We start from the raw sequence: 72,089 nt of genomic DNA on the forward strand, positions 1-72,089 counted from the left end.
ATAAGAGTTAAATAAATAATATTTTTTAATAAATTTAAATATTTAAAATGCACTAAATGGCATTAATTATCTTACAAGGGGCAGATAAGTAATTCAGCCTTACCTTGAAAGAGTAAGATAAATTTATCCGATGGGGGAGGTCAGATAAATTTATTTTGAAAGAGGGAGATAAGAGGTCAGGTCAGGCCTTTTTCGAAAATGGTCAGATAAGATTAACAAACACGTTGAAAATACCAAACATCCAGAATGCTTCCCATATCTAACTTTTTCTCCCTGTTATCTTGGTTAACAAACACTCATTTAAAAGAAAAAAACATAAGACTCTTGATTTAAATTTAGAGATAAATGATAAAAAATTGCTGATCATTTTGTTGGGTTATAATTTTAGATAGAACGTTTAAATTTTTAATAGCTATACTAAGCTTGTCTTTTAATTTCAATTTCAAACACCATTACAACTAACAATAGGAAAAATTTCATATGATGCCTCTAAGGCTTAGAATAATTACAAAAAATATTTTTGATTGTGAGCAACTCTAAAGTTTAATATAATATTGCAATTTTTTTCTATCGTTAATTAATCACCATTAAACAATGAAAATGACTAAAATATATTTATATTTAAATATTTGTTTTTTATTTTTTTTAAATATCTCATTTGTTTATCTTTCTCTCTTTAAATAGATGATGACGATTGTTGCAGCAGTGATATAGACAACAACGATAAATCTCCCTCTCGTTCTTTTGGGTTTCGTTAGAATTTGGAATCTTTTTCTTTCTTCTTGAGTTATTATTCTTTTACTTTTACTCTTTAGGTTTCAATAAAACCTTAGTTCTTATTTTTTTTCTATACTCTCTTCACTCCGTATTTGACGAACTTACATAGTTACATAAATATGAGTTCAATGAAATCTAGTGTTTAAATGTAAGAGTATTTTGGTTTTTTTTAACTATTAATAAGAATTAATTAACAATAAGATAAAAATTATAATATTATATTGAATGTCAATATTATTTTTTGTATTTTTTTAAATATCAAGAGTATTTTTTACCACTATCTTAAATCTCAAGGATGTCACATAATTTTTTTATATTTAATTCAACCTAATTTATCCAATTAAAAAATAAATGGGAACATGCCTTAATTAAGATTCCTAAATGAGAACCGATATTTAATCTAAATCTCAAAACCCTAAATAAAAAAAAAATTACTAACAAATGAGATTAAATTCCCGTTAAACCCTCGTGGCATTCCGAGGTTGGCCGAGTTATCACTAGATGGCGGGAAAATACTAACTGGTGCAATACAATCCTAGGGTTTGCCTAGGACGGAGCTTCAACAGTTTATCCCTCTGCTAACAAATCCGGCGAAGAACTTCAGGAGAGAGATGCCTACATACAAGATAAGGGGAATCAATGTGGATTTCCCATACGAGGCTTACGATTGCCAGCTCGTTTACATGGAAAAAGTGATCCAATCTCTACAAGAAGTAATGTTACAAAGCTATTTGTTGTTGTTCTCATCTAATTCTCAAATTTTTGTACCGAGATTATTTCGTTTTTCACTGGAACGTATGTGTATCTGCAATGTCCGCATCATTCGCAGCTATGTATAAACTGGCGTAATTTGTGCTTGCTCATTAGATTGGTCCGGTGGGCTTCTAATAGAGAACCTATCGGGTCGTGTCTTCGATCATTATACCTATTGCCCAAAACGCCTATTGTCTATTGGTAATGCTGAAGCCACATTTATCAGTAGGGGACTTTATTTTTAGATGATGACATGATCGCGGAGCTTTTGGGTACTTTCTTTGGCTATGTTGTCATAATTTATCTTTGGTACATCCTGTCTGATAAGTTCTATACTATTTGAAACTGGGAAAAGAGAAAAGTAAAGCTAGGAAGATGAAATTACACCTGCGCACATATATATCTCACCGATAATGAAACAAAAAATGACTGCTTTGAGAAATATTGATTCTTTTGCTTCTGCTTTGAAGTCCAACCAAAAAAGTATAATAAATTTTATTTTCAACTCCTTCATTTTCTACTCCTATTTGATTTCCTTTCCTTTTATTTGCCTCAACAGATCCTAGTTCTGGGAAGTGTTGATTTGTTTGATCGGGTTGGCCTAGTACATATTCTCACATGATAGGTCTTATGTGCATATACATATAAACAATTTTGTTTTCTTGATGACATATAAGTATTCTCCTGGTTTCACTGTAAACTGTGAGGAATATTGAATTCTATAGATGATTTTTATCTCATTGTTATTCCAAGCACATCACAAAGACATAAATGCAACATTAAAGCCCTTTAAGCATGTCTAATGGTTTGCCTGTCAAAATCAAATGAATGTTAGTAAATTTTCTGTTCCTTACATGGATTGGGAATGGACTTTGTTATGAATTGGCAAAAGCTCACTTTATTTCCAGCCTGTAACTCAATATATATACAGTTTAGGAGAAGCACTCCCCACTTTCTTAAATTAAGGATCCACTACCCAACTACCAATCTGAACACAAAACACAACTTCAGGGCCATAACTTCAGCCCACTAACAGATAATGCAACAGAAAAACAACCAAATAACTGTATAAAAAACAGCAAATCATAAATCTTATAAAATTGTAAACATGCTCCTTATTTCCCGAGAGGCTTAAATAGTGAAAATGCTGTAAAAGTGTTTTTAATATAATGGAATGCTATCTGTAAAATCTGAAGGAGAAGGTGCCATACTTTCAATTTTTTAATTACAGTTGTCTCCAAATGCAAATCAACGGTAGAATTTATGTAAGCCACCTTATTCAAAATTTTAACTACAATAGTTTCTTATTTCAAATGTAGTTCATCGAATCCTAGGTGCCAAATTATGGGTAAAGGCAGTGAGGTATCTATTTCGTGCAATAAAACTAGGTGTATCAGGGTGAGGGGTGATGTCCAGAAGGAACCAGCTTTAGTGAAGTGCAACTAATGGCATACATTTGATCAATCTAGTCTATCTTAGTGTCTCCCTATAGTGGGCTACTCCCATAGGCATGCAGTGTTAGATTTGATGCTAAAAACTTTCAGCTTGCAGTTTTCTCTTGACATAAGGCATCTAGACATTGGGAGTTGACAGTATGGCATACATGTTGGTTAATATATATTTATACATCTGTACCTCCACAGAAGCGTCCATTCTGTTTGGAGGGTGCTTTTGGAATTGGGTGTCCACTCTATTTTGTTATATACCTTTTTGTAGCTTGTTCATGTTATGAAAATTCATGCGCAGAAAATGGTTTATCAATGTGAACCTAATTGTTATAACTCCCATCTCTATCTTTGAAAGTTAAAGACATCAGCCATTATATTTGGTGTTATCTTTGATCATTATTTTCTTGCATCATGATACTTATCATCAATCTTATTTTCTGATTGCTTTATGAATGCATGTGCTACAACATGGCAGGGATGCAATGCATTGTTGGAGAGCCCTACTGGAACTGGAAAAACCTTGTGTCTTCTTTGTGCTACTTTGGCTTGGAGGAAGAGTTTGGGAGACTTCTCAACCTGTAGGACCAAGAGAAGAGGTCGTAATGTGGGAAATGAACTTTCTGATGAATCATTGTCGCAGTCTGAATCATGTAATCTACCCACAATAATATATGCGTCGCGCACGCACAGCCAGCTTCGTCAAGTTATTCAAGAATTGAAACAAACCAATTACAGGTCAAATTCATCATGATCTATGGTCAATCAAATACTAGATATATTTGACTTGGTTTTCTGGTGCTCCAGTGTTAGATGGAAGATGCAAATATGTTTTATTAGTGGCTTGCTTGTTTCTTAACTTATTAGTTGTCTTGTTGATCAATCATAACTATTATTTTGTTTACATTATATGTTTCAAGAACCTGGATAATTGGAGGGGGAATTGTTTAAGTTATACTTTTTTCATTCTTAGTCAAGTCCCTGTGCTAATGATGTATCAAGTAGGTTGTCTTATTTCCCTTGTTTGGTTTGCTTCCCCTCGATTTGAAAAGATTTCTGGTGTTGCTGCTTGCTAACCCAATGTTTTAATTGAACTTGAAATGTGCCTATCCTCCTACATTTACAATTGATCAGGCGCATATCTGCAAATGGATATGGAGAAAAAATGTCTTTTTAACATTGGAAGGATATACCTCCACTTATTCTCTTGGATTTTTGACAATGTGATACGTACTTATACGAGTCTGTTGCTGCTCTTATGGTGATATAGAATCTGGTTGATCTTTTACAACAGTTACCAACCTCATGGTAGCTTGAACTTTGAACACATATCTTTCCTCAGTTAGTTGTTTTGGAAACTTTTTGCATAAATCTTAGTGCAGCTGAGAGAAATTGAGAAGTATATGTTCAAGAATTAACTGCATTTGCAGATATTCTCTTTAGGATGTCTTAACGTGTCACATTTATGGCATGGATATCCTCCTATGGTTGTGATGTCAACGTTGCTTTATATGAATGCATTGTATACTTGATGGCATGCTTCTTAATGGAATTGGAATGTAAATTCAGAAACATTAGATCATAGTTGTTAAAGGCGCTCCTAGGTGCAAGGCGCCAGTTCTGCGCCTCGCTTGGGCCAAGGTGAGGCGATTTCAATGAGGCTCTCGCCTTGCACAGTGAGGCGCAGAGGCAAGAGGCGTGCCTCATGAAACTGCTTTTAATTTAAAACTTGGGCTGCCCAATTCCTCCCCTCTTCTTGGTTCCAGCATGTATACATTACAACATACAACTTATTTACTTTAATACATAAATGTAAATAAGAAAGTACCCCTCATTTGGATTCAATAAAAATATCTAAAAAATCAAAATTCATAACAATAAGAAAATAGAATTTTGGTTTTAGTAAAAACTCGGGATTTAACGATTTTACCACCCCCAAAATACATACCTACTATTTCTTGAAAAATTCATTAAAAATCATTTTAACAACAATGAATATTAGCTATCAAAATACCGGGAGATAGTTTTTCAAAATGAAAACATTTTCTTATATGTCTCTTTATAATGCGCTAATCTTCCAGACTTAGAAAAATAGCATTTTTCAAAATGAAAATATTTTCTTGATTGTGGACTTGTAGTGTTTATATGTTTATTTAGAACTTTGCATGATGATTGGTACTTGTTTGAGTTTGAGACTTTAAGTTTGAACTTTGATGATGTTTCTAGTTTAGAATTTGCATGATGATGAATGAATTAACTTTGATTATGTTAGTTTAGAATTTGAAGATAATGAATCATTAATGATATGCATGTGTTATTATTGATAATTTGATAGTTTTTTATGATTTTACAATATTTTGAGTTTTTTTCTAAAAGGTGCGCCTCGCTTTGCAAAGACGCGTCTCGCCTCGTGCGCCTCACGCCTCAGGCTCCAGGACCTTTTGCGCCTCGCGCCTTTCAGAACTATGCATTAGATGCAATATGTTTTCTGACAAATTTACGATGTTATGATGCCTAGAGATTCTTTGCTTCTTTTGGCTTAATACACAGAATTTTCTACACAACTGATATCTTTTGGAGATTGAGCAATTATTTTTCACTTTTATATTGTTGGAAATTTCCATCCAATTGTGCTTTGGAAGATTACAAAATTTGCATAAATTTTGAAATTGCTTAATGTTAGAGAACATGCAGGCCCAAAATGGTAGTATTGGGGTCCCGTGAGCAATTATGCATTCATGAAGGAGTGAGTTTGCTCCATGGAAAAGCCCAGACAAATGCCTGCCATTCCCTCCGTAAAAAGCTTAAAAAGCAATTTTGCCGCCATTTTTCTCATGTTACAGGTACATTTATACTAGTTGCAGATAATGTATAGCAACAAATGCTCTGTTTGACTTGCCTCTTTATCTTCAATTCACAAGTTATGAGCTTTTTTTTTTCCCCATAAATCTACTTCAGTTGATAGAGGTGAGTAGAAAATGTGATTATTGTTTGCTGAGTCAAGCAACATGATCTTCTTATCAAGCAGCATGCTCTTTAAGAAATGTGCTAATCCATTTGCTTTCTTTTGATGATTTAGTGGATCATTTCTCAGAATATTATTTTCATCTTCTTTTGTAGAATTCATGAAGGAAAATCCTGATCTTGGAGATGAACCTATTGACATAGAAGATTTGGTCAATATTGGAAAAAGTTGTGGGCCGTAGGTTTCTCTCTCTTTCTTAGGACAAGTTGATAAGAGGTTTACATACTCATGATTTTCAATGTCCATTTCTTCTATAGGTGCCCTTACTATGTGTCAAAAGAACTCCAGAAAGTTGCTGATATATTATTTGCGCCTTATAACTATCTTATTGATCGGGGATATAGAAAATATCTTTCTATTAGGTGGGACAACAGCATACTGATATTTGATGAAGCTCACAATTTGGTAAGTAGAGATGCTACCTTTTGAGGTCTGCTGCCCTTGGCTAGTTAAATTTTTGTTGTTGCTCTGCCTGGTCAATCTCGTAATTTCTGTATGCTACTATGTCACAAGAAGTAAAGAAGTTGCTGTAAATCATGCAAGTTTTGTAATTGAGGCTACATGATCCTAGCAACTGACAGAAGAAATCTCCTGGGATGTGCAGGAAAGCTTATGTGCGGATGCTGCATCTTTTGACCTGCCTTCAGGAATTCTGACATCTTGCATTGCTGAAGCGAAAAAATGTGTAGACCTTTCTATTGCCAGGAGGGACATATCAAACGATAAAACACTTGATCCAAATAAATTTGCTCTTCTTCGAGGTGATGAAATTGCTAATGAATGTATATAAAAGTTTCTGTTGCCTAGAAGTATTTCTAGATACTTATGATTGCTGTCCTCAACATATTTCTAATAGTAAATTTGCTGACATAGTAAAAAGTATATCAAATATGACTCTAGCTAGGGAGTTTTTGTTCCTAGGAAAAAATGTGGAGAAAAATAAAATCTGTCTTATTTTTGAATGTGCTGTACATAGACCATATTTATACACAAAGGTCTTACCTAATTAAGGAGATTCCACCTCTCTGTCAATTCCTAAAAATCTGGTATTCCTAAGAATCAAAAGTCAACTGATATAAATAGTAAACATACAATTTCCTAGCTGTACATAGCTATTCTGTAAATAAAAAATAAATTTATAGATCTACAACACTCTCTCTCAATCTGGTGAAAAGATGTTTTTCATTCCCAGCTTGCTTGTAAATCTCTTGAAATCTTGAAGTAGGTAGTCCCTTAGTTAGAACATCTGCTAGCTACTCACTTGATGGCAAGTAGGGAGTGCTGATCATGCCACTGTCCAGTTTTTCTTTTATGAAGTGCCCATCCACTTTGATTTGTTTATTGCGGTCATGCTGCATTGGATTATGTGCAATATTGATGGCAGATTTATTATTACAGTAGAGTTTCATAGGTCCTTCCCTTTTGACTTTGAGATCATCAAGGATTATCTTCAGCCATAGAAGTTCACAAATTCCATGTGCCATAGCTCTAAATTCAGCCTCAACATTGGATCTTGTAACCACAGTTTGTTTCTTACTCCTCCATGTCACTAGATTGCGCCCAAGGAAGGTGTTATGTGAATAAAAATAATGTATATATTCAACTAAAAGTGTACAATACAAGAGTATATATATACATACAAGTATTTAAAATTAATTACACTAATACCCTTATTTATCTTATTTAACACCCCCCCCCAAGTTGGAGCATATATATTGAGCATGCCCAGCTTGGTACAAATATAATTCACACGAGAATCTCTAAGCGACTTGGTGAGTAAGTTAACCAATTGATCGTTGGAACCCACATATGTTGTAACTATATCCCCAAAGAGCACATTTTCTCTAACAAAGTGGCAATTAATTTCAATATGATTGGTTTTCACATGAAATACAGGATTAGAAGCAATATGCATTGTAGCCTGGTTGTCACAAATTAATTGCGCAGACTTAACCTGCGTAACTCCTAACTCCTCAATTAATTGTTTTAATCACAGTAGCTCACATGTTGTTACGACCATCGCCTTATATTTAGCTTTTGCACTAGATCTGACCACAACAGTTTGCTTCTTATTTTTCCAAGAGACTAAGTTTACACCCACAAATACATAGTATCCAGATGTGGATCGTCTGTCACTAGGTGATTCTGCCCAATCAGTATCTGTATATCCCACAATCTGACTGTGCTAATGATTTTGATATAATACACCCCGATCGGGGGCAGCCTTAATATACCGAAGAATACGAATCACTGCATCCCAATGACTGTCACAAGGTGAATCCAAGAACTAACTTACCACACTCACAACAAATGAAATATTAGGACGTGTGATTGTGAGATAATTAAGTTTCCCAACTAGTCGACGGTAACGCCCAGGATCAGAAAGAGGCTTTCCCTGTCTCGATAACAGCTTGATATTTGGATCCATAGGGGTATTTGTGGGCTTACATCCAAGCAATCTTGTCTCCTCTAGCATATCCAAGGCATACTTCCTTTGAAAAATATAGATGCCTTGTCTTAACCGAGCTACCTCAATATCCAAAAAATATTTCAAAGGACCCAGATTCTTAGTCTAAAACTGTTGGTGAAGATGTGCCTTCAATTTAGTGATACCGACATCATCATCTCCTGTAAGTATTATATTATTAAAATATACCACTAAAAGAATGTGGCGGCCAGACTGAGAGCGATAAAAAATAGAATGATTAGCTTCACTCCGAGTTAACCAAAACTCAAGAACAATTGAATTGAATCGACCAAACCAAACTCGAGGAGATTGTTTTAAACTGTATAAAGACTTTCGAAGGCGACACACTAGTCCAAACTCTCCTTGAGCAATAAAGCCAGGAGGTTGTTCCATATACACCTCTTCTTATAAATCGCCATGAAGGAAGGCATTTTTGATGTCCAGTTTATGAAAAGGCCAGTGAAACATAACAGTAAGGGACAAGAAAAGGCGAACAAAAGAGATCTTAGCAACAAGAGAAAATGTATCGCCATAATCAAGACAAAAAACCTGAGTGTATCTTTTGGCAATAAGGCGAGCCTTATGATGATCAATTCGGTCGTCAGGGCCAATTTTGACAGTGTAAACCCAGCAACAACTAACAATAGACTTATCCTTGAGAAGAGGTACCAAGTCCCAAGTCTCGGTGGAATGTAAGGCAAACATTTATTCAACCATAGCAGCCCGCTACCCTGGATGGGAAAGAGCTTCGGGAATAAATTTAGGAAGAGAAACAGAAGATAAAGAAGAAACAAAAGCAGAATATCTAGGGGACAAAGAATCATAGCTGACAAAATGTGGAATTGGATGGAAAGTGGTGTAATGACGAGTACTTTACAAAGAGCAATAGGTAAGTCAAGATCAAAAGTCGCAGGTGATGGAGTAGAGGAGGAAGAACTAATCGGCACAGAGGATGAGTTAGGAGACGGCTCCCTCGGACTAGCGACGACAGGCGATGCTGGTTGGGCCACAGGTTGTGGATGTTGTTAATAGACTTGAAGATCGGGGCGATCAAGGCGAGAGGCAAAGGGCGGTGGAGATGGAGATGATGAAAGGTCAAGAAAAGGAATAGGCAAAGGTAAGCCAATAGAAATGGACTCGGAGACCTCAGACGAAGAGGGGAAATAAGGAGATGACTCAAAGAAGGTAACATATGTTGAAACAAAATATCAAGTTAATTGAGGAGAGTAGCAACGATATCCTTTCTGAAGGCGGGAATAACCTAGAAAAACAGATTTGACGGAACGAGCAAATAACTTATCATGACTTGGGGCAAGATGGTGAACAAAGCAAGTACTCCCAAAGATATGAGGGGAAAGAGAATATAAATCAACTCGAGGAAAAATAACAAAATGAGGAATCTGGTCATTAAGGACAGAAGATGGCATTCGATTAATTAAGTAACATGCAGTTAAGATAGCATCACCTTAGTATTGAAGCGGAACATGCATATTAAGAAGAAGCGTGCAAGCTATCTCAATTAAATGATGATTCTTGTGTTCAGCCAACCTATTTTGTTGTGGGGTTTCAGGACATGAAGTTTGGTGAAGAATCCCATTGGATGCCATATAAGATCGAAATGGGAGAGACAAATATTAAAGAGCATTATCACTGCGAACAACACAGATAGGCAAATTAAACTGAGTTCTAATTTTAGCACAAAATGTAGTGAAGACTAAAAATAATTCTGAACACGTTTTCTTTAAATATGGCCATGTAGTTCGAGAGAAATCATCAATAAATGTTGCAAAATAACGAAAATCGTTTTTTGAACTGACATGACTGGGACCCCATACATCTGAATGGACTACTATAAAAGGAGAACTAACACGTTTATTGACTCTACTTGGGAAAGAACTACGGCTATGTTTTCCAAGTTGACAAGACTCACACTCTAAGAAAGAAATACTAGAGAGATTGGGAACCATCTTCTTGAGATTGGGAAGAGATGGGTGCCCCAGCCAACAATGGACCTGTAGTGGGGAAGTAGTCGTTGTGCACTCCATTGAGGAAGTAGGGGAAGACAGATAGTAGAGGCCATGAGACTCAAGTCTCGTGCTAATCGTCTGTCCAGTCCTCCGATGCTGCACAAGAACAAAATCAGATAAAAAGGTTATAGAGTAATTAAGACTATGAGTGAGTTGACTGACAAAGAGCAAGTTAAAGGAACATTGTGGTAAATGGAAAACAGATGACAATGGTAAAGTAGGAAGAGGGGATGCTGTGCCAATACCCGTGATTGAGGCTTGAGAGCCATCAACCAATATAACATGAGGTAGAGACCGCAAATTTTGAATATGAGATAGGAGAGAGCGATTACCGGACATGTGATTAGTGGCATTGGAGTCGAAGATCCATGGGCCAAGAGAAGAGGAGGACTTAGTACAACAGGCAGTAGGGTTACTGGTGCCAGTAAGGGATGTGACAGGTGAAGTAGCCTGTTGTGTTGTCCGGAACTGAAGGAACTGAGCATACTCCCCCTCGGAGATAGTAACTAGTGAGGAATCACTGGGTGTGATAGATGCTTGACCCTTCGAAGCTCCAACAACCATGTTAGCAGTATTGGCTGCCTGAGGTGGATGACCATGTAGGCGATAGCAAGTCTCTCTAGTGTGACCAAGACGATTACAGTTGGAGCACTGGGGCCGAGGACAACCACTACCCCGACGACCATGATCAGTCGGGGTAGCAACAAGGGCGGAGAGATCTCCATGTACGGACATGCCACGATCAACAGTAATAGAAGAGGCTTGAAGTAGCCTGGCAAATACCTTTGTCAAAGGAGGGAGAGAAGCACTGTCCAGAATCTGTATCTTAATGGATTCAAGCTTCGGTCGAATTCCATGAAAATAGAGGATAGTAAACATTTGATCACGCTGTTGCTATTGTTTCCTGATATCTGGATCAAAGGGCATCAACTTGTTAAAATCGGTAATGGAAGCTTGGAGCTTACCCAAATACGTGGTCATATCCAAATCAGCCTGTCGTAGATTGAACAAAGCACCAATCACATCATAAATATGAGTGATGTCACTTGTATACAACTCACGAGCTCGACTCCATAGAGTACTACACTCATGAAGAGGTCGAAATATAGGCATCAAAGTCGGTGCAATAGTTTGCCACAACAAACTGAGTAACTATGCATCCACCTGTCGCCAAAGAGATTGATTTCCTGTATGAATAAATGAGATGGTCGTTGATAAATGAGCCTCAAGGCCATGTCCAAGAAACCAAATTTCAACTGCAGATGACCAAGCCGAATAATTTTGGCCATTCAATTTCTCTGTAATAATAACTGGTGTGCTCGAAAAATGGGGAATAGTCACAGTTGTGGATGTGGTGGAAAGGTTTGTGGATGTAGATGAAGACATGATACAGACAGAACAACCTACTGTTCTGGTTGACTAGGTCTGGATCTGGAGTGGTGGGTTAGATTTGAACTAAATAGATCTGAAGCAGATTGGATGGGTACAACAAATTGGAACTAGATCTGCTATCTGATTTGAACCAAAAAGAAAATCGGAGGGAGCGCACAAAGTTGAGAGTCATTGGAACTGGAACAATGGCGGATCTGGGAGCGCAAAGCTGGGAGTTGCCGGATTTGGAACAACGACAGATAGCATGGCCGAATCTGGGCGCGCAAAGTTGGGAGTTGTCGGATTTGGAACAACGACAGATAGCATGGCCGAATCTGGGCGCGAATGGTGGCTGGATCTAGGGTTGGCCAAGAAGAAGCAACAACGACGAATCTAGGCGGCCACACAATCTGAGAGACGATCGTGATCTGGGTGGCGGATTTGGACGGCCACGATCTGGGCAGATCTAAGAGACAGCCATGATTTGAGAGGGCGGATTTGGACGGTGACCGCGACGACAGTACCGGCGTCAATTGGCAGCGTCGGCCAGCGGCTGGGTCTAGGGTTGGGTTAGGTTTTGTGGCTCTGATACCATATTATGTGAATAAAAATAATGTGTATATTCAACTAAAAGTGTAGTAGCCTGGCGTGGATCTTCTATCTACCATAGATCTGACATGCTTACAGCATAAGCTATATCTAGCCTGGTGTGGGACATTTAGTTCAATCTCCCTACTAACATTTGATATCTTCCTTGATCTATTGCACTATCATCTTCTTGATTAGGTTCAATAGGTGTGCTAGCTACCCTGCAGCCAATTGTTCTAGTTTCCTTAAGGAGATACTACATATATTTTCGTTGAGAAACAAAGATGCCTTCTATGGGGTATGCCACTTCAATACCAAAGAAATTATTCAATTTTCCAAGTTGCTTAATCTCAAATTCTTTACCTAAGCATTTCTTGTTACAATAATGTCATCCACATATACAAGTAAGACTGTGAGTACCCTCATGATTGAATGTTTTATAAAGAGATTATGATCCCCTTGACTCTATTTATACCCCATTGCTAGCATAGCTTTTGTGAATCTCCCAAACCATGTTCTAGGGGATTGCTTCAAGCCACATAATGCTTTCTTCAACCTGTATACTTTATTGCCACTAAAATTCTCATAAAATCTAGGGGGAGGGTCCATGAATACCTCCTCTTCTAAGTCACAATGCAAAAAAGTATTCTTAACATCAAATTGCTGTAAACACCAAGCAAAATTAGCAGCTAAATACAGTAACACATGCACTGTATTCATCTTTACTACAGGGGCAAAGGTCTTTTGATAATCTACTCCATAAGTTTGAGTATACCTTTTTGCAACCAGCCTAGCTTTTTATCTCTCCCAGGACCCATCAGCCTTATATTTTAAGGTAAACACCCTAAACCCATTTACAATTCTTTGCTCTAGGGAAACTGACAATTTCCCATGTTTTTTTTTTTCTCTAATGCATTCATTTCCTCTCTCATGGCTTGTACCCAGTTCTTATCCTTATGTGCCTCTTGTAGTGTTTGGAGAATGTCAATAGAATTCAGTGAGGAAGCTCCTATGCTGTGGAGATAATCTGTGGAAGGATACAAAGTGAGAAATTGGGTGTTGGGTGCATTTTCTTGTTCCTTTTCTGACAGCAATAGGCAAATCCATATCAGGGAAATCATGACAAACAGGTTCATTATCAATCAAGGAAGGGGAAGAGATGGATTTAGTACCTGGTTTGGATTCATGGATCTGCACAGGTTTAGAAATGGCTACTCTCTTCATTGAATAGACCTGAAGTGGCATAGTGGAATTTAGACCAGGTTGTTGCCTTTTCCAACTCAATTTCAGAGGCAGATTTAGGTTCAATTTCTGAGGTTGTTTTAGGTTCAGTTGCAGGAGGGATAGATTTGTTTAACAGACTGGTTGCTGGAAGACTGCTAAAATCAAGAAGAAGCTCCATATCTTCCTTATCTTCCCTAGAAACCCTCTCCCCCAGAAGATAAGGACTTTGAACCTGAAAGAAAGGCTCGTTTTCAAGAAAGGCGACATCCATGGAAGTGAAAAATTTCCCAGTGGTCGGGTGGTAACATTTGTAGCCTTTTTTGGTTGTTGAGTACCCCACAAACACACATTTTAAAGTCCTTGGATCAAGTTTACCTCAGTTCTAAGCATGAATATGCACAAATGAGAGACAACCGAACACTTTATGTGGTAATTTGCAAGAACCATCAAAATCAGAATGAAAGTCATAAAGTACATTTATAGGGCTTCTGTATCCTGACACTCTAGATGACACTTTGTTTATTAAGTATGCCGCCGTTAAAACAACTGTCATGAGCCCAAGGGTATTAGTTGTAATTGTTTCTTGTTTGTACCTTCTTTTAGTTGTATGTTGTTAGTTTGGTAATAACTACATGGATGTAAACAACCTATAAATAGGCTATTGAATGGAGAATAGGTAGCTATTGATTGAATGAATCCATTCTGTTTCTCTCTCAACTCTCATCTCTCTTTCTTTCGTCAAAACCCTCCCCCTTTCTTCTCAATTTCTCCCTCTTTTCTTTATGTTTTCTCCCTCTATTCTATTCTTTCTTCTTTAAGTTCCTACAAAATCCCATTCTAGACCCTAGGAAAACCTAGGGTTGTGACAACAGCCTCTCCCCAAAATTTTTTTGGAACATTGTTCTGAAACAAAAGTGCTCGGGTAACATTGAGTAGATGCCTATTTGTCCATTCAACAACCCCACTTTGTTAGGGGGTATCAACTAGTGTTATTAAAGTCGCACCTAGGCTCAAGGTGCACCCTGGACGCCTGAAAGCATCCCAGGCGGACGCAGACCTACAAGGCGTGCCTCAGCCCAAGGCGCGCCTTGGGCTTTTTAATTGTTTTTTCAAGGTTTTTATTTGATTGTTTGTTACTTTATTTAATTTTTTACTATTTAGGGTTTAAATTTATTGTTTCAACTACAAATTTGGCAATAAGTAAAAAGACTACTACTTCAAATGCTCCAATTGAATTTGAACTATATGAAGATGGATAGGGAGAATTGAACAAATTCAAGGCATGCAATAACAAAATGTAACATTAAGTCACCAAAACAACACCCCCATACTTGCAACCATCTTTCTTAGGCTTCTATATATCATCTATGATCCCCAGATGCAAGAAGTGGACAAAAAGGGACAAAGAAAATTATATTTTCATAGGCCCAAGTTAATTAGTGGCTTTTCCTTAGTTTCCCATCTTCTTTGATTGTGTTTCATTTACTTCAACAATGTTTTGTTAAGGCTGTTCAAGTCTCCATTTTCTTTAAGATTATATTATTCCAGTAATAAAAGTCAAACTACACTCAATATGCAATGATCAACATTCTATTGGCATGATCAATATTTATAGACACCACAGAGGCTGAGTTTTTATTATACAAAGAAAAATGCAAATTCAAGTCTAGTATATTACCTACCAAAAAAATGTATGAAACTATCATCACACTTTTAAACCATAGAAATCATCCAACAAGAGGAGTAGATGATGTGGAAGAAGATATTAGAGATGGTGCTTTTAATGATGAAAATATAGAAATGTTTGATCTTGATGATGAAAATATAGAAATGTTTGATCTTGATGATGGGGATAATTTTTAGATTATTTAAAATGCATAATTAGTCAATCTTGATTAAGATTTAAGACCTATAATTTTTTTTAAGATTTAATTTAAGTTGACTTAAAGACTTTTAGATTACATCTTTTGACATTTTTTATTCTTCTTTTCATTAGTATGTGTTGAATTTTTTAATTTCCTTGATAACATACTTGTAAATATGTTATTAGGAGTTAAGACTTATTTTATACCTTATTTTTCAACTAGGATATATATTTTTCTTTTTTTTTTAGTAAGCATGCGTCTAGTTCTATCAGGCGCATGCCTCACCTTACACCTTGCATTTCAGGCTCCAACACCTTTTTGCGTCTTAGTGCGCCTTGAGCCTTTAATAACACTGGTATCAACACTAGAGGATTATGGAAGAAAGATGAGATAATTTGATTAAAATAATCTCTTGCATTGTTGGACTTAGCTCTTTTAATAGAAACCATAAACTGTGCTGTACATAGGTTGTTCTATAGCAATTATCAATAAAGGACACAGACAACTAGCCCCTCGTATGTTAGGAATTCTAGATGGACCCCAAATATTGATATGTATTAAAGAAAAAGGTTTAGAAGACCTTGTATTACTTAATGGAAATGACACATGGTGGTGTTTGGCAAGTTCACTAGTATCGCAGTAAAGGCTGCTAACATTGACGTTTCTAAAATGTGATGAAAACATGTTTTTAAGCCGATTAAGAGGTGGATGTCCAAAGTGGAAGCGGTGAAGCCAAATCTTGGTGAGGTTGGAGGAAAAATTTTTGATGAGCAAGAAAGAGATAGCTAGTTGTCCTTGTCCACATTCATTTCCTCAAGATATTAGAGCCCATTTCTTTCCTTAGAAAATCCAATCGTCCTCCCCATAACCTAATCCTAAAACATGCAATGTGTGGAAAAGAAAATTATTTTGCAATCCAAATCCTTGGTGATTTGGGGAATGGATACAAGGTGGGGAATGGATACAAGGTTAGTGGACAACTTTGGAACATGCAATACATTCTTTAAAGAAGGAGAGGGTGTTAGCCTATTGTTCCTTGGCCAGCAAATCACATGTGAGCCATCTCAACTGTAATTTTCTATTTCCTGGGCATGGGTTATAACTAGTAAATCTGGTTTGGGTATGTACTAGAGGGTTTACTAAGGGAATTCAGAAGATTTCCGAGTTTGTCAATTTCTTCTTTTTTGAGTTCTTCAATTTTGTCGCTATTGGAGTTGGATTTCTCCTGAAAAGGTTCTTCCCCATATGTGAAGAATTGTGCTTGGCTTTGTTGTTGTCCTCTAAAGCCCCCATTCCAATTGAGAACTTCAGCTTTCCCATGGAGTTTAAAGCAGTTCTCTCTTGTGTGGTGTGGCTTCTTACAATATGTGCGCCAGATTCCTTCTTGGTTTAGTGGCTTAGAGTATTCTGGTTTTTTATTCTCTGGTTTACCCTTTTGCCCTGGGTTATTAACTTTGACTCCGTTGTCTGCAAACTTTGTAGAGATCATGGTTGAGCCTTCTACTGGTTGCGAATCGAGCACAACTGTTCTTTGACTCTCCTCAGCACGGATTATTGCAAAAGTCTCATTAAGAGAGGGTAAAGTCTCTTTTCCCAACACCTGAACACAAATCTGATTGAACTCTGGATTTAGACCTACAAGAAATTCGAGGATTCTTTCCCTTTCTACAAAACTCTTGAGCATCACAGCATCATCATTGCACTTGATCTTAATATTTTGGTAATGATCCAGTTCAAGCCAAAAACCTTTCATCAGGGTATAGTACTCTGTGACTGAGTGTGTACCTTGCTTAGTAGATGATATTTTAGTCTAGATTTCATAGATTAGAGCATCAACTTGCAACTTGGAGTAAGTTTGGCGAACAGCTTCCCGGATCTCTCCAGCAGCTGTGAGAAACATATGATTCCCACTGATTTCAGGCTGCGTTGAATTCCAAAGCTAAGACATAATCATTGAATCTTCCTTGTCCCACACATTAAACTTAACATCATTGGGGTCTGGTCCAGCTTCAGTCAAATGACTTAATTTTCCTCTTCCCTTCAAAAACGTTCTCACTATTTGTAGACCACTGTAGAAAGTTTCTTCCATTCAGTCAATTAGAGGAATTAATGTTCTGAAGTTCCCTAGTTGACAGATTTGGCACGAACTCAATAGCAGATCCAGACGGATTTGATGGTTTTCCAGAGGTTTCTGATATTTTCAGACGAAGAGAAAAATTGGAAGGAGGGTTTGACTATGAGGACCGATAATCAGCAATGAAGGCTGCAGATGATCAGAAAAAAAACTCAGACCGTGAATTGCTCTGATACCATGTGGAGAAAAATAAAATCTTTCTTATTTTTGAATGTGCTGTACATAGACCATATTTATACACAAAGGTCTTCCTAACCAAGGAGATTCCACCTCTCTATCAATTCCTAAAAATCTGGGATTCCTAAAAATCAAAGTCAACCGATCTAAATAATAAATATACAATTTCCCAGTTTTACATAGTAATCTATAAATGAAAACTAAATTTACAGATCTACAACAAAAGTTTAGTTTGCCAATAATTTTAGCTTTTCTTTTGCTGCTTACTCTTTTTTTCCCTTTTCTTCTGTCATTATATTTGTGGGAGATCAATTTCATGAGATATTTATGCATTTTTTGCAGCGCTTTTCTTAAAGCTTCAAAAGCTGATAGCTGAAATCCCTATTGAATCCAAAGAATTGGGTTTTACAAGGCCTGGGCCTTACATTTATGAACTACTTACTGATCTGAATATCACATATAAAACTGCCACAAAGCTGATTGGTACAATTGAAGAAGCAGTCCTCCTTCTTGAGGAAGGTAGGCTGAAAATGGCTATTGCATTAACTTGAGATTTCACCATGACTGAATTAATTGACTGAATGTGGTTGAATGAATCGGATATATAATTTTGTTTAGGTTATCAAATAAGCAGCTTTTCTTTGTTATATCTATTTGGTCATTATGTGAAAATTCATATTGTATAACATGTGTGTGGTTAAACTTAAAAAAATAAAAATGATGGAAGAAAGAACATGGGTGGTCATTGCTGTTGCTGCTACAGAGTTACCTATCCTCATATCTTTTTGGGTTCTTAGAATTGGATTTGTCTTCCCCTGCTATATAGGCGAAAATCTCATTGATACTGGAGGACCTCTAAAGACAAAAGAAACTATATGCAGGCTGGAAAGCATGGGCGATATTCTTAAGATAGTCTTCAAAGATGGTGGTGGAACTCATGCTAAATATTACCGTGTAAGTTTGGGTATTATTTTGTCTTTATTTAATCATATAGTCGGGTAAGGATACTATATTATATGCAGTATTACTTCAGGGCTGATATTCTCTCCATTCTTCGGCATTATTATGTCTCAGTTATTCTAGTGTCTGACTTGAATTTCCCTCCTGTTTCTTAAGTTCCATGTTCAGGAAGTAGAAGGCAATGCTGCAGCTGCTTTTAAAGGTGACGGGGAGAAATTTTTTATCTTTCCTAGAGTTTGTCAGAACTCAGTTGCTATGCTTGATGTGCATTAACATTTATCTTTCGTATGATGTACCTATTTCTTTTCCCGTACTCTTGAATTATTACTTTATCATATAAGTTGTGCAATATATATATATGTGTTTTAATATCTGACATACAATAACTTTATTGAATCTAATACAAAATTAGAATTGTGTTGAGAAATTACTATAAGCAACTTTTTTCATACTAGAAGGTTGTGAAGTGCAGAGGAGAATAAAACCGGGGAAGAAGGGGAGAAAAAAGAAAGAAAAAAATGGAGCCAAGGAACACCTAAGAGAAGAGGGAATAAGAATAAACCAAGTATGCAATCTATGCCTGTATTCAATCAATTAAAATGTGTCTCCATGTTTGGCTATTATATGTGTAAACGCATAGTGTAAACCAAGTGTTAAAAAGAATTAAAAAGAACAGAAAGAATTTTAAAGTAATCAAACTCCTGATTAGGCAAAATACTAAAAATCTGAAATAAAATTCTACTGTGTAAGTTCTTGGACTCTTTTCTTTGTCTTTCTTAAATCTTGTTGAATTGTCCTTTATGTTATCCCCTCCCTTGTAGTTTCTTCTTCTCCTTTTTTAGTGGTACACTGCGAGCACGAGGTTCACTTTTGATCCTGCTGCAAAAGAGAGAATTCTAAGAGAGTCAAAATCCTAATTAGATAAATTGCTGAAAACCTGGAATTTCAAAAATTCTAATCTTTGAGTTCTTGAACTCTTCTTTCTCCTTCTATAGAACTTTCATTATTTCCCTTATTTTGTTTTGTCCCTTATATTTTTTCTTCTCCATTCTGGTGCCACACCACAATGTTTACATGGCATCAAGGTATCTGCTTCAAGCAACTATATAGTATGTAGTTTGGTTCTTCTACCACTGCTGCTACTGGTCCTCGGTCTACTTTGAAAGAGCTGAGGCACATTTGTCTTGAACTCTAAAGACATCACTGATTTTAATATTAATTTTCCACAGGTTGATCAAATGCATAAGCTTGTTCCTTGGATTGTTGGGGAAGATTTAGTTTTTATTCATCATGCACAAGCTAGTCTTTCTTCTCTATAGATAGTTTTTGATCTTTTATGTCCTTTTCATAATTTTAGATCGACATTAAATTGCCTTTTGGAGCTATTTATTGTTTCTCCAGATGTCATTTGGTTACATGTGTTGATATATTATAGTTTGGATATTTCCCACAAGCTCCTGAACTCTAAATCATTTTTTATCTCACAATGCTGGCCCTAAAAAGTTATTCCACTATGCAAAACATTGCCCCCCCCCCCCCCCCCCCCACCCTGCGCGCGTGCTGTATAATGGCAACAAATTCTGAAAATGATTACCTTGTAGGCTAGCTTAGCCATTCTAATACAAGAATACTATGTCATGCCATTTGTGTCATCCATTGAATTCGTGCTGCAGGCCAGGCTTCTAGAACACTCAGCTGGTGGTGTTTTAATCCAGGAATTGCCATGGAAGAGTTCTCAAAGTTAGGTGTCAGATCTATCATTTTGACATCTGGCACATTATCTCCAATGGAATCTTTTGCTGTGGAATTTAAATTGTAAGTTGCTTTCTGAACATTGTTCCTAGTGTTCACCAGGTCAGTTATGACTTCCAATATAAGTTCTTTTTCTTTTTTGCTCTGTAATATAAGTTCTTTTCCATTGTTTTCCATACAGAGATTTTCCAATTCGTTTGGAGAACCCTCATGTTATATCAGCAAATCAGATATGGACTGGAGTTGTTCCAGTTGGTCCATCTGGTTTCTCTCTCAACTCTTCATATAGGAGTCGTGATTTGTTAGAGTACAAGCTGGAGCTGGGGAATGCTATTGGTATGCTATTATATATTGGATAGTATTGGTAATAATAAGCCTAGACCAGAACTTCCATCGTTAGGTAACTTATTTGGATACTGTGCACAATGAAGTTACATGGATCATGAATTAGGAAAACTTACATTTTAAAAATCATTTCTTATGTATTACAAACCTTCTCCTGTTTTTCTGATGGCAGAAGTGCTTGGTCATAAATAAAGATGCTGCTAACATCTGTAAAAGGAATTCGTCTTCTATATGAAGTCAGTACTTCCATTGTTATCATAACTATTTCTTGATTCTTTTGGTCTTTGGTTTTGATGCTGCAGTTAATTTTGCTCGAATTGTACCAGATGGCCTACTTGTATTTTTTCCTTCTTACTACCTTCTGGACCAATGCATTGGGTGCTGGAAGAATGCAGTAAGACTTTCAACATAACTATCAAAGAATAGTGATCTGTTCATGTTTTATTTTAATGAATTATACTCTTTGTTCTCTAGATTCATACAAATTCCAGCACAATCTGGGAGAGAATCTGCAAACACAAGCAACCTGTTGTAGAACCTAGACAATCGTCACTTTTCCATTTGTCAATTGAGGTATGACTTATCAACATGTTTTGTCAAAAGTTGATTATATGTTATCTCCACCCCTGATATTTCAGCTGCATGCATCTTTGTCAGGACTATATGACTAAGTTGAAGGACTCCTCAACTTCTGGTGCAGTTTTTTTTGCAGTTTGTCGTGGCAAGGTATCATGCTGCAATTTAAGCTACACACTCTTTTTTGTGCTGTAGTAAACCTGTTTGTTCTTCTGCTGCATAACAAATTTTATTTAATTATTTTTGGAAGCATTTTAAGATATTATGAAAGGCTTCTGGAGGCATCAAAATATGCACAGAAGATGGGCAAATATTGAACTCAGACAGCACCAATGCATTTTTATGCTGTTTCTTTATCCTAACAGCTGGTTATATGGTGACTCCGTAACTTGAGTTCCATTAAATGATGAGGACCCTTTGTCTGGCTTCTGCAACTTGGAGAGATCAAACTATAGTATTATCCATATATTATTTGCCTGACTTCCTGGGTCTTTGCTGAATTAAAAGTTCAAGTTCTCACACAAAAAATATATGTGCAACTTCAAAATTTTAGGGAGCTGAAAAGTTGTAGGAGAGGTGCTCATGGTCATGTTCTAAATTTTGAAATTTAAGTAAAACAATATTAAATTTTATTAATTCCATTTTCTCATCATGAACTTTTTCCAAGAAAAGATGAGGATGTTACCCATATAACTAAGGCAGAATGGTTAAAATAGAAAAGTGCATTTAGCATTTTATGTAATGAAAAGATTTGGTTAAAGCCAACATGAAAATTTTAACACAATTATAAGACTGGCTTGTATGGCACATGCTGAGAATTCATATTAGCTTGAATTAGGTGTGCTGTATTAGACTAGTTTTACCTTGTACCTAACATAGGTAGCTTGTATATAGTAGTTATAGTGTTTTGGTACCTTGTACCTAAAAATAATTGTTCAAATCTATTATACTTGTAACCCTAGCTTAATAGATTTGAACAATTATTTTTCCCTTCAATTTCTCTTTTTCCTCTCTTCTTGTGCTCCCAATTTTGTGTACTACTTTTCATGGTATCAGAGCCATCAAGGGGCAAATCTGGAGAATTGGAGCAGATTTGATGTAATTCAGCCATCAAATCTTGTCTAGGATTGTATCCTCTTGCTTCGAGGATTTTATCTCATTTAGGTCAAGAGTTGCGATCTGAGCAATCTGATCTTCTCTGGATCTCTGGTCCGATCTGCTGGATCTGATCTATCTTCTCTGGACCTTGGGAAATCGGGTCTGATCTGCTGCTTGAATGCGATCTGCTGGTTGAAGCTTTTGTGATCTGTTCTGGAATTCCTGGAGTTGCGATCTAATGATATCTGGAATCCCTAAGGCTGTGATCTGATATTTTGGTGGTCTCTTGTTGTATTGGTTGTTGAAATTAGGGTTTATTACAACTTGTCTGGTTCAGGGGTAATCTCTAACCCTTCTGTTGTTCCAAACATATTACAACTGAAAAGCAGAACAGGAAAAATTATTTTTCCTAGTCTGCTTCAGTTGAAATGTGGTTTTAAAGTCAAGGGGTTTGTGATCATTGAACCAAGAAATTTATTGAGATACCAGATAATGAATAGGACATTGTGGGATAAAATTGATGTGCAGCTTGTTTCCATGTTGTGGCAGTCCATTGAACTAGATTTAGTGCCTCTTTTTCGTGTCTGCAAAAGTTTTTCCGAAATATGGTGACATGCACAGAGGCTTTATACAAATGACATTATTCGTTTGTACACAATTATTAGTACACTGTTTAATCTTCCAAAAGGAGATTTGGATATGACAACATATCCAGGAAAGGTTCAATCTGCTGTGACAGATTTCAATATCATGCTGCCAATCACTGAAAATGTTATTGAACAGTGTGTCCAACATGATAAACTGTTCATGGTGCTTACATTGGGTGGATTAGGACCTGACTTGGATGGTGTTAGGACACGAATCCTCAGTGGACTGTCATGACCCCAAGGATATAATAGTAATTATAGTTTAATTGCAGTTATTATTTACAGTTAGGTGTAGTTATTTGTAGTGCAGCAGTTATGAAGTAGTGAAAGGAGTGGTAACCACTTGGTAAAATCTGTTGGTTAGCTTTATATATAAAGCCATAACCCACAGTTGCTGAGATTATGAATGAATTGTCAAGAAGTTATTGAAGTATCTCATTTCCCCCCATTGTTCTCTCCATTTCTCCCTACTTTCTGTCAGTTTCTCCCTCATTTTTGTCTAATTCTCCCTATTATTCTATCTGATTCGCCCTGTTATTCTTCCTATTTCTCCCTCAATTCCATTTCTATCTTCAAAGGAAACATTAGTTAGGACTAGGTTCCTGACATGGACCTGTCATTCCTACTATGGAAGAAGTGTTTGCAAGCTTGCTGCGTAATACTCAAGACTTTTACTGTCTCTGATTCAGTAGCTGTGGGGTCTATTTTGGTTTCTCAGGTTACATCCTTTGGTAGTCAGTCTAAGAATAAACAGACACAACATGGTGGAAAGGGGGGGAAACAGTTGTTTTGCTCATATTGCTGCAAACCAGGTCATTATAAAGAGACTTGTTATGCATTACATGGTTGACCACCTAAATCAAATGTGGCATCTATGGATGATACCACTAACCAGCTGACTGCTGATTCTGTTCCTACCCCAGTTTCTGCTGGACAGAGTGGTATATCAGGGTCTGGTGCTGTTTCTCAGCTTATTTCCGGGGAGTACTTGGCTGAATTTTCCAGTTCCAGGCATCTACTTCTGTAGCCTCAGTTGCACAAACTGCAGTTCTTCTTCTTCTGCTTGTGTATCTCATTCATTGCTTAGTCCTTTGGATCCTTGATTCTGCAGCCTCTGAACATATTTCTGGTAATAAATGTTTGCTCTCCCATATTGAGTTCTCTAATACATTGCCTTCTATTGTGGTGGCTGATGGTTCTAAGGCCATTCCTACGGGTATAGGCCAATCCAATCCATTGCCTTCATTATATCTTAATTCGGCCCTGCACGCACCTCATTGTCCTTATAGTTTAATCTCTCTATTAGTCATTTGACTAAATCTCTTGATTGTTGGGTTATCTTTGATTCCAATTCTATTTTGGTGCTGGATTGGAATATTGGAGCAATGATTGGTACAGGACATGAATTTGAAGGCCTATATCATTTCTCTTTACCTTTTGTTTTTACTGTTACTACAACCACACCTTTGTCAATTCATTGTAGATTTTTGTCTTTACTAAAATAGATGGTCCCATCTTTGTCTTCTTTATAGTCTTTAGATTGTGAATCTTTCCAATTGGGCAAACATGTATGCTCTTCTTTTCCTGATCGGATTAGTAAAAGAGCTGATTCTCCTTTTTCTCTTGGGCATTTTGATATTTGGGGTCCAAGTTGAATTAAATATACACAAAATTTTTCTTACTTTCTTACTTTTTTTGATGATTATTCACGTTGTTCTTTGCTTTATTTAATGAAAGATCGAATCAAGTTGTCTTTATTCACTTCATTTTATATGAGGTTAAGACTTAATTTGATTCTTCTATTCATATCCTTTGAAGTGATAATGCTAAGGAATATTGTTCCAAGTCTTTTCAATCTCTTCTATCTTCTCATGGCATTCTTCATCAAATTTTGTGTCCATATACTCCACAACAAAATGGTATTGCAAAATGTAAAAATTGTCATCTCATTGAGACATCTCATACCTTATTGGCTCATATGCACGCTCCTCTTCTCTTTTAGGATGTTGCTCTATTGACTTCTTGCTATTTGATTAATTTGATTCCTTCTATTATTCTTAATTGTCATATTCCTTATACTCTACTTTTTCCTCATGAACCCTTATATCCTCGTCCTCTTCATATTTTTCGTTCCACCTATTTTGTTCATCTTTTATCACTAGGAAGAGACAAACTATCACCAGCATGACAAAACAAAACATGTTGAAGTGGATAGGCATTTCATTAAGGAGAAACTGGACAATGGTCTAATTTGTACCCCATATATATCCTCAAGTGACCAATTGGTAGATGTGTTAACTAAAGGATTACTTGCAGCTGTATGTCACACAGGTTATCAACAAGATTGGAATGTATGACATCCAATCACAATCTCGATGGGGAGTGTCAACAATGAGGGCTGATCTTGTCCTCATTCTCCTGCAAGATCAGATCATTTTGATTAGCTTTCCTTTCCAAACGTAGTGTGTACTTTCTAGAAGATAGGTTACTGTAACTTTCTATAATTTGTTGTATCCTAAATTGTATAGGTTTCCAAATCTGATTTTGGAAACTTTCCTATTCTGTTTTTTAGAAACATTCTAGTTTGACAGGAAGTCTTGTATATAACTTCATCTATTCCTTCAATGGGAAATAAGATTAAAGCATCTTTCATGTCTTTCTTGACACAAATGTCTAAAAAGGCGGAGGTTACACCCACAAACCGTCCTTAGAAACAGCTGATCTCAATCTATCTGTTACCCATTCAAAACAAGTCTCAATGTCATTTCCAAATTAGGCAGAAACCTTAACCAGAAATATCTGTATAGCCAAGAAAGTTGCCAACGTGAAGCAACTGGACCTTTAAATCTACAAACCCCACTTGATAACAGAAAAAGACAAGTTTAACCTGTAAAATGACTTCTATGACAACAAACTTATGCTATCCCTTCAGATAATGGGGTGAGATTAGAAATACAAATAGAAGACTCTTTTAATCTATCTTCTAAAACTTTTATGAACAGACAAACTAAACGTAAATTGTGTACTTCAACTTCTATGTGGAGACGTTCAAGATTGACCTTTGAACAACTTAGGCAGTTAGGCTACATTTGGTACAATAAGATGGAGGGAAAGAGAATGGAATGGCTATTCCATTCCATCACCATGTTTGGGTACAAGCAAGAATGGAATATGCCCATTCCTTTCCATTTCCATGTGTTGAATTGGGAGCACTGGAATGCACTTTTCTTAGACAATTACAGACACAGCCACGCACAATAGAACCCACAAACAGAAAACCAAATAAAGACAGAATTTAAATAAACAATAAATGTGTAAACCACACAAGAAGACAGCGTTTATCTTGGTTCAGATCGCCAATAAGCAATCCTACATCCAGCCTCTTAGATCCCGAGAGCAATCCATTAAAATGATGAAATCAGTGTAGAAACCCTAGGATTAGACCAAGGACATAACAAGAGAGAAAAATAATACCTTGAGCAGAACTTTTATTCAGAGAATCAGAAAATGAAAGTTGAACCATACAAAAGGACTGTAAGCTACTTATATAGGTAGCTTGATCATCGGAAATAAGAATACTGCCTATACTAGAAACATCAATAATCAAAACATAAATTGCAACTACAAACTACATCAATTTAAACACAAACATAGTGGCAACAACAAACTATTAGATGTTTCCACACTCCCCTTCAAACCAAACTTAGTAGAAGGCAAGAACTTAGTGGATAAAGCTGCAGCGGCTTTAGTTGTTTTTAACTCAGCTTTAGATGCTTCCACACTCCCCTTCAAACCAGACTCCGTGGATAAGGCTGTAGCAGCTTCACTTGTTTTTTACTCAACACACACAGGTGACACTTTTAAACCAAGTTTCTTACACAAAAACTCAAACCGGTATCTAGGCAATCCTGTAGTAAGAATATCTGTTACTTGATCAGATGTTGGAACATATCTAATCTCCACTTCACCACATTAAACTTTCTCCCACACAAAATGGACATCGATTTCAACATGTTTTGTCTTAGAATGAAACACTGGATTCTCTGCCATGCTCTTAGCAGCCAAGTTGTCACTCCATACAACTGGAGGGGTCACACAAGGATATCCCAACTCAACAAATAAGGATTTCAACCACATTAGTTCAGTCACACCAATAGCAATTCCCCGATGTTCTGCCTCTCCAACAGACCTAGCAACAACATATTGTTTCTTGGACCGATTGTCTTAATTAGGCTCACAATAGTTTCGTAATTATGATCTAGTTTGTTCAAGATTGCAAGCAGTAAATCTTTATCGGTTAATGGCTCGCCTATAGCAGCTAGAGAATGACTGATTGTCTTAATTTTCAGAATGTAATCATTTATCGAGAGGTCATCCTTCTTGATTGATCTTAATTTCTACTTCAATTGAAATGACTTAGCTATGGTTTGACGAGCATAAAGATTTTCTAAAGTAAGCCATACCTCGGCAGATGATTCTCAGTGAATCACCTGCGCTAAAACTTCTTCGCCAATTGTTGAGAAGAGCCATCTCAACAAGAACTGATCAGATCGGATCCAACTCAAGTATTCTGGATTGATAACTACATCTTCTCCATCTGGATCAGGCACACTTTTTGTAGGAGGAGTGATTTTGTTAAGGAACAAGACTAGATCAAATGCTCGAATTGTAGTAAGAATTTGAGCCTTCCAGAAAATATAGTTATTGGAATCGAGCTTTATTGGAATGAAGCTAAAGGCTTTAGCTATTGCTGAGAAATCAGATTGAGAAGTAGACGACAAAGAAGACGAGGATTGAGGAGGAGAGGAGGATTGGTTTGAGGCCATTAGGGAAGAGCAGAAGGCTTTGATACCATGTAGAAATCCTAGGATTAGACCAAGGACATAACAAGAGAGAGAAAAATATTACCTCGAGCAGAACTTTTATTTAGAGAATCAGAAAATGAAAGTTGAACCATAATAAAGGACTATAAGCTACTTATATAGGCAACTTGATCATCGGAAATAAGAATACCGCCTATACTAGAAACATCAATAATCAAAACATAAATTGCTGCTACAAACTACATCAATTTAAACACAAACATAGCAGCAACAACAAACTGTTATAACAAACTATTAGATGCTCCCACAATCAGTACACAAGAATCCCTTTCTCTCATGAGTACAACAGCAATGGAGATTACGAAGACTACCTTGATTCTAGGCTTTCCTCTCAACACAACACTCATAAACTTAGAATGATCAATTCCATTCAAGCGACTGCCCCATGTGTTCTATTTATAGACATTCTGGGCGGATATTACAAAGGAATATAAAATATTGCACATTTCCTATTATACCCCTCATACATAAGCTACTGTTATACATAATTTCACTTAACCAATTCCACCGCTTGAATAAAATTGACTTGACTAATTTCTTCTAGGCTACACTCGATACAAACATACAACACCATGTTTGGTATGCGTTGATTTCTATGGAATGGAAAAGAAAAATAAGCAATTGACAAGAATACCCTTTTACGTTATAAAATTGAAAATTCTTACTTATAATTCCATAAAAGAGCATTTAATTACTGAATTTATCATGAAAAGAAATTTATTTTCGTTTTTTAAACTAGGAGTCTTTAAAAAATGAATAAAAATAAAATTCAATTTTTGGCAAAAAAATAAAATTTTATTTAATTGAATGAGGCGGGGGATGATAGAGGAGGAGAAGGAGGAGGCGGACAATGGATGGCGGAGGTCAAGGAGGAGGTGGACGGCAGATGAGGAGGAGCTCGCCAAACTTTGAAGATGAGGACAAGTCTAAGGCTTGTTGGGTTGACGATCTTCCTCTCCCTAAATGTTGATTTTTTGGTACTTTCTCAATGGACATTCTTATTTTTCACTCTCACCTAGTACATTTAGTTTGGGACTTTCAAGGTGTTTTAACATTTTTGGCATCTTAGGACTCTCTCTCGCCCCCATGCTGTTTTTGAACAGCACTCTTTTCTGATATTTCTTTTATATTCCTGTGAATTATCTCATTATGCAGTATCTATTGTTAGAGGTTCCATTATTGACGTTGAATTTTTGTCTCTCATTTGTTAGGTAAGTGAAGGCTTAGATTTTGCTGATCATGCTGGGAGAGCTGTGGTCGTCACTGGTATGCCATTTGCCACAAGGACTGATCCAAAGGTTTGATTGTCTTGCTGCATGTTATTTATTGGTTATTTCATCTGTTTGAGTTTGAACATTTTATGCTTGTCTTAAGATATTTTGGCATTACTAAACTACAGCTACTGAAATCCATTCTTTCTATGCATCTATTTTCTGTAAATTTGGCATATGCCATAAGAGAAATCATGCCCAACTAGTAGAGTTCTGTTCTTGATGTTAAAAAGTGCAAGTTTCTGAATTTGTCAATGTGGGACAGACAACAGACATGCATGCACATACAACTGTCTATGTTGTTTTTTTTTCTTGGGATCTACACTCAGAAACGGTTCTTGATCTCTCATTCACTCTAATCATGGTATTACTGTTTTAGTTCACCTATTTAGTTTTTCCCCACCTTGTTGCTGCTAAGTAATATATGTGTATATGTATTTTGTGATATGTAACAGGTTCGTTTAAAACGAGAATATTTGGATCAACATTCGCTATCACAACAGATAGGACGTAAGGTAATTTTAGAACTGATGTATGTTAAGGCAGAAACTTAGGCTCTGGAAATCATTCTCCTTTAGTATCAAATTTAATAGTATAACTGTTTCTTCTTTTCTGTTAAAACTTTAATTGTGTGCTTAGAACATGCAACGAATTTGCAGGTTCTGACTGGAGAAGAGTGGTATGCTCAGCAAGCCTCCCGGGCTGTGAATCAGGCTGTTGGACGTGTTATCCGTCACCGCTATGATTATGGTGCAATTATTTTTTGTGATGAAAGGTTGTTAAGTTAAATATCAAAGAAAGCCAACTACATTGAATGTAGCCATTAATTACATCAAATGATATAGTGAAAAATGAGCTAGGGTTGTTGCCAGCGGCCAAGGATTGGAATCGTCGAATTTTAGAATATTGACAAAAAAAAAAAAAAAAAAAAAATTGAGAGTGGCGGATGTGATGATTAGGAGAAGAATTAATATTATGTGCCATAAAGATTGAGATGGTTTGGCTTAAAGGTTGAATTGCTGACTGAGTTTGGTTATAGGCATTTGTACTATGGGATGCAATGCAGAAGGAATGGATGTAAGGATTATTATGAATAAGACTTTAAAACACAAGGTAGTGGGTGTGAAGAGGTTGGGGATAGAATTGTTGCACTTAAAGCTTGTTTAGAAGAAGAGATTTGGAATATTGTTAGTACATATGCACACAAGTTGGTTTTAGGGAAGATATATAGGGAAAAATTTGGGAGGATTTAGAGGGCTTGTTGCAAGGAATAACTATAGGTGGCTCAACTGGTCATGTGTCCATGGAAGTGAATAGTCATAGAGATGTGTGTGGAGGTCATTTCCTTGGAAAAGAAATAAAAGAGGGTCCTAGTGCATAAGGTTCCCTGCTTTGTGAGAGTCAGAAAAGATCAAAAACAATGAGGGGAGAACTTTTTTGAATTTTTCTATGACACATGATCTCATTATAGCTAATATCATGATCAAGAAGTGAGATTAACACTTGGTCACATATAAAAATAGCTTACCAATTACCTAAATAGACTACTTTCTTACTAGACAAAAGGATCACTTATGTTGTAGGTTTGTAAATTTATACCAGGAGAATACCTAACTACTAAACAGTCTTATGGTTTTTTTTTTTGGCATTTAGATCAGAAACTAGAGGAAGAATGATAAAAGATACAAAGCCAAGAATCTAATGGTGGGATTTAAGAGGTGAAAAACAAGTTACTTTTAAGGAAAAAGTATGTGCTAAAAGAGACTGGGCTATAAAAAGGAAAAGCTAAACCAAAGTGGATTGAGATGGCTATTGCTATTCAAAACATGACAAAACTGTTTTGGAAGAGTTGAGGGGAAATGTCCCAGATAAAAAAGTCTTGGTGGTGGAATGAAGAGGTGCAAGAAAAAATCAAATTGAGTATGCTTGCTACAAGATATTATATACTTGTCACAGTGAAGAACACCTAAAGAAGGATACTTAAAAAAAAGGAAAAGACAAAGGGAATAAAAAGGCAATAAGTGAAGTAAGGTTAAAATTTTATGACAATATGTGCCACAAACTTGACATAAAAAAAGAAAAGATATATACAAACACATATATAAGTTGGCCAAATCAGAGAAAGAAAAACCAAAGATTTGAGATGAATGAAATGCGCAAAAAAAGGCATAAAAGTTTTTAAGTGTAAATTATGAAGAAACACTTTAGAATCTAAAGGTATCAAGTTTAGGTTGCAAACTGAATATATGAAATGTAATTAAAAATAGAAGTGTAAATGATGTCTTGAGATTTAAAGATCATGTTACTCTTAGAAAGGACTAGTTTAGATAGCTTAGGTCAATTGTTCGAAAAGACAGATTATTGAGAATATTACTCATTGAATCAAGGGAAGACAGTTAATGTGGAAAGGTAGTGCGTCTAGCATTTTATGAGATGGTAAAATTTCTTTAAAATTTTGGTGAGAAACCCTTAAACATAAGGTGAGGTATAATGACCTTATAGAACATATGGTCACGAATAGAGATGGTTGTAAAGCTAGAATTCATGTAGTTCACTGCACCTAGAGGGATTAAGGCTTGGGATTATTGTTGTTGGTTTTGTTGTATTGTTCACTTAATTCTCCTCACTCCATGGAAACATCAGTCTTTTAAAAAATAAAACAAAATGGCAGGAATATGATTTCAATTTTCTTTTTAATATCAATACAGAAGCTTTCTTACTATTCTGTATGGGAGCAAGAAGTGTCAACAAAAACTCCTGATATCTACCCCAAAAGGCCTATTTATAGAAAAATTGGTAAATTAAGATTTTAGCTCTCTGAAATTGAGGAAGGTAAAGGAGAAGTAAATCCAAATTATTTGACTTTTGACTGTTATCCCCTGAGTATCTTGTTGTCAAAATATTATATCTCTATGTGATGGACACTACTTTCACCAAATTTCTGAATGTGTATTTGGATATATCTTTAGATTCGTGAAATAGGTGTTGGACCTTGTTAGATGGTGTATATCGACGACATTTAATGGATATCAACTTCACCAAGGACACAGCACTGTTGTAGAAGCATTGATGAACATTGCTGCTGCATTTTATTGCATTCTTTTTGGTCTATTTGATACAATACTTCTGGTAGGTGTAGTTCTAAGCATGAACATAATATAGTTTTCCTGTCATGTACTGTTCTAAACAGGTTTGCAAATGCAAATCGTCGATCGCAGATATCACTTTGGATACAGCCTCATATTAAGGTGCATGTTATGGGGTTAGCTTGAGTTTCCAGTTCTGGAAAACCCGTAATGACTTACAGGCTATTGTATCTGCAGTGTTACTCCAAATTTGGGGATGTAGTTTTTACATTGACACGTTTTTTCCGAGATGGAGCAATTCATGGCCCTACGAAGATGGAATTAGCACCTACTGAGGACCATGGTATCTGCCAACTAAAAAAATTGTAGTTTCATATTTTATACAAATTTGTTTCTATTTGTTTTACTCTTGTTCATGACATTTACATGTTAAGGAGACCATAGGAATGTACTTGTGACCAGTCATTATAGATCACGATGTGTCAAAAAATTGTAGTGCCTAGAAATGGCAATGAACTAAGTTTGGACTAGGGGTCCAACCCCTTCTCCATCTCCATCTAGGTTGCTCGGAAACGGAAACAAGAAACGAAAATGGGGAAATGGCATTTTTCAAAAAAGTAGGAAACAAAAATGCAAGGGAAAACGCATAAATAAAAAGAATATAGGGGCCTTTTTGTAAATATAATTTTTAATATAAAAAATTATAAAAAATAGTTATTCAATTTAAAAATAAATATAAATTTCATAATGCATTCAAACAAACATAAGCACTCCCTGATGTAAATAGTCTTTAAGGGCCCGCCCCATATTGCCCTTTTCGTCTTCGTCCTTTCGTCCTCCAGTAGGCATCAGTTGCACCAAGCTGTTGTATTGCCAGATTCTCTCCGTTGGCTTGTACTTCAAAATCGAAGCTATTGCCATCACCACATCCATCCTGTAGCATGATGCCCTAATACCATTCTAATTACTTCAAATTGGGTTTAATTATCTAATGGATTCTATGTCTATAATCACAAACAAATTTGGGGAGTTATCTAAGCCGGATTCAATGTGCAGATTAAACAGATTGATTTTGCTCAACAATATTTCAATGATTGGTTAATTTAGCAATGAAACGATCAATTAGTATACCTTCAAGCGCTGTTCCAAAGATAATGTGCTAGCTATCAAGCTAAGGGCAAGGACCAGGCTCTGTGGTGATAAAGAATTTGACGTTTTTGTAATTGGGATTTAGCTTAATCTCGTCGTCCCCGTCGCTTTCTAATGAGCATAGTGAAAGAATGCTAGGTCTAGAGTGGTCGAGTAGGAAAGCCCGAGGACTGATTGTCTCGGTGTTGCGGGCCAAGAAGTCCAGTGGTGGCTTGACCTCTACCTTCTCACAGCGGCCTTGGCGGCTAGTGACAAAGAACTGACTAGGGAAGATCTTGTGGACGAGAGTGCCCTTGTAGGAGGGGGCAGAGGCGGTGCACATGGCAATGGGGTTGGAAACGGTGAGGGAGATGAGGTTGTTGTAGAGGCTGAGGACTAGGAGGCCGAGGGGGTCGGAGGAGTCGCAAAGAGAAAATAACTTGGTTAGAGACGGAATTTTTTCTGTCTCTAACCTCTTCATGGATGGAAACACATTTTTGATATTTTTCTAACATTATGAAACAGCCTGAAACATTTTCAAAATTACAAAAACAGCTTGGAAACGTTTTTTGGCGTTTTGGAAATAGAAACGTTTCAGAAACACCAAAATGATGTCCTCAAGATGTTTTTGTGCATCATAGATCCCCATTTCAAAGTCTTATTTTCCTTCCTCGTTCCATCCTTGTCCTTATAATATACTTGATTCTCCTTTCTTATCCCTGTCGGCTAATAGATACCAATTGTATGTCAACTACCTGATCAATTTATGTAAAATTTAAAAGTTGTCTAAAAATGATTTTTTGTTCTCAACCATGATCTTTTCTCACTAATAGGTGTTTTGCATTTCAGATTACAACTAAAATTTGAAAAAAAAAAAAAAATCCAAAAATCACATTGACAAAAATAATTTTGAAAGTCAAAAATAAAAATAAAAATTAAGAAAATAAAACATCATTAATAAAGTATCATCCTTGAGGTTTAGCAACAAGGTACCAATCATCCTTATGTTTTCAAAAATAGGATGAACCTCCCTTGTAGTTAATAGAACATTGGAATTAACCCTTTTCCCTAGTTTTTAAATCATCTCACCCCTTTTTCTTTCTCCTCTATATTCTCTCTCTCCTCTCCTTGTCATGTCAATGGTTCAGCTATGGGCTTCCAGAATCCAGACCATCGTGATGAGGAAGAAACCCTATTGCAATGAGGGTTTAGTTGGGGAGAAAGGAGGGGAGGTTTCGGCTATGTTGACGATGATAGGAAGTGGCGACAATTGGCTATCTTTCAATTGAGAAATAAGAACCACATTGTACGTTTACAAAAAAAATGAGTTCAAGATAAATTATAAGATAACAACAATTTAAGTTGTACTAGTTCTTTGCCCTAGGTGTCCTATTTCTATTTCACAAGTGGACGGATCGTGACAAGTAATATAGTGATAAATAGAGTGTCGTACTCACGAGGACTAACTTTTGACGTTTACTCTAACTGATTTAACCTTAACCTAACACACACATTGGTATAGCTATTAACAATGACTTCAATTGTAATGAAAACTAATTTCCTAATAAGAGATGCAACTAAAACAATTTCTTCGACTCTAAACTCACAAAACTAAGACACTAGGGTTTGTGAATCCACTGTCAGTCTTCTATGATTCAATTGTTCATTACTCAGATCTTGCTATTCCTTATCTTAGGTTGAAAATCGATGATCCAATCACAACCAAGTCTCTCTCGATGATCATTTAGTTCTATGTATATATATGAGATTGACTATCTCTAGTCAATCTTCGAACATATAAACATGCATTCAATCACGGTGATCATCACAAAATGATTTCACTGGGCATAACGGTATCCCTACCTATTCTATTACCCTACGTTGTTTGCTACCATGTCTAATCCGTACTGAATCTCTCGAAAGCAATATAAATGACAAAAACGTTTCAATGGTGATCATGCATCAAAACGACATTATGAACATAACAAACAATCAACCCGAATAAATAAGGAAATAACAAACTGAGTAATCAAACTATTAGAAGTCGAGGTTTCATCATTCACCCTAGCTATAAATACTTAGCAATGCATTCTTACAATCAAAAGAAAAAGTAAAGAGTCGGAATCCATAACAGAGATTGAGAAAGAAAAGAAAAAATACAACCCAAGAGTGTAGTCTTGAAGTTGCCTTCTTTCACCTCTTCAATCTTCCGTCGGCTCCTCTTCCATTAAAAACTCCCCCAAAACTCCAAGATGGAGCCTTTATATAGCCATCCCTAGGGTTTTCGAGTCGTGCTTTGTGAAAACTCTCATTCTCGATTGAATTGGATGAAGACAAGTTGAAATCGCGCTTTGAATTGAAGTTCAGAACTCTGTCTTGATATGCTTGTTGCGGCAGACCCGTGAGCTCTAGAAAACAATTCCTGAAGCGGTATGCATACCGTTGTAAGACCGTGAGCTCCAAAATTTAACTTTTACATTGGTCCTACAGGGAAATGCATACCGCTGTAGGCCACTAGAGTTCTTCCTTAGCCTCTCTCTTCTTCACCTTCCACTTTTCGCTCTTGTTCCACTTTTACTTTCTCCACCTCATTTCGAGTTGATAGCTAACTATGCCTTTAAGTTTTATTTCCACTCCTATCATGCACCGAAATCGTTTCTTTTTGTTCCATGTCCGCTTTGCATGTGATGTGTACCTATATTGACAATATTGAGCCCAAAATGAGTAGCAATCATGTTCATTGAATACTTAAATGCTAAGCTTGAACAACTAAATAAGAGTGCAAAATATATTGATCACTAAGTTTAGATTTGGAATTTTAATTTGTTTATGGATAAAACACTTTAAAGTCTATTAAGAGTTTTTATTTCTCTTAATGCCTAATATTCAAATGTGAATTTTCTTCATCAGATGCAAAATATTAGCATTTATAATTTGGAATGTTCCTATCATCTTGTCCTAATCTTTTAAAATGGCATTGTTGAATCTTCTGCGCCATGTCGTTTTTATGGCTTATGTCATATCAATATTTCATAGGTGCATATGCTGATACAATATTTGTTGCACTCTAATCGAGAGCTTAGTAATGACATATGAGTAGTGACTCAGAAAGCTGTTCAGAAGCTAACTGCTCCAAGTATCAGGTTATATGAACCAAATGAACATCTACAAGGTGAGCATGCCTTCAGCTTCTGGAGTCGAGTGGTCTACTAGTTGGTGTCCTATGGCATATCCTTGCACAGGCTTATACTTTCTGAATCTTAATTCAGACAATTTTCAGCAGATCATCTAGTTAATCGTTCCATTGAATCCAGTTCAACAAGATTCATTCTTAACCTAATAATGACCCGGCAAAAATAACTCCTATGTTTATATGTAGCCCTAACTTCCTAGGTTTAGTAGATGCTACCTGGTTAATAGGGAACAAAATTGTTGGTCATGTCTTCTGTTTGTTGATATCTTGGGAAAAACACGTTGGCACCATAGAGTTTGTGATATCTGGTGACAGAAAGCTAATTTTGGTACAATTAGCTAAAAAAAATTTAAGCATCCAAACCCAATGTCCTGCAATTTTTTTCTAGCTTGAGTTTTGTACATATCTGGCTTATGCAATTAGAAAAGGTACTTAATGGTGAATACAATGTTTATGTTGTGTTGCAGGAAATGTGACTAAAGCAGAAACTTCCCAGACCGCAGACAAACTTCACCTGGAAAAATTTCCTGCTCAACTAGTAGTTCTTTGATCTCTGTCTGAGTGCAAACTCAAACCTTGCTGTAACAACAATAAAAAGAAATTATTTGCAAGTTCTACTTATTCTCACTGTTCCTCTTTCTTGCTGATGTATTCTATGCAGACTACACCAGTGGATGTAAATTGCTTCACTAAGTTATCATCTTCTATATCAGAGGTTAAAGACATTCCTAGCCATTGGGGAGGAATTCTTCCTGCAAACCAGTCATCTCTGACTTCTTACAAGAGAAACCAGAGTTTTACCTTGAAGCCTTCTGGTAATGTGTTCTCCAATGAGAAAAAATTGTTAATACCTGGAAGGAAGAGTACGCATCACGTAAATTATGAACTAGATTTGATGAGTAAATCCTCAGTGGATGAAACAACAAATGAAGAAATGATTGTGCAATGTTCTTCGAAGAGGCCTAGAAGCGAGTCTGTTCTAAAACAGCATGTTGAGCATTCTTGTGAGTCTTTATGCGTTGTAACAGAAGCACAAATGAACAATGCTTTTACAGCAAATAATTCATTGAAAGATAAGAATTTGCTACTCAGTGATGACAGAAGCTTCCAAGATGCTCAACTTGGTTTGCCTGTGTTGCTTGGCGATGAAAATGTTGCAGAAAGAAGAGCAGAATCCCTTAGTCAGAAAAGCAATATTCTGTCAAGTCCTACCCATTGTAGTGATGCAGAAAGAAGGGGTTCTGCTTTTCTCATCCAGGTTCAATGTTCAAACATTCTTTTGGTCAACAATGATAATTTAACCTTGATCTTCTCTTATTGTCAATTGCTTTTTATCATGCTGGGACAGCCTTCTTTTCTTACATTCAAATGAGTGGTTTAGAAAGTATAATCACATTATGTCACTTGTGTGGGTCTTCAATTCCTGAGAGACATACATCCTAACATTGAGATGAAATGATATTTCACGCAGCTTTTATGCAAAAAACTGATATTACTGTGTTTTCTTTTGTCTGGAACATTGTCAAGACTAATATTTAACATGTTCTTGTGGTTTTTTCTTCCTGTGTAGTTTTATATTAATGTTCCTGACACGAATTGAAAAGTTATTGGGAATTTCCAAGACTGAAACAGAGGGCTGGCCAGGCATATTTGTGCAGACCACATCAGCCTAAAGAAAAAGCTCTCTAGCATATTGGATCATGATTACCAGATTAACGAAAGAAAGTAATTAACATCTTGAAAAATGGAAGGAGAGATGTGTATCAAGCATACAAAGAAATGTAACATCAAAGAAAGAATATTAGGGGAAGTTATTAGAATAATTCTTGAAGAAATAAGAATTGTTCTGAATCCATGAACATTGGAAGGAACCTTCTCAAGAACCCTCAATGCATGTGCACACTTTAAAAATAAATGCTTCAGAGGTTCTTCAACTGTTTAAGAAACCTGTGGACATCCAATAGGTTTTAAAGAAACTTCTTGTGCTTCTTTCAAGTCAGCAATTGAAACTTTGTTTTTATAAAATTGCATGCTATTATAAAGTCATCCGGTAGGAGCTGGTCATTTTCCAGTAGTGAACATTAATTTACAAACATTCAGATCAAAGAAAGCTCAAGTGTCTCAAAGCAACTGAAATCTAGAAATCGGTTAATTGATGTTGTAATCAAACCTGTGGGAGGTCATCTAGGGGACGGATTTTAAGTATGTTTCCATTCTCTGTGATATAACATTATCTTAAGAAGTTTCCTCCTTAAGAATAGAAGTATTCCAACTGCTCCTGATGTACCCATAAGGTGTTCTGAATATTTCCTTGCAAAATTTATGTCTGTCAAAAGGGACTAGGTTTTGCAGTAAATTTAAATTTAGCATTTCCTGACTCTTATTTCTAAATCTTCCATATTGTTTTCCTTTTAAATTAAGAGAAGCAAAAGCAACAATCGTTTGCTGTCAAACTCTATATCATTTTTTTCCTTATTGACCCTAAGAATAGTTTTTGATTTAGACATGTTTGAAATATGAATATTGCAGGTTAAAGAAAAGCTTACGGATGCAGAATATATCAAATTTGTTGGGTTTATGAAGGCACTTAAGTCTAAAGCCATGAAGATAGGTCAAGTGTTGCAAAGCATTATTACGTTGTTCTCTTCTCCCGACAGGCTTCCTCTTCTTCAAAGGTCAAGTACTATCTACCTTCAATTCTGTAAGGTTATAAATCTCTTTCTTATGCAGAGCCAATTCATTGCTTGCATGGGGTTCCTGAGAAATTATATGCTATAATTGAGCTTTTGTAGTCTCTGATAGCAATATCCATTACTCTGGCAGACTTCTGTATTCTATTGGCCCCAAAATTTGGAGTATTTCTAGTCAAAATGTCATATGCAGAAGTTTTATTTGTCACCATTTTTCTTTTTTCATCTTATGTTGAGCACTACTACAATGACAATCACAAGTCTTAATCCCAAGAGGTGGAGTTGGCTATATGAATTCTAGACCTCATATGTTGAATGCCCTTATATGAAAAGTTTATAGTGTGAAGTATCTTTATTATTTTGGACCCGGAAATCTACTTTTATTAATGAAAGTGTAACTTTTTATTGTTCTAGTCAATTTGACTAGGTTATACCTTTATTACTTTGGACATAAATCTACACCAATGAGCTCCATTGTATGAGTTTAGCTCTTGAGGACAATGACTATCATCAAAAGCTTTTATTAGCTTATCTTAGCACCCAGGACCCTCAAGTCTTTTTTTTTTTTTTTTATGCCATTGTTAACAGATTCAAGGATTATATCCCAGCAAAGTACCATTCCTTATATGAGCAGTACCTTGGAAGAAGAGATGATGCAGTTGGTGTATGAAGTAAGAAGCTCTTCCTTTCAAAAGTGTTTATAGGCTGGCCATAATTATGTTATGTGTCTTGAATTTTTAGTGCATGGAGACAGATAACTATAAGGCCTCTAACTGAAATAATGCAGAGGGCTTTGCAGAATGTGAGGTCTCTAAGTTGATATCAAAAGGAGACATTATGTTGGAATCTACTTTTTTTTTTTCCTGCTATACAGCTTAATATAACATGTAGTAGTTACTTTCATGTATATCAGTGCCTTGGTGAAATAAGAGAGAAGAAACATTCCATAAGATATGAAGAAAGGAATGATTCTTCTATATTGAAGTGAGTTTACAATATATACTAGACAAGATATACAAAAAGGGAAAGAAAGACAAAATACAAAAGGGAAGAATGAAAGAAAAACAAGAAATCTCCTATTTCCTAAAATGGGAAAGAAAATCTCCAACATATTTAGGAAAGGACATATTTAGCAATAAATCCTAAGAAATCTCCAACAATCTTCACCCTCCCTCTCAAGTTAATGAGTATATATCTTCCATTCCCAGCTTACTTGTTATTTCCTGAAATCGTGCAATAGGAAGTCCCTTAGTGAGAACATCTACTAATTGAATACACACAATGGCACACGTGGAGTACTCAAACAAGGCCTAGTCTAATCACAAGATGCATCCACAACTACTAGTTTTGCATGAGATCTAGTTACCTACCTTAAATTTTTCATCCTGGTAATACTCTTTTGTTTAATTCTTTCTAGGATTAAAGCTAATCAAATTTTACAAAAATTATGATATTTGACTGGCATGTGTTTGAAAATTAAACTGCAATAATGGATTTCTGTTAATGTAATTTAACTGGCAGTTGGTAATTGATAATCAGCCCACTGTCAAGCTTCTCCTTTATAAAGTGTTTGTCGATCTGTATGTGCTTAGTTTGATCATGTTGGATTGGATTGTGTGCAATGTTGATAGCCAACTTGTTATCACAATACAACTTCATAGGTCCACTTCTTTTAATCCTCAAGTCATCTAGGATTATTTTATCCACAACAACTCACAAATCCCATAAGCCATAGCCCTGAATTCAGCTTCAACACTCCACCTAGCAACCATCCTCCATGTCACAAGATTACTTCCTAGGAACATGTAATAACTTGTAGTAGACCTTCCATCAATAGGTGATCTTGGATAGTCTGCATCTATATAAAATTTTAGGGTTTAGGTCACTACTTTTTTGGAATAACAATCCACTCCCAAGTGTAGATTTGAGATGCTAAAGTACATTCTAAAGTACATTCTAACACACTTTCAGTCTTTGTGGTAAGATGATCTGCTTGGCCTTACCCTTTGAACCACATTTTGATAAAGGCTACCCATGAGAGATAATTTGCCGACCTTATCAACTTGATAATGATAATATTGGTTGTCTCAAGATTGGAGACAGTAAAGGATTGAGAGACAACAGGTGCTGGAGCGGGAATAGCACCGATAGAAACGATGTCACTGAAATCAGGTATGATGAGAGTTTTGACACTGGAAGTGGCTTGAGGGGTTGCTAGAGATTAGATTTGGAGAAGCCAGAGAAGATTGGCCAGCGGATGCGCTGTCACGCGCCGATGTGTGGAGACGGAGGCAGCAAGTGGCTGCGACTTGTGGGTGGTCCGGCAGCGGCGACCCTTCGGCAGTCGGCCGATCTAGTGGCAGCGAACCCTATGGTGGTGGCGATGTTATCCAATGGTGGCCGGACAATGGGGTTCTAGTATTGGGTAGTGATGGTGACGGCTAGGGTTTGACAGTCACTGGAAAAAGATACACAGTGATGGCTAGGATTTTTCTAACCAGTGGCTTTGATACCATGTGAGAAAATAATTATGAGAGAAAAACCTAAGAGATTAGTCTGTCTTAGTTTGTTATTTATAATAGGCATAACGGGCCTTAAACACTTATGGGCTTAAACTAATTATAAAATAAAACATAAATATATTATAATTATAATTATACTAATAATTCTAACAATATCTATGCTCCATTTTGAGGGGGAGTATTAGAATTATTAGTATAATTGTACATATTTTATGTGTGTTTTATTTGTAAATATTAGGCCTTGTAATTAGCCATAGGTTAAGCCTATAGATTAAGGTCCGTTATGTTTATTATAAATAGTAAGCTAAGGGAGTCTAATCTCTTAGGTTTTTTTCTCCTGATTATTTTCTCACTGTCTAAGTATGACGACGCCAAAGTAAACTTCTGATGATCTGGAATTTGATACAAAGTGAACAATTTCTCATACTGCCAGATCCACCAGCATGGATTCTGTCCCTCAAACATCGGCAAGTCCAGTTTCGGCATAAGAAAATGAGGGAAGGCTGTAGCCCCCTGCATTCCCTGCCTCCTGCTTGGTGCTCATTCCTCTATTGTTTCTCCTATAACAGCAGGTTCGGCCTCTAGATCCAAGGATTCTGCCGTCCTAGGACTTGGTCCAAGACTTGGCAAGACTGGATCAGACGTTTCCCTAGGGGGAAAGTTAGGAGACAGCCGCACCTGGTTCTATTCTGTGAACATCAACACAACTCTGTAATTGTTCTCTGATTTGACTCACCATGTCCTCTCGCATTTGGGAGACTACGTGATCCGATCCACTACTTCATCAATTTCTCCCACTCATGTCTGGATGTCTGTCACTGCTGTGGTTAGCTACTAGATTTAAGCCGCCATCTGGTTCATACGCGTTCCATCCGCCATCATTAGTCACGTTCAATTGAAATTGATGGCCAAGGTTCGGTGCTCTGATACCAAAAGCGTCAGGACCTCGCCTCCAGCACTGTAATTCTCTTAGTGCGAGAGAATTAGGGCCGAAAGAGGGAAAGAACAGGGGAAAGATAAGAACTGAGAGAGAGAGAGAGAGGGGTTTTCTATTATGAATTCAAGCATACTCATACAGTTGAGAGTTCTTTTATAGCTGCCCTTTGGCGCCACTTACAAGTGGTTAAAGTTGTTTTTAGTGTAATAGCTTCTACAACCGTTTAACATCCCCTACCAATTGCACACTCAGTTGTAGAGCAGGGGAACGAGCAAGTTGATGGGTTTGGATTACACAATTCAATACTGGAAAGAAAGAGACAATGTGGCAGCAGATGCTCTATCGCGGTGTGTGGAGGGAACAGTTGCAGCCATTACCACAGTGGTTTTGGATTCAATGTAGGAGGTGACAACAAGCTATTCCCTGGTGGTGTGGACTAAAGGATTGCTGGAACAGTTGTTGCTCGATCCCTCTAGCTGACTGGGTTACAGCTTGACTAATGGACTGATCTGATTTCGTGACAGAATTGTAATTGGGGATTGCAACCAGCTTGAGACTCAGATTTTGCAGGCCTTACATGGGTTGCCTATGGCGGCATTCGGGCATAAGGAACACTTACCACAAAGTTAAACAATTATTTTATTGGCCCGGCCTGAAGAGAAGTGTGCAAGAGTATTGCATGTCTTGTGATGTGTGTTAGCGCTGCAAAAACGAAACAGTGGCGACGCCAAGGCTGCTACAGTTACTAGAAAGGCCAAAATAGGCCTGGTTGTCTCTCAATGGATTTTATAGAAGGGTTGCCTAAGTCGAAGGGCAAGGATTATATATTAGTGGTGGTCGATCGGTTCACTAAATTTGCGCACTTCTTAGCTCTCTCTCATCCTTTTACGGCACAGGAAGTGGCACAGGTGTTTTTGGACCAAGTGATCAGCTTGCACAGGGTACCCCGTACTATAGTATCAAACTGTGACAAGGTTTTTACCAACCTTATGTGGCAGGAACTGTTCAAATCTTTGGGAGTCCACCTGCACATGTCTACAGCTTACCATTTGGAAACGAATGGGCAGACGGAGCATATAAATCAATGCCTAGAGACCTATTTATGATGCCTTTGTTTTATTCAACCGCGTGCCTAGTCCAAGTGGCTACCTCTTGCGCAATGGTGATACAACTCATGTTACCACAGTTCCATCTAAATGTCTCCTTTTCAGGCTCTTTATAGCTATAAGCCCCCTCTCCTTCCTGTCACTCTTCCATCTACATCTGTGGTTGCTGTTGATGACTATTTATGACAGCAACAAGAGGTGTTACAGGTGCTGCGAAGGGAATTGGCCACTGCCTAGCATCGAATGAAACAATTTGCTGACTGAAGGGCAGTGAGCAGGAGTTTTTGGTGGGAGATACGGTTTACTTAAAGTTGAGGCACTCCCACCAACGGGCTCTTACTCACGGCCTAAGTTCTTTGGGCCTTTTCCTATTGTGGCCAAATTCGAAACTACAGCCTACAAGCTGCAACTTCCTGCCATGGCCCATAGACATCCTATTTTCCACATCTCCTTGCTCAAGAAGTCCGTAGGAGCTCAGCCAATTTCCCCTGACCTGACTTCATTTTGGACATTCCTCTTGCAGTGGAATCCATCGTGATATTGGATCAGAGGGTGATTCACAGATAAGGAGCTCTATTACACAAGTGCTAGTGCAGTGGACTCGGTTGCATCCTGACAACAACACATGGGAGTATTTTCCTGATTTGTTGCAACAGTTTCCTCAAGCGGCCAGACTCCTTTCCCTTTCTTGAGGACAAGAAAGTTTTTTGGTGGGGGGTAATTGTCAGGCCTACGATTGTATCAGGGGTACTTATGTCTTTTGGGGAGGCAAGGGTAGTTGGTAGGGGATGTTAAAGAGGCTGTTAAACGGTTGTAGAAGCTGTTACACTAAAAACAGCTTTAACAACCTGTAAGTGGCACCAAAGGGCAGCTATAAAAGAACTCTCAACTGTGTGAGGAGTATGCTTGAATTCATAACAGAAAACCTTTCTCTTTCTTTCTGATTTCTCTCTATCTCTCATTCTCCATTCTCTGTCTCTCCCTCCCTCTTGGTTCTTCTCTTTCCCTTTCACGGCCCTAATTCTCTCTCTCTCACGAGGAGAATTTGTTGAATTTTGACTTAGTAGCTGCTGATGTGGTTTGAAGAAATCAAAATAAAATAGGATTATCCATAACCAATAAATTAGCAAATATCTGATATTGTTTGTTAGTTGTTTTGGATGGATATTATGCCATATTATAATCCTCTTTATGCTCATTTCAATTTACATTTTAGTTGTATAAATTGGAGTTTATGATTGAATAAAATATATGACTTTCGCTTTGATATTTTTTCATTCCCTTTTATTTTTTTTCATAAAATATCAACAAATGGTATCAGAGCCTTTTTTCTTGAGGGACCTGTGAGTTGAGAGAAACAAAAAAAAAACCCATATTCACAAACACTCAAACTCAAGCCAACAATCTGCAAAGATGGAAGCAAAATCAAGTCACGGAATGCCGGCAACACCGATATTTGGTGGCGACAACTATCAAGTATGGGTTATTAAAATGAAAGTCCATCTCAAGGCACTAGATCTTTGGGAAGCAGTTGAGGAAGATTACGTAGTCGCTGATTTGCCAGCCAATCCAACTGTGAACCAAATAAAGATTCACAAGGAGAGGAAGACAAGGAAGGCTAAAGCCATGGCCTACTTGTATGCTGCAGTTTCTCCCAATATTTTCACAAAAATCATGAACCTGTCTTCAGCAAAAGCCATTTGGGATCATCTCAAAGAAGAATACCAAGGCAATGAACGAGTGAAGAATATGCAAGTGTTAAACTTGATCAGAGAGTTTGAAATGCAAAGAATGAAGGAGTCAGAAACTGTGAATGAGTACACTGACATGTTGCTTAGCCTTGCTAACAAAGTGAGGTTGTTAGGTAAGGATTTTCTTGATCAAAGAATCATTGAAAAAATACTTGTTACACTTCTAGAGAGGTATGAAGTCACTATCTCTTCTTTAGAAAATGCAAAAGATCTGTTAAGCATTTCCTTGGTAGAGTTACTTAATGCTTTACAGGCTCAAGAACAAAGAAGGCTTGTGAGAATAGGAGGAGCCGTCGAAGGAGCTTTCCAGGCACAAACAAGGCCTACCGGTGAAAAAAAGGTTTGGAATCACAACAAGAAGCTTGCAAATGCTGGAAACAACAATAGTGGAAATTATCTACCTTGCCCTTACTGCAAAAAAACCAATCATCCACAACACAAGTGTTGGTGGAGGCCCAATGTAAAGTGCAACAAATGTGGTCAATTAGGTCACATCACAATTGTGTGCAGATCACAACAACAAGAAGGCAAAGCTAGAGCTGCTGCTGACCAACATGAGGAGGAGGAGTTATTTTAACTCTACTCAAAAAAATCATATCCATGCCTATGCCCAAAAAAAATGCCTATACCAAAAAAAAAAAAAAAATGCCTATGCCCCAAAACCCATAACCATACCTATGCCTCATAACTATAAAATCATAAAATCCCCATATGCTATATCCAAGTCATGCCAAAATTAAAATGCTTTGCATTTGTAGCCTCAAAGTCAAGAAAGAGTGTTGAATTTTGACTTAGTAGCTGCTAATCTGGTTTGAAGAAATCAAAATAAAATAGAATTATCCATAACCAATAAATTAGCAAATATCTGATATTGTTTGTTAATTGTTTTGGATGAATATTATGCGATATTATTCTCCTCTTTATGCTCATTTCAATTTACATTTTAGTTGTATAAATTGGAGTTTACGATTGAATAAAATATATGACTTTCGCTTTGATATTTTTTCATTCCCTTTTCTTTTTTTTCATAAAATACCAACAGAATTACAGTGCTGGACGTGAGGTTCTGATGCACACCTTACCTGGTCTAATTCTTCCATCAAAAACAGGTGGAATTTCCATAAATACTTCTTCCAAATTTCCGTGAAGAAAAGCATTCTTCACAGTGTTCAAGGTGTGTTGCTAAAGGCAATAGGACCCTCAACAATGTTCATCTTGTCTACTGGTGCAAAAGGTTTCAAGATAATCAATTCCATGTGTTTTGAGTATACCCCTTTGCAACCAACCTTGCCTTGTAATAGAACCATCAGCTTTATACTTCAAAGTGTACACCCATCTACATCCTATGGGTTTTTTGTCTCTATGTCGAGGCACAATTTTCCAAGTCTGATTTTTTTTCTACTACATTTATCTCTTCTTTCATGGCTTGTGCCCACTTCTTATTCTTTAAAGCTTCCTGAACTGTTTTTGGTATATTAATGGAATCTAGTGTTGTGAGAAAGCTTTTATGTTGAGGGGACAATCAGTTTAGGGACACAAAATCAAATATGGGATGTTGAGTACATTTTCTGGTTCCTTTTCTTACTGCAATATGAAGATCAAGGTCAGATTGCTTACTAACAGATGAGGGAGAAGTGTTATTTCAGTACTTGGCCTTGGTTCAGAGTCATGGATCTGTCTTTGGTCTAGATTGGGCTGTACGCGTCTTGAATAAACTTTCAATTCGTTGGATATTTGATTCGGTTGTGACTGCTGCTGTTCATGGGGGACATTTTGGGATTTCAGTTCTAGTTGAGGTGGTTTTGGTTCGAATGACTTGGATTTTGAGAGTTCTTTGGTATTAGGAAGTTCAAGTGTGTGTGTAGGCTGTTGTACCGGCGGTTGACTAGGTAGAAACTCATATGGAAAAATCAAATCCACACTCTCATTCTCTTGAAGTCTTCCCTTGAAAATGAGAGAATCGGTTTGAAGAGAAGGGGTTAGTTTCAGAAAAGGTGACATCCATAGTGACAAAGACTTTTCAACTATGAGGATGGTAGCATTTGTACCCTTTCTAATGACTAAAATATCCAATGAAGACACTTATAGGGCTCAAGGATCTAACTTAGTGTGGTGTTGTTATTGGGCATAAACATACAAAGTACAACCAAATATTTTTGGGGATAAACAACTTGGATTGATACTCAGGATAAAATTGGGACAACATACCCATAGGGCTTTGATTGCCAATGACACGAGAAGGAACCTAATTATCAAATAGGCAGCAGTTAAAACTGCTTCTTCCTAAAGAAGTTTAGGAAACATTAGATTGAAAAGTACTGCCTTAGTAACCTGTAAGAGATGTCTGTTTTACAACTTCATTTTGTTGGGGGAGTGTCAACACATGAGGATTCATGAACTATTCCTTGCTTTTGACAAAAAGGAGATAAAAAATTGGTTGAAATACTCTTCCCCATTATCATATTGAACCGTCTTAATATTTTCCCCAAATTGAGTATTGATTGAACTACGGAATACAGGAAAAAAAAATTGGTCACATCACATTTTTCTTTCATAAGATACAACGCAGTTGTATGAGTGCAATCATTACTAAACAAAACAAGCCACCTATCACTAGTGATATTAGGAATTTTGGATGGACCCCAAACATCAGAGTGAATTAAAGAGAAGATTTTAGATGATTTTATTGAACTTAAAGGGTGAGATACCCAATGATGTTTGACAAACTCTCATACATCACAATGTAAACTATCAATTGAAATATTCTGAAAAAGTAAAGGAAATATAGTTCTAAGAAGCTGAAAAGAAGGATGACCAAGTCATGATGATGCCAAATTTTGGACCTTTTGGAGAGATGAAGGTATTATCATGCAAGCATACTAACAAGTGGTTCTGTCCATCTAAGTCACCTTTAGTCTCTTCAAGATAGTACAGCCCATTCCTTTCCTTAGCAAATTCAATTGTCTTTCCTGTGGTCAGATCTTGAAAAACACAATGAGTATCAAAGAATTTGATTGTACAATTCAGGTCTTTGGTGATTTTGGAGATGGAGAGAAGATTTGTTGACAGTTTGGAAACATGTAGGACACTAAGGAAAGGAGAGGGGTAGCCATGGCCAATAATTGAATAGCTGATCCATGAGCTACAAAGATCTTTTGGTTCCAGGGACAAACATATAATTGTCAAATTTATTTGGATAATGAGTCATATGATTGGTAGAACTAGAGTTTATGATCCATGATTGGGAATGGAAGATGTTGGAAGCTTTAGAGAAATCAGAAATGAGACATTTACCATTCTGAGACAAGGAACATGTACTAGAAGTCTTGGTGAGGGAGTTCAACAAACCTTTCAGCCTTTCAATATCCTTTTTGCTGAATTCTTCTCTACTGACAACTGATTCCTCTTGAGAAATATCCTTCTTATTAGCAAGATTGGCTTGGCTTTGCTTCTCTCCTTTGAATCCACCATTCCTAGCCAATACTTGAGCCTTCCCATGAAGTTTGAAGTAGTTATCCCTTGTATGTCGAGGCTTTTTGCAGTAGGAACACCACAACTCGGTTGGATAGTTTAGAGGAATAAGCCTTGTTCTGCCCTTGTCCTGGATTGTATGGCTTATTTCCTCCACCATCTGTACCTTTCTTGGACATCATGGCAGAACCTTCAGTCAGTTGTGTCTCAAGCATAACAGTTCTCCTAGTTTCCTTTGCTCGAATGAAGGAGAAAACCTCACTAAAGAGTGGTAGCCAATCCTTTCTCAACACTGCACCTTTACTTGATCAGATTTCTTATTTAGTCCTGCTAGAAACCCAAAAATCCCATCCCTTTCAAGAAATTCAAGTAGGACTTTAGCATCTTCAGCACACTTCATCTTAAGATCTTGATAATAATCTATTTCAAGCCAAAGACCATTCAAATAGTTATAATTTTCATTAATAGAGAGAGAGCCTTGGATTGCAGATGAAACTTTGGTTTTCAGTTTGTAAATCATCGCAGCATCTTGCTTCATCGAGTAGGTTTTTTGAAGCGTCTCTCAAATACCTTGCACTGTAGGAAGGATCATGAGATTTTTACTAATCTCTGATTGCATTGAATTCCATATCTAGGACATGATCATCGAGTCCTCCTCATTCCATGGTTGGAACTTGGGGTCATCATTACTCAGACCAGTCCCATCTAAGTGGCTAATCTTCCCTTTTCCCTTCAGGAGTGTCCTCGCAATCTGCAACCATTGCAGATAATTCTTCCCATTCAAGCAATAAACAACATTGATATGCTTTGAAGCTCTCCACTTGAACCAGTATCAAGAACAACTCCAGGATTGGACATCACGTTCTTGGAAGTCTCAGACATCTCCCCACGGAATAACCAGAAAACAATGAAAAAGATTGAAGGGAACAAGAATGGCAATGAAGGCCAACAAGAAACGGTAGGAAGAATAAAGGTCAGCAATGAAGGTTGACAGGAAAACGGCGGACAATCGTAAAAGGCTCTTATACCATGAAGAAAGGAATGATTATTCTATCTTGAACTGAGTATATGCCTTACAATATATACCAAACAAGATATACAGAAAAAGAAACAAAGACAATATACAAAAGGGAAGAAAGAAAGAAAAAACAGGAAATCTCCAACATATTTAGGAAAGGAGATATTTAGAAATAAATCCTAAGAAATCTCCAACATATTTAGGAAAGGAGATATTTAGAAATAAATCCTAAGAAATCTCCAACAATCTTCAACAAGATTATATGTGCTGCAATAGATTGTAGAGATTTTAAATTGAGCATAAGTAATATTGCATGGATGAGATCAAATTTTAGTAGTTTCAGAAATTGAGGAAATTTTTTTTCAAATTTTCCCTTTAGAACTTTGACAGGATAATGCACATGAAAAAGTGATAAAAGGAGAAAAGAATGGATAAGAATAACACTTATTTGATTGATTGAAAAAGAAGGGGAAAGAGGGGGGGACCAAGTTAGGAGCGAAATTTCATTAGTAAGTTATTCAAAAATACAACCACTAGAGATGAAGTTGCCTCCTTATTGTGGGGGTAAAATTCTTATGTTTGACTTTTATATGTTTGATAATGGTAAATTTGCAAATCCAAGAATGTTAGAAATTTATGTTTTCATTTACAGGGTAATTAAGGTGAAGGAAGAAATATTCATCAATTGGGGTAGTTTGATAAATGTTTCATCTTTTATGTTGTGTGTTTGCCGCTGCCAGATTACAGAGCTACCACAGTAGTGCTCCATCTGTGCTCACTACTTCTAAAGCTTAACGAAGTGGCTTCGTTTGGGAATGAAGTTGCCTTGACTAGAAAGAGGAATTGAGCAAAGCCCTGCAAATTGTAGTTGGAAGACTAGATATGGCTTTCACATCGTTTTGTCAAAGAATCTCAGGGTCCAGAAAAAGAAATTCAAGTTAACAAGTTATAGAAGGTGGTCGAGTCTGAGTTCTGCTTTCCATGAATACTAAGCCAATGGGAGGTAAGATGGTACCGTATAGGCTGTGCGCAGTACCATGATAGTTAGATGGAAGCATAGATATTAGGAGCTCAAATTGTGGGGCTCTGTTTTGTTGTTGTAGTGCAGAATGTTTCTGCATATTTAGTTTGTCACCGGTCTTATATCCTTTTCTTGTAAATGAAATATTTATTTATGCTGATTATGGAACTAGGATTTGAGGAAGGAAAATGAAAATAAACGTTCATATATTTATGTGAACGATAGCCGATACCAAGTTTTGGTTCTAACATTATGGTAGTTTGTTTGTGAGTAGAAGATGACAGTTTTTGAGTTGTAGGCAATTTTACATTCTTTTCATCGTCGAATCGTAGCTCAAGTTTCTGTAGCTAGACTCTAAATAGAGTGCGATTTTGTTCACCCTCTTTAACGGTGTGAATGTAACCCTCGATATTTTGTAATTTTTTGCTTAAAAAAATAACAGAAATGCACACTTCACATTTGAATATCCACCCTTCTCTCTCTCTTCCTCCTTAACTTGCGACTACCGTCTGTTGCTTCTTGCCTCACGTGCAATCATTGTCGTCGTCCTCCGTTTCTTGCCTCGTTGCCTCATCTCTCACTAAGGAGAGGTGGTGACTAAGTGAGGCGAGGGCGAGGCACTAGGTGGCGAGAGGTGAAGGAGACGTGGTGGAGACGAGACGGTGGAGAGAGAGAGAATGAGGAACAAGCTCCAACAACTGGCAGGGGGCTCACAAAATTGACTGAGGTTATGTTCACCCCGTTAAAGGGGTAAACAAAATCACTCCTCTGAATGGCACTGACTTATTTAAAAATTATTAGGGAAGCTTTTGGGACATTAGTGAGAAGCAATCAATCAAGGCTAGGAGCCACATAAGATTTGCCCTACATTTATTTTAATGTGATAAAAATATAATATACTAATACTTGAATACTATAATTAAATATTCAAGTAATATTTTTGTTTAAAAATAACCTCACAAATATAGCCTAATAAGTTCAATGGGATTCAAGAAACATGTGGCAATGCATTAGTTTTGTTTTCAAATTATGGCAATTCATTTTCTCAAATATATAAATTGGTCATTTTGATGTATATTTGATAATGTTAAATGGCAGAGGGTAAAATTATCAATTTATCTTTATTTTTTTTCTCTTTTCTCCACTAATTGAAAAAAAAATAAAAAAAAATGACGTTGGCATGGAATTCACCATGTTTATTGTTGATGAATCTAGTGGGTTTGTTTGACGTGCAGTAAACTCAGATAGGTTTATCACTTGAGTTTATTGTGTGATGAATTTAGGTTTGACTCCAAAGAAAAGAAATGAGTAGAAAAAAAAGAAGGGTTTGTTGGAACTAAAATTTGTCAGACTCAAAATAGAGGTGGGAGGGAAAGAAGATGATGACGATAAAGCTTAGATTTGGGTTTGCCAAATCCAAAACATAGAAAGAGAAAGAAGAAAATAATGATGAAGAGTTTGATGGAATCCAATTGTGTTTCATGAGAACTAGAATAGAGAAAGGGAGATAGAAGAAGAAGAAGGAGAATGAAAAGGAAAAGAATAAAAAGAATTAAGAGTTTGACATAACCAAATTTGGATCCCATCAAATTATGAATAGAGAGAGAAGAAAAAGAAGGGTTATTACAGAATCTAGATCTAATTTTTGTCAAACCTAGAATAGAGAGAGAAGAAGAAGGGGGGTTGGATAGAACCTAGATTTGGGTTCGGTGTCAAGCCTAAGAAAGAAAAAGATAAGAGGAGAAGAAGAAGAAAAAGAAGAATGGTTTGATGAAACCTAAATCTAAGTTATGTTAAATCTAAATAAAGTGAGAAAGAAGGAAGAAAGAGAAGCGTTTGATGAAATTGAAATTTAGATTCTGTTAAATGCAAAATAGATAAAGAGAGAGAAGAAGAAAAAAAAGGAATGTAGATTCTATGTTAAACTCAAAATAGAGAAAGAAAAAGAGACAGCGGTGAAGGGAGGTTGTTGGCGACCAATGATGAAGATAGTAGTTGTGAAAAGGAAATGCGAAAAGAAAAACAAATGAGGGAGAATGTTTGATACGTGAGGGTTTTTTGATCATTTTTATAATATTTAATGAAATTAATTAAGCGCAACATAATATTAATTCTCATGGGTACTTATTACAATTTTAATAATTTTTGTAAGTAATTCAAATATTTGGCATGTAATTTTCCCATTTTTAAGCCTCTCATATTTTCAGTGTTTTATTTTTTAGTTAATGTACATTATTAACATCCATTACACAGAAATTTATATAAAATAAATAAAAAATCATTCATCAAGAAAAAAGTACTTAATAAAGTGATACTTTTTACACAAAAGTTCGATAAAGACGTCGCATACACACTTATGCAATGGCCTTATAGTCATTCTCTTGATTGATTGAGAGGGTAAATGTTATTTAGATATTTAATTATGATATTTTTAATGATATCTGTATATTGATATGTTGTACATTTATTTTAATGTGATAAGAATATAATATATTAATACTTGAATATTATAATTAAATATTCAAGTAATATTTTTGTTTAAAAATAACCTCACAAATATAGCCTAATAAGTTCAAATGGGATTCCAAGAAACATGTGGCAATGCATTAGTTTTGTTTTCAAATTATGACAATTCATTTTCTCAAATATATAAATTGGTCATTTTGATGTATATTTGATAATGCTAAATAAAATGATGAATTTACTCTTCATTTGATAATGTTAAATGGTAAAGGGTAAAATTACCAATTTATTATTTTTTTTTCTCTTTTCTCCACCATTTGAAAAAAAAAAAAAATTTGACGTTGGCATGGAATTCATCATGTTTATCATTGATGAATCTAGTGGGTTTGTTTGGGTGCAGTAAACTCAGATAGGTTTATCACTTGAGTTTATTGTGTGATGAATCTAGGTTCGACTTCAAAGAAAAGAAATGAGTAGAAAAAGAAGAAAGGTTTGTTGGAACTAAAATTTGTCTAAGTTTTGTCAAATCCAAAATAGAGCGCGAGGGGGGGGGGGGAGGAGAGGGAAAGAAGATGACGACAAAGCTTAGATTTGGGTTTGGTCAAATCCAAAACATAGAAAGAAAAAGAAGAAGAAAATGATGATGAAGGGTTTGAAGGAATCCAATTGTGCTTCATGAGAACTAGAATAGAGAAAGGGAGATAGAAGAAGAAGAAGAAGCAGAATGAAAAGGAAAAGAATAAAAAGAGTAGGGGTTTGATGGAACGAAATTTGGATCCCATCAAATCATGAATAGAGAGATAGAGAAGAAAAAGAAGAGTCTAACAGAATCTAAATCTAGTTTTTATCAAACCTAGAATAGAGAGATAGAAGAAGAAGAAGGGTTGGATAGAACCTAGATTTGGGTTCTGTGTCAAACCCAAGAAAGAAAAAAATTCTGAAGAAGAAGAAAAATAAAAAGAAGAATGGTTTGGTGAAACCTAAATCTAGGTTATGTTAAATCTAAATAAAGAGAGAGAATGAAGGAAGAAAGAGAAGCATTTGATGAAATTGAAATCTAGATTCTGTTCAATCCAAAATAGATAGAGAGAGAGAAGAAGAAGAAGAAAAAGGAATATAGATTCTATGTTGAATCCAAAATAGAGAGAGAAAAAGAGAGAGTGGTGAAGGGAGGTTGTTGGTGACCAACGATGAAGATATTAGTTGTGAAAAGGAAAAGGGAAGAGAAAAATAAATGAGGGAGAAGGTTTTATATGTAAGGGTTATTTGATCATTTTTATAATATTTAATAGAGTTAATTAAGCGCAACATAATATTAATTCTCATGGGTATTTATTATTGTTTTAATAATTTTTGCAAGTAGTCCAAACCTTTGGCATGCAATTTTCCCATTTTTAAGCCTCTCATATTTCTAGTGTTTTATTTTTTAGTTGTTGATGTACATCTAGGTTGCACGGAAACAGAAACGGAAACGGGAACGCGGAAACAGCATTTTTCTAAAAAGGTAGGAAACAGAAACGTGGGGTAAACTGTAAATTTAAAAAATATAAGGGTTTTTTTTATAAATATAATTTTTAATATAAAAAAATTCAAATATAAACAATAAACATAAGTTCCATAATATATTCAAACAAACATAAACATAAAGTCCACAATACATTCAAATAACCATTAACAATATTTAGAAAGTTCTATTATTCTTACATGACTTAGTAATTAAAAACAAACATTGAATTTAAATAACAAAATCAAACATAATACAATTTATAAAAGTTCATTCAATTCATCACGCTTTGTCTCTATAAACTGGCTAATATCTTCACTAAAGAGTACAGAATCCAACTCTAGTTCATCTAAGGAGAGATTAACAAATTTGAGAATACCCATATCTTCCATACTCCCAAATTCATCTCCACCTAAATCCCACATCTTTGTCTTATTGTCATAATATTGGGATGTGTTTCTCGATAAAAGACGAAGATTGTTATGAACAAAGACCAAATCCTCTGCACGCTTTAGAGTTAATTTATTCCTTCTAAATGAATGAACGAAAGAATAAGTACTCCAATTTCTTTCAGAACAAGATGAAGAAATAGGTTGTCCAAGCACCTTAAAAGCTAACCCTTGAAGCAAAGGAGCATGTGAACCATAACATGCCCACTATTTCCTGGGTTCCCTGTCATAGCTATTCAAGATAGCATCTGGGTCTCCAAATGACCCACTTTTGAGAGAAAAATCAGCAAACTCATCATTAACAATAGCACGCTCATCTGGATTAGGAAAAAGTCTCCTAAAACACTTCATTCTTTGTGTGGAGACATCTCCATCCATATGTGGAGGCATTTTACCTTCTTTTTCTTAAAGTCATTTATCATTATAATACCTTCAAAAGACAAAATCAACAATTTTTTTTTTAAAAAAATACATAGAGTATTGAATTAGTAAGAAATAAAGATTGAATTTGAAAATTACCTCGGCTTCAAAGAATGAGCTAGACAATGTAATGGAGTGCTATGTTTTGTCCAACGAATAAGAAGAATACGATGAATTGTAATAAAACCTGAGAACAGAAGCTGAGAACAAAAATTAATAGGTAGCCAAACCAAGGACAGAAGCGTAGAATAAATTCTATTACTCAAATGAATAGCAGAAAGAAGAACTGAAAATTACACACTGATTACCAACTCTATAAATACTAAAATTATCCTAAAATATCTCAACAAACACCAATGTGTTTATCTGCTTGAAGACCACTAACTCCTAAAAATACTCAAATAAACAAATAACAGTTGATGACTAAAAACATACTTCCTAAGATAACTCAAGACTCAATCCACTAGAAGACTTATTCAAGTAATGAAACAAATCGGCGAAGACTTATTCCAAAACAGATCAGCACTAAACTTTAACACTCCCCCTTAGTGCTGACTGGCGATCAGTAACACCAATAGCACTACGAAACTTTTCAAACTTGACCCGTGGAAAAGCTTTGGTGAATACATCAGCGACTTGATCATTGGTTCCTATCTTTTGCAAAACAATTTCTTGATTTAACACATTTTCACGAACAAAATGATGATGAATCTCTATGTGCTTTGTACGGACATGAAACACCGGGTTTCCAGCTAACTTGATTGTACTTTCATTATCACAGCAAATAGGAATTTGATAGTTCAAAGATACTCCAATATCTTGAAGCAGTCATTTAAGCCAAATACACTCTTGAGTAGCCATAGTGGTTGCCACATATTCAGCTTCCGTACTTGAAAGAGCTATTGTTTGCTGCTTCTTACTACACCAAGAAACTGCAGCAGAACTAGTATTGAAGCAATATACTGTCATTGAACATCGATCTATGACATCTCCCGCCCAATCCGCATCTGCAAAGCCATGTAAAGAAAAGGATACATGTTGTTTATAAAAAAAACCAAATTGCAGCGTGCCTTTCACATAACGGAGGATTTGCTTTGTTGCGAGCAAGTGACCAACACATGGATTATCCATAAACTGAGACATAATGCCTACAGAATATTCTATGTCAGGTCTTGTGATAGTTAGATAAAACAAACTACCCACAAGCTGACGATACTTTGTGGCATCATCTAGTGGTTCTCCCTCAATTTTCTGTAGCTTGAGTTGTTGTTCCATGGGGGTAGACATTGATGTTGAATCTCTCATACCAAAACGATTTAATAGGTTTGTGGCATAAGCTTCTTGAGAGACAAAATACCCATCTGTTTTGACAAATTCTAAGCCAAGAAAAGAGTGAACCTCTCCCAGATTCTTCATTTCAAATCTGATAAACAACTCATCTCGAAGATGTGAAATTTCAGCATTGTTATCACCGGTGAGTATCATATCGTCCACATAAAGAAGAAGTATTATGCACATGGAGGAAGCAAACTTAACAAACAAACTAGGATCTGAACTTGAAGAATTAAAGCCACAAAAAGAAAGATATTGAGCAATTTTTCCATATCAGGCACGTGGGGCTTACTTGAGGCCATACAAGGCCTTCTTGAGTCGGCATACATGATTAGGGAACTCATGTGAGATAAATCCCTGAGGTTGCTCCATAAAGATTTCACGATCTAACTCACCGTAAAGAAATGCATTCTTTACATCAAGCTGCCATATATTCCATTTGTTGCACGCAGCTAAGGAAACAATTGTTTTAATCGTTACCATCTTAGCAACTGGACTAAAAGTTTCCTCATAATCCAGTCCATACTGTTGAGAGAATCCACGTGCAACTAGTCGGGCTTTGTACTTGTCGATTGTCCCATCTGCCTTATTCTTTATCTTGTAAACCCATTTACATGTGACTAACTCAACATTTTTCGGTTTTGATACTAATTCCCATGTGTTATTTTTTCGCAAAGCCTCTATTTCTTCTTTCATATCATCTTCCCATTCATCTATACCTTGAGCTTCTTTATAGCACTTGGGTTCATCATTACATGTCAAACCCATGAGGAAACAAGAGGTTACAATAGAGTAATTTGACTGAACTTCATACTCACTTAAATACCCAAGCTGCCTTCTTTGCCTTATTGACCTTCGAATAATGGTTGCATCTTGCTGAGCATTTTCTTCAAATATTGAACTGGTGCTCCCCATTTCTTCATTAGAAATGCCAATAGGAAAAGGCTCAAGATTGGCTGTGTTGCTCCTCACACTTTCAGCAGGATAATATGATGATACTTCATTGAAAATCACATCACGAGATATAATAAACTTCTTTATTTCAGGGTCCATACATCGCTAACCTTTTCTATGAGGGTCATAACCAACAAACACACACTTTCGAGCCTTTGGATCAAGTTTGCTTCGACTACTTTTAGGAACATGAACATAACAAAGTGATCAAAAAACTCGAAAAAAACTAACATTTGGCTTAATCTTATACACAACTTCAAAAGGAGATTTTTCTTTACCTGACCATGGAGGCAGCCTGTTGATGGCATGACAAGCACATTGAGTAGCTTCTGCCCATAGTTCCCTCGGAAGATTTTTATCATGCAACCAAGATAAGCAAACTGCAGTAAGATGTGCTAACTTTTGTTTAGCCACACCGTTCTGTTGAGGTGTATTTGGACATGTCAATTGACATTGAATCCCATGTTGCTGACAATATGAGAAGAAATCTTCAGACATGAATTCTCCCCCATTATCCGTGCGCAAACACTTTATATTCTACCCAAATTCTTTTTCCACTTGCATTTTGAACTGAATGAATGTGGAAAGAGTTTCACTTTTGTGTTTTAGAAAAAACACCCAAGTGAAGCGAGAGAAATCATCTACAAAAATCATCACATATTGAAAACCACTATAACTGGCTATTTTTGCTGGTCCCATTAAATCTGAATAAACCAGTTGAAGCACAGTTGAGGCACAGTTTGTTGATCTTTGAAAAGGAAGTCGATGAGATTTCCCATATTGACAGCCAGGACAGACCACATCTGTATTTAAATCTTTAAAAATAGGAACACCATCAAGTAGATTCTTTGTGGAAATTTGTTGCAGCAACTGATAACCAACATGGCCTAACCGATAGTGCCAAATAGATAGACTAGTATTCTGACTTGTTTTTCGAAAGTACGCTTCGCTTGCAGATAGAACATATAAAGAATTTTTCTTCCTTCCAGTGAAAAGGATATCAACAACAACATGTTTCAAATTATCAAGAACTTGCACATCATTCGGACCAAATAGAACATACTTACTAGAATTAGTTATTTGAGAAACTGAAGCGAGATTCTTTTTTAATCCTAGAACAAAATACACATCTTTGAGAGCAACACCTTCATCATTTGAGCTATCCGTTGTGACATTAAAATGTCCTTTTATTACAGGATGTAATGTATTATCTACTGTCACAATAACTCGCTTTTGCTTATGTGAACGAACATCTGAAAGTAAAGTAGCATCTCCTGTAGCATGACGTGAACAACCTGAGTCAATGATCCACTCCTTATCATTTGTTTTTGCATTAGTCTGGTGCATAACAGAGGCCATGTTATGCGGTTTATCAATAACTTCAATAGAAAAACACTGCTCCCATTCTGGTTCATCATCAAGAGCTTCAGTTCCATGGACAACATTTGCATTATCGTCAGCAAGTTTTACTCGGCAATTTTTCTTGATATGGCCTGATTTGCCACACCTAGAGCATGTCACCTTCACACGACAGTCACGCCTTAAGTGCCCCAGCTTTCCACACCTGTAACAAGTTTTGAGATTACTTGTTGTTTCCCAATCAGTTTTAGAACTATTGCCTGAAGTGTTCTTGGAGGAAACACTATTTCTACTCTGATCTTTGCTGTAGAGAACAACATCCACTTGAGAAGAAGATTTGCTAAACATTTGTTTCACCATTGCTTCCTAATTTGAGAGCAAATTTTCTAGTTTAATGATTGACGGTTGATTTACCCACCCTTGCACCGAAGAAATGAACGGCATAAATTCTTTTTGCAGACCACAAATAAGATAGTGCCGCAAACCTGTTTCACTATTGGGCTCCTCCTTATCTAATTCTGAAATTTCAGAACATAGATTTTTAACTTTCAGAAAATATTTTGAAATTGAGAGATTACCTTGAGTCATCCCAACAAGTTCATTCTCCAAAAACTGCAATCACATCGTGTTCTTCTGAGTAAACAGCTTCTCAAGCGTCTCCCACACTTCCTTTGGGGATGTCACATCACGAACATGCTCAATGTAATCCTTGCTGATTGATGTTCGCAAAGCAAACAGAGCTTTGCCACATTTGATCTTCCACCTTCGTCGTAACTCAACATTTTGTGGAGTGTCTGCTGGAATTACCGTTTCAGCACCAGCAACGAGCTCCCACAGATCCTACCCTTGTAAGTAAGCTTCCATACAAAGCTTCCAATATCTGTAATTGTTAGCGACCAGCTTGTCAACAACAGCTTGAGAAGAACCATTAGCAGTATTCATCTTGAACCAGCTTCAATTACTAGCAACTTGGCTCTGATACCATGTAATAAAAACTGAGAACAGAAGCTGAGAACAAAAATTAACAGGTAGCCAAACCAAGGACAGAAGAGTAGAATAAATTCTATTACTTAGATGAATAGTAGAAAGAAGAACTAAAAATTACACACTAATTACCAACTCTATAAATACTAAAATTATCCTAAAATATCTCAACAAACACCAACGTGTTTATCTGCTTGAAGACCACTAACTCCTAAAAATACTCAAATAAACAAATAACAGCTGATGACTAAAAACGGACTTCCTAAGATAACTCAAGACTCAATCCACTAGAAGACTTATTCAAGTAATGAAACAAATCAGCGAAGACTTATTCCAAAATAAATCAGCACTAAACTTTATCATGAATGACATGAAAAAATGATGAAAAATCACTTGGCAGCTTGCCTTCATGATCATAAATAACCTTCTTCATGTTAAAAATCATAGAATCCCACATCTCATAGACCAAATGAAGGCATGGTTTGTTTGTATCACAAACTCTAAGCATATCATAAATAGGTGCTGTGAAAGCAAGAATATAATTAATTTTTTTCCAAAAATTCTCATTCACAACCAATTCACGAACAAATAGAGCTTTTCCTTGGTCATCATCTCGATATTGTGCGCATTCATCACTCATAACCATTGCTTCAAGTGCACGTCTAAGAAGTTTAAATCTTTTAAGCATAACAACAATAGAAGCAAATCGAGTGTCAACAACTGCAAGCAACTTCAAAGAACTAAACCGATTGAACATGGCCAATCTCATTGAATGATTCATTATAAAATTTTTTATGACCAAAGCATCTCCATGCACTTCAGTGATCCAATTACACTCATCATATGTCTCTTGATTACTTTTTAAATTCCTAACTGCACATATATTCTTCAAAGCAAGATTAAGTGTATGGACAATACAAGGAGTCCAATAAATATGTGGAAACATACCCTCAATGATTTCCCCAACTCCCTTGCAATTAGTAGCATTATCAGTAATGATTTGTATAACTTTTTGGTCACCAACTTCATCTATTACCTCTTTCATCAAATTAGCAATAAATTGTTTATCCTTTATTTCACCTGAACAATTCACAGATTTGATAAACATTGGACCATTTTCAAAAACAACCAAAAAATTAATCAAGGGTCTTCTTTGTAGGTCACTCCAACTATCAATAACAATGCTAGCACCTTTTCCCGACCAAGTGCTTTTAATAGGTTCTAGCAATTTTTCAACATTTGCCTTTTCTTGCTGAAGTAATATGGTCCTTAACTTATTATAACCCGGAGGCGCATAACCACTTAATGGATAATTAGCAGTAAATGAATAAGAACTTAGATAATATGGGTTTCTAGCAAGATTAAAAGGCAAACCCCCAGTATAGAACATTCTAGCAATCTCAGCATCTAATTGTGCTCTAGTTTGCTTGTCAAAAGTTTTCGCAATAAGTGAATCCATGGATTTTCTTTTCTTTAAATGTTCTAAAACTCTTGGTTCATGTAAAGACAAAGAAAGTCCCAAAGAAACACTACTAGTTGGTAATGGCACTTGCTTATGTTGTAAACTTGATAATCTTTCTTCAACTTCTTTTTCAACTTTTTTCATCTCAACTATAATTTCAGGACTTACCTTTTTACAACAAGCAATTCATTTCCCACCGATACTTAATAGATAAGCCTTAACTCTTGTGTATGTCCCAAATTTTTGCAAACCACAAAAGTTGCAAGTCCATTTTCAACTACCCCCTCCTTCTCCCATTTTTTCCATTCTAGTCACATATTTTCATAATGGACTATTTTCCTCATCCTTATTTTTTGATGAAATACTGCTGCTGCTAGATCCTGAACTTGAAGTTGAATGAGCCATATGACCTCTGAATTAAATTAATAAATCAATATATGATCAAATATAGGGTTCATAATATAAGATTAAATTTCAACAAATTTATACACTGCAGAAATTCCAAACACGAGCCTTTTTTTGATTTATTAACAAGTTATTATCATACACAAAGTCTGTTGATACTTGGTAACTAAGTAGAACTTATAAACCCACAACTACAACCTCACAAAGTAATATATTCAACTTATCACCATCTAAACTACCACCTCAAATATTACCAGAACAAAGATTAAACACGTTTCAATTCTAATAAAACAAAGTTGGCAAGACTCATTGAGAGCATTTCCAGTTAAAAAACTAGGATCGTCTATTTTCCAAAGAAACTAAAAGGATCCACAAAAAGAACTCTATAGGGATTATCAAAAGACTACACACAATGACACAAACAATAATACCTATTTGTAGTTGCAGGAGTTCATAACCCACAGTCATGTTATTGAAACTCAACATAATTTTTGAAACATCCAACACACAGAACAAAATAGTAGCTTTTCAAACACGAGCATTTCTCTTACTATAAGGTTTCTAATTAAAGCATCAACCAATTCTTAACTGCATACATCAAAATTACATACAAAACTCACTTAAATTAAATATATAGAACAGAATTGCCAACCCTGTAATTGCACATACAACACTGTAATTACATATAAAACTCACTTAAATTAAATATACACAACTATACAAGCCATTAGTCAACACTGTAATTGCACATTTAAGCCACAAAGAGAGAAGCAGCCAAGGAGATTACTTACAAGAGGGCAGCAACCAGGGAGTGCTGAGTAGATGGCGACGAGTGCGACGAAGCGGAAGACGGCATGACAGCGAGGGTGACGACGACGAAGGCGACGAAGTGAGGTGCTGAAGCAGATGGCGAGGAGCACCGAAACGAACCAGAGGCGAGTGCAACGAAGCTGACAGCTGCAAGAGCGACGAAGCAACCGGATCGGAAGTAGGTGGCGGCGAGGGCGATCGAACTCGAACTGGAAGAAGAAGGAGAAGAGGAGAAACTTAGGGATTTAGGGCTTTTTTTCAAGCTGCGACCCTCTGGAAGCAATTGAAATGCGTTTTCGTCTGGAAATGTGTTTTTGTGGAAACATTCCATAAGTTTCTAAAAATTACAAAACGGTCCGAAAACATTTCGGGCCGTTTTTTGCCGTTTCCGAAATGGGAAACGGTTCGGAAACGTTGAAACGACGCCTCCGAGCTCTTTCTGTGCTTCATAGATGTACATTATTTAACATCCATTACACAGAAATTTTATATAAAATAAATGAAAAATAATTCATCAAGAAAAAAGTACTTAATAAAGCGATACTTTTTACACAAAAGTTCGATAAAGACGTCGCAGACACACTTATGCAATGGCCTTAAAGTTTCTTTATTACAGAAGCATATGACGTTATATAATATGTACGTACGTATCTCCGGCGAGCGGGCCTTCATTTACTTCCTCTTCTCCGCCGGCGACCGTGACATCGCCGGAACTCTCCCCCAATTCTCCCGCAAGTCGACGACGAGGTCCACGAACGCGCTGAGCAAGTACTTGTACGACTTCCGGTCGTTCAGATTCATGTAAGAAAACAACAACTCCTCCATGAATTCCCAGTCCACTTTCCCCCGATGCTGCATCCTGGCCTCGATCATCTCCTCCATCGATCGCCTGAAATCGTCGTAAGGTCTCGGCGAGTACGTGAACACCGTGATGAAGTCGTCCGGCCCCAGTTCTTCCCCGGTGGTGCCGTCGCGGGGGGCGGTGGAGCTCGAGCCCATGTCCTCGGACGTCGTTTCGCTCGTCCTGGAAAAACCAGTCGCATTTTCTTCCTCGGAATATTCCATCTTCTTCTTCATCGTCCCGGAGGAGTTGTGATCTCCGCCTGCGTCGTCGTCGTTTATGTAGAGTGACTTGAAATTCTCGAAGAGAAAGCGGTCGATGTCCTCGAGCGTGGCGGCGTCATCGCCATTGTCGTGGGGTTCTTGGAGGTTTCGAGTGAGGGCGAAGGAGAGAGTCTTTGGGTGCCTGCAGCCTCGGAGGATGCGGGTGGTGGAAGAGGAGAGAGCTTTGGAGGAGGGGAAATGGAGGTGGGGCGTGGATTGCTTGATCTTGGAGAGGCAATCCTGGATTGATTTGTGGAGGTGGAGGGGTTTCCCCATCGCTCTTCGATCTTTCTTCTGCAACTTTCCTGCTTCTGCTTCTTTTGCTTAATTTGTTCATATATGGAAATTAATTCATTTTAACCATTACAAGTTAATTGCTTGCTATATGAAGAAGAAGAAGAAGACAGCCAGCCAGAGACAGTAAGTAACATAAACTGTGAATGTTTATATATATGGGTATGGCCAAACGTTTCTTTTTCTAAAGCATTAATTAATATTCTTCTCTCCTTCTATGGTTTTCTTTTTCCCCATCAATTCTTGCCTAATTTCAGTTTCTAATTATGTGTTTTCAGACCTTCTCGAAGCTTTTATTTTATTCTTCAACTTTGGAAAATGTGTATTTTCTAAGATATTAATTTTGAGTAATTTACATCTAACCCACTTTAGTTTAAGGGTAAATTATCCACACACACACAAAACACTCAATTTTTATTGTGTTTTTATGTTTAGACAACTTTTAAGTTTTTCAATAAAGACATTAAATTACTTTATTGTATGGTACTATTAATGTTTGCATTCGTTGATGAAGCGATTGTCACATAAATTCACAAGTTTTATAGTCGGTCTCTCAATAGTAATAAATAACTAAATATGTAAGTTATTACGATGACATTAACAATGAAGTATAACAATAATCTATAATTAGATTACATAAAAAAATTTAATCTAACTATTATAAAGATTATAAGTTGAATCTAAAATCTTTGGGATGAATTTGGTCTTTTAGGTCTCTCTATGTACGATTTACTTTATTTTGAATCGACGACTTCTACTAAATTATAACTTATTATTGTTAATAAACTTAATTTAAATTTTGTTATTTTGACATTTATATCCATATCCATGTCATGTATATGCCAAAATAATATAACCTGGAATAAGTTTTAAGTTAGGGTAAATTGTAGATATCATTCTTGAAATTTATTTAAATTATATTGATTATTGACTATTCATGTGTGCTTTAAATTATATTGATTATTTAATTGATTATAAAAATTAACTATTTTACCCATCTATTTAAACAACTTCACTCACCTTTATTTTATCTCATTTTCGCGCCCTTCCCTATTTTGCCAACATGCACTCTCATTTGGCAACTTTATTTCCATCTCTCCTAATTCTTTCATTCTCTCTCTCTTTAAGGGTCGTTGTATGGCAAAATGGTCTAAGTCTAACTTACATAGAAACAAAAATGAGAAATAAATACGATACGTACGAATTAAAAACAAAAAAAATATTATTTTTTAAAAAATAAAAAATAAAAATATAGAAAAAAACATGTAAATAAAAAAATATAGAAGGTTTTGTATAAATAAAATTTTTAGTATAAAAAATAGTTATTCAATCTAAAAATAAATATAAATTTCATAATGCATTTAAACAAATTCTAGAAAAGAATTAAAAATTTTGAGTCAAAGAGGGAAATAATTTTATCTTTATGGATATAAATGTAATTTTAAATTAAAAACATATTTTTGATATTTTCTTAATATTATAAAATGGCCACGAAAATTTATTGAAATTGCAAAAATAACATAGAAAAGTTTCTTGGCATTTCAGAAGCAGGAACGTTTTGGAAACATTGAAACGATGCTTTCGAGAAGTTTTCGTACATCATAGGTCTAAACCATAATAAATATTCAAATATCTTTCTCTCTCCCTCTCTTTCTTTTTTTAATTTTGAAACTTACAAAATTTAAATTTCACCAAAGAGCTTATCTATTGTCATAAGTTTCTTAAGTTCAAAAACTCATCGTGACTAATGGGGTGTCTTGGTGAAGCCCCATGAATTGCAACTCTCTCTATCTAAATTTTGATTTTCCTCTCTTTCTCATCCATTCTCTCTAAACTTTCAAATCCCATTTTTTTTACTTCGAAAAATCAAAATTTCTCTCTTGGGTCGGGTTTTCCTTCAGAAGAGAAATTTATTTTAGGTTTCTCCTTCAAAAAAGAAACCCAATCCCAATAATGGGGTGGTCACCGACTATCATTTATAATTATTTACTTATTTATTTTATTTTTTATAATAATAATTGAGAGAGAAAAAGGTATTTTAGAAATTTTTAAAAATTTAATAGTGGTTAACTAACTATACGGGCATAGTGATGTGCAGCTATGAAATGCAAAAGAAATGCATGTGAGTTTAAAAAAAAAACAAAAATAATCAGTGCAATTTAAGTAAATATCAAGAATGATCTATTGAATTTACTTTTTAATTTATAATAATAATGTAATAAAAGGAGTTAATAAAGAGCCATAATATGCAACTAAAATTACAAGAGGTGTCGTAAAAATTGTCCAAAATTAATTGTGTTACATATATATGCTATAATAATACCATTAATTTTCATATAAACTTTAATTAATTTAAAAGTGGTTTTAAGTTGATACATTAATTGATCTTAATTAGGAAAGAACTAAATTCAATCATGTTGTAATTTGGGAATTTGATATCTGATTTGGCTGTGGCTAAGTATTAAAGAACCCCATCCACTTCTTTGTTATCTTCCTAAAAGCTAAAGCCTAAAGCACAGCAACCTCCATTAAATCCCAAATTCAAGCTGGTTTTTACTTTACCTAATAATGGTACCAAATTCCAGGAAAAAATTGAGAGAAAAGCAACACTTGCTTCCTATTTCATCCAAAACCCAATCTCACTTTCTTAATGTAAAATCATTAAATCTTTGAAAAGAGAGTTTTTTTAATATAAACTAAGGTGGTTTTTAAATCGTTTTTTATTTCCTCTTAATTATTGTTGTGAATTATTTTTATTTTTTATTAGTTTCTTAATTAATAGAGAATACATGTATAATCGGTTGTCTGTATTAGGCAACACAAACTAGCAGTGTGAGTAGATAGATTTTTCCCCTCTGAATTTGTCTGCATCGAACAAATATTATGTTGTTCGATACAAACAATATAACAAAATCAATAAAGAACAACTTATTAACAAAGGTATATTATTTATTGATTAAGATGAATTAAACGTGAATGCTACTAATTTTACTGATTTTATGGGTTGAATTAGCAATTTATTAGCATTACTATTAAATATATGATTAAAAACACCAATAAACACTCTTAATTTCATTGTATTGTATTGTTTGTGTTCATTACATAAATATATTTTTTAATAAATCAGATTATTTGAATTCTTAAATCTATTCATCAAGCATTTCTTTTTTTTTTTAATTTATTTTAATGCTGATTCAACTAAGTCGATTCATGATAAAATTACAATTTAATCTCTATTTAAGTCGCCCGACCAACCCGCGTGAGTACGACACCGTTTTGGGACGCAGTGACCAACCACCTCCCGCGGTTAACGACAGTAACAAGCAATCCTGAGGGGAGTAGAACGATCGAGCGATCGGTGGAGAGAGAGAGAGAGACGACGACGACGATGGAGAGAGAAACTCCAAACATGGGGATCGTGGATGGCGGCTCCGATCAAGCGGAATTCATCTCGGGCCGTACGGAACCATCCCCTCAACCGCTAGACTCTCTGCAATTCAACCGTACGCTACTCCGTTCTCTCTCTCTGTCTCTGAATTTATTCATCTAATCTTGGTGCCGGTTTATTGTCTGTCGCTGCGGTTCTGCAACATAAGGGGAGACTCGTCAAAGAAATTAAACACAAAAATGGATTTAATACAAGACAAAATCTCAATAATAGAAGATTTAAAGCCTTAATTGGAGCCCTAGCCTCCTCGGTATCTCAACACCATTCTGGCAATCTACTTCTGCTATATATTAACAAGTGAAGAGAGCAGAATCACACCGATAATTTCACATATCAATTACGATTGGTGCATATTTCGGAACAAATTTGATATTCCTGCTCCCCTCTGGATTGATCACTGCATGCACTCGAAACCTTCTGTTCTAATGGAAATTTCAGTAGTTCAATAAATTAGATGATGCCACGACACTGTGTGACAGAACATATTATCTCGTCGCTATTATCTTTGTCTCTCCTGTCTGTATCAGTACCATATCCTGAAGGGTCAAATGGTTAACGAATACATTCAGTTCAGCTACTGGCGTTTATATACCCATTAGCACAGGTTTAACCAAAATATGATACTTAAACATACAATACAAAGTACATATACCTCTTTATTTTTATAAAGCTATTACATTTACTTTTTCTTTAGTATCAGATAATCTTGAAAAATAAGGGGCCATGGCCCCTCCCTGTCCCTATTGCTTCTTCTTCTTCTGAAGTGACACATTTTTTATAAAAATATTCCTACATAATTTAGTTATACAATCAGTTTAACTGTTAGGATAGCTCACATTAAACACCCAATAAATCAAGAGAAAATATAACACATAAATTTAACATGATTCATTCTCAACAGACATATATGTCCATGATTCCACATCAATGGAAAAAAATCTAGCCAGTGTAGTTTTGTGCAGAGAAGACAATAAACTGTCCTACGACCTAGTTTTTGCACAAGTAAAACTGAAAACCATCCTGATCATTAAGCCATCGACAACAAGTTGCTCACACTTACAAGACTATGATTATCTAGTTGTAACAAATACTCTGGACACACAACCTGGTTGATTAATCTAATCAGATTAATGAGGTGTGGGCAACCAGCAACTGGAGGAGGGGAGTCTATTTATAGGTGACAACTGTTATATGATTTTAGGAGTCTTTTCACAGTTAGATTTCATTCTCTAGTTTGTTTTTTGATATCTCACTTCGCCAATTATAATACTTTGTCCTGTCACCTTCTTTTCTGGACATAGGATGGCAATGACAATACAATGGAGTCAGAAGCTGAATAAAATGATATTCTAATTATAGATCTCAGAGCAAGAAATTCAAAAATAGTTCAAATTATTTAAATGTATTATATATTTAATTGATTAATACTTGTATCTGAATGTAATAGAGATCTCCTGCAACATTAGCATTGACTTAATTGCTACTGCAGCTTGTCAAAAGAGTGAAGGTGATGCTTCTGGTACGTCAACAGAACATTATACTGATAATAGAAGTAGAGTAGAAGGGCAGCTGCGCAAATGCAAGACAAATACAGGGACAACACGAGCTCCTGTTGAAGAACTAAAGGAGGGGATAAAGCCATTGCCTGTCACTCCAAGGGTTCCTGAAGCCTCTGTTCATAAGGCAACATTATCTAAAGCTCGTGGGAATCATCTTGGTTTGATCACTGCCAATGAAATTAATTCTTGCATTGTGGCTTCAGAAAGTACTCGCATTTTCTGTTCTATCATTATAGCACTTTCGGTTGTTCTATCTAACATCAGTCTTCCTCACAATATCATCAAGTCAAAGAGCACCATAGCCTCAAGGCCTCTTTATATACTCCTGCTAACCGATGTAACAATTGTGCTGGTAAGACTGCTTGAAAAGCAAAGGCATATTGAGAAGGTTGAGGAACAGAAAAAACTTGGTCCACAGGAAGATGAGCAAAACTGGGCAGGAGCAGTTAAGATTCTGGAGATGGGTTTGGCAATCTACCAGACAATACGTGCTATTTTCATCGATTTTAGTTTCTATACAGTTGTTGTCATCTGTGGTCTTTCTCTAGTGTAATTTCTCAAATGTTTATGAACACTACCTGCTTTCCATCTTCAGAGTCTAGTCAGATATCTGATTCCAGTGAGCAATTTCTTTCTTTCTTCTTTTTTTTGTCTATGTTAAATTCATTCATTAATTTATTATATTTTGCAAAAATTAACGAAAATGACACCAGTTGGGTTGCCACATTCCTTTCTTTCTATGGAATTGTTGAGAACAGGATACTTTTTTTCAACCTTTCTGCATCAGAAAATATTTTGCTATAGTTAGTTACTATCATTACTATTTTGTATTTTTTTTTCTGCTCTGCCTTGGAAGCATGTTTGTCTCCAACAAGGTGCTTCTTTTATTTGGTCAGATCCGCTTATTTTGACTAGTAAATTGGTTTGTTAAAGAAATAATACTCCTCTGCAATGAATAACATGACAGAATGTGCTTTTCTACTCTTTCAGGTGAATAGCTGGGAAAACTGGAAAATTTTGATTTTCTTGAAAGAGACCCATTGAGTTGATCAAGAATTGACTTGGAATTGATATGTTTGGTTGTGAGGAAAATCTAGCATGTGCTTTCATCTTTTCTAGAAAATCCCACATATGGTGAGAAACCTGCTACTTAAAATGCATAGAACAGCAGAAGTTCCTCCTAGATGAAACGAAACTACTTTTATTCCCCCCTGCAACTCAAGAGTTGTAGGGCCTGCATTAATTTCGTGATTCTTGCACTTTAATCAATTTAGATTTTTGTAGATGTAGGCTCTTACTTCTTTTGTTTCTCTTCTCCTTTTGTAATCAATTGAGTTAGTTACATTAACATTAATTTTGGTATCGTCCTCCTCATCAGCTTATACACACACTATAATGCAAAGCACAGTACAGCCGTGGCCACAACCACAACCACAACGACAAGGTCTTAAAGCATGTAATTTCGTGCATTTCTATGATTCCATTGGTATATTATTCGATCTCAATGTTTGACCGCTCTCCAGATCTTTTAATATATAGCTTGCTTATTTTACTGACATAAGTACCTTTATAAATACATGTATTTTTTTGTCTTAAATTTAGAGTGACAAATGACAATGAATGTATCTAAGCATGATAATATGTTTGTTTCTCCACATTCAACGAATAACCTCATAAAAAATTATAAAATTTTATTTGCTTGTAAATAACTCACACACACATATATATATCTCTGCATCTGCACGATGAAGAATCCAACACACCAATTTCAATCCATCAAAGATTCAAACTGAACACCATTCAAAATTGATGAATCGAGCACTATAGTACTCTTCGAATTCTCATGGAAATCAAATATTATTCTTGACGTACGGAACAGCAAACCGGGCCGAGAAGGAGCGAGAGAGCTCATCACCGTCGACGTCGTCCCAAAATGAACCACCCTCGTCAAAGTTCTGCTTGTACGTGCATGGATCACAAGTCCACTGAACCACACTACTGCTACTTGTGGAATAATAATAATAATAATAATAGTTGAAAATCTTCTTCTTCTCTTTCTTTATCTTCCTCCAAAGCGCTCTCCAGATGGGTACCCTTGCTCCGGCCGCCGGCGAGTTAACAGGCATGGACCTGTCGTACTCTGTCTCCGAAAACCTCCGCCGCTCCCAGCCGACGTGGCTGTTGCACCAACTAATTCTGGTGACCTCCATGGCAGTTGAAGAGATCGATGGTTG

At 36.1% G+C, this 72,089-nt stretch overlaps 4 protein-coding genes across 14 annotated transcripts; 2 read left to right on the forward strand and 2 right to left on the reverse strand.

The window, feature by feature from the left end:
- Positions 1-1,270: 1,270 nt before the first annotated feature.
- On the forward strand, positions 1,271-51,556 carry LOC127795239 (regulator of telomere elongation helicase 1 homolog). 11 transcript variants are annotated; one of them, XR_008021767.1, is made up of 24 exons: positions 1,271-1,490; positions 3,454-3,713; positions 5,670-5,818; positions 6,096-6,177; positions 6,258-6,405; positions 6,605-6,761; positions 18,196-18,372; positions 18,680-18,807; positions 18,970-19,015; positions 20,487-20,628; positions 20,747-20,901; positions 21,213-21,304; positions 21,385-21,483; positions 21,568-21,636; positions 29,326-29,412; positions 29,841-29,900; positions 30,045-30,160; positions 32,576-32,633; positions 32,709-32,814; positions 37,260-37,330; positions 37,454-37,796; positions 37,885-38,050; positions 39,322-39,498; positions 40,071-40,153. XR_008021767.1 is itself a non-coding variant. In XM_052326790.1 (24 exons), exons 1-23 carry the CDS (start codon positions 1,389-1,391, stop codon positions 40,110-40,112), a joined length of 3,120 nt encoding a protein of 1,039 aa, XP_052182750.1. In that variant the 5' UTR covers positions 1,271-1,388; the 3' UTR covers positions 40,113-40,153; positions 51,028-51,556. The 11 variants fall into 11 exon arrangements, 7 of the variants coding, with proteins under 7 accessions (XP_052182750.1, XP_052182746.1, XP_052182752.1 ...); XR_008021768.1 differs by having other exon boundaries at positions 39,322-39,467; XM_052326790.1 differs by adding an exon at positions 51,028-51,556 and having other exon boundaries at positions 37,454-38,050.
- LOC127795240 (peptidyl-prolyl cis-trans isomerase CYP28, chloroplastic-like) lies at positions 33,500-34,155 on the reverse strand. The gene has a single exon (XM_052326794.1). The coding sequence runs from the start codon at positions 34,078-34,080 to the stop codon at positions 33,643-33,645; it is 438 nt and encodes a 145-aa protein (XP_052182754.1). The 5' UTR covers positions 34,081-34,155; the 3' UTR covers positions 33,500-33,642.
- Positions 51,557-63,427: 11,871 nt separating the features above from the next.
- On the reverse strand, positions 63,428-64,830 carry LOC127794825 (transcription repressor OFP14). The gene is made up of 2 exons (XM_052326080.1): positions 64,127-64,830; positions 63,428-63,659 (listed from the first exon to the last, which is right to left on the reverse strand). The coding sequence occupies exons 1-2, from the start codon at positions 64,828-64,830 to the stop codon at positions 63,428-63,430; spliced, it is 936 nt and encodes a 311-aa protein (XP_052182040.1).
- A 3,318-nt stretch (positions 64,831-68,148) lies between these two features.
- LOC127794113 (uncharacterized) lies at positions 68,149-70,474 on the forward strand. Its single transcript, XM_052325014.1, has 2 exons — positions 68,149-68,351; positions 69,786-70,474. Exons 1-2 carry the CDS (start codon positions 68,237-68,239, stop codon positions 70,406-70,408), a joined length of 738 nt encoding a protein of 245 aa, XP_052180974.1. The 5' UTR covers positions 68,149-68,236; the 3' UTR covers positions 70,409-70,474.
- Positions 70,475-72,089: the final 1,615 nt, after the last annotated feature.

Source organism: Diospyros lotus, chromosome 2, assembly GCF_014633365.1.
Source record: "Diospyros lotus cultivar Yz01 chromosome 2, ASM1463336v1, whole genome shotgun sequence".
Lineage (NCBI taxonomy): Eukaryota > Viridiplantae > Streptophyta > Magnoliopsida > Ericales > Ebenaceae > Diospyros > Diospyros lotus.

What these genes read in the sequence shown, in the direction of transcription:
- LOC127795239 (XM_052326786.1), top strand. Translation starts at nt 1,389, where the DNA reads ATGCCTACATACAAGATAAGGGGAATCAATGTGGATTTCCCATACGAG. An exon ending in CCATTTTTCTCATGTTACAG is followed by an intron (nt 5,819 to 6,095) that starts GTACATTTATAC and finishes CTTCTTTTGTAG; the next exon opens with AATTCATGAAGGAAAATCCT. An exon ending in CTCATGCTAAATATTACCGT is followed by an intron (nt 18,808 to 18,969) that starts GTAAGTTTGGGT and finishes CTGTTTCTTAAG; the next exon opens with TTCCATGTTCAGGAAGTAGA.
- LOC127795240 (XM_052326794.1), bottom strand. Translation starts at nt 34,080, where the DNA reads ATGAAGAGGTTAGAGACAGAAAAAATTCCGTCTCTAACCAAGTTATTT.
- LOC127794825 (XM_052326080.1), bottom strand. Translation starts at nt 64,830, where the DNA reads ATGGGGAAACCCCTCCACCTCCACAAATCAATCCAGGATTGCCTCTCC. An exon ending in TCGCCGGCGGAGAAGAGGAA is followed by an intron (nt 63,660 to 64,126) that starts GTAAATGAAGGC and finishes TTCTTCTTCCAG; the next exon opens with TTCGAGTTCGATCGCCCTCG.
- LOC127794113 (XM_052325014.1), top strand. Translation starts at nt 68,237, where the DNA reads ATGGAGAGAGAAACTCCAAACATGGGGATCGTGGATGGCGGCTCCGAT. An exon ending in AGACTCTCTGCAATTCAACC is followed by an intron (nt 68,352 to 69,785) that starts GTACGCTACTCC and finishes TTGCTACTGCAG; the next exon opens with CTTGTCAAAAGAGTGAAGGT.